We start from the raw sequence: 72,089 nt of genomic DNA, 5'->3' as shown, positions 1-72,089 counted from the left end.
TTTCCCCTAGCCCCTCCAGCTGGGTACATAACAATCACAACCCCTCCGGCTGTGACCAGAGACCACCCCACTGGGTGTCCCGGAAAACACGCGCCTCTGCCCCACCGGCTGACCGCTCCACTATTACAGCCCCTCAGGCTGCAACCCTGGACAAGCCCTTGAGCTGTCCAGAAAACCATTCATTAAAACATGACACCTGCTTGCATCGTCGGAGCAGAGGAAACAAACACCAGTGTTAGCCCAGAAAGAAAGGGGTAAGGAATTGATAAGTGAATAGGGAAAGTAGCATACAACCCCAGAATCTGGAGCATGGAGGACGGCCACCAATGGAAAAGCAGGAGTAGCCACCTGAACAGGAGTGGCGCTACAGCCATGCCAGTGAAGGCAGAGCAGAAAAAGAGCCAGAAACAAAAAACAATGCCCATGGAGAGGGAGATGGGAAAACTCAGAAGCAACTTCACCCCTTATCACTCCACTCCCCACTTATTGAGACACAGCCAAAGCAGACAGGCAAAACCAGAGGGGACCAGGAAGTGACAGAGACTCACCACAGCATTGGCACCCTTTCCAGGAAGGGGCACTCCGAGCATAGCAGGGAAACCCACAAAGAGCCAGGGGCCCTCCCAAACAGCTGGGAGCCAGGCAGGGGAAATCGTCAAACCAAACACCGCATTCTGCACCATATGTTGAAGCCTCCTTTTCTATCTGCCCTTAGGAACGAACCAGAGACCAGCCAGCCTTAAGGTACAAGCAGAAATATTTAATAATACGTGCACGGAGACTGTGGCTTGAAAGGCCAAGGCCAAGCAGTCTGAATTGCGGAACTCCAATACAATCTTTTATGCATGAAAACCACAAAAGGGTGAAAATAAATCATCCACTCAGAACAACTGAAAGATAATTTCTTCATCAAGTACATGGTGTGATGTTGATCAGGAGATGCATGGTATTACACATTTACTAGGCATCTATCCAAATCACAGTAGAATAACATCTCATGGTGGCAGCGTGATACAAGATGACCACAAACGTGACCTTCACATTTCTCAGACTTACCAAGGCGTAATCAATCCAGCTTCCTCATTACCTCTCCTCAGACATATGTGGACATCGAGATGTCTGTCTGTTGCTGGGCGAATGAAGCAATGCGTGTCGCATGAGCTTTCTCTTTTAAGCAAACCTTGCTTTACAAGCTGCCTCTCAGGGTTAATGTACTAAAGGTCATCCAACCCCCTGCATATTTTTTTCAGGCCTGTACATCATTGAGTATCACAGGATGAGGTCAGGCCTGGGGGGATAATAAAATGGATTCCTTAGCCAGTTTCCACACTAACAATAAAGTTTGATGATCTTAAAGGTATAAAACAGATAGCAAGGTCTATTGCATGTTTCTTGCTTATAAAAGGCTTGTATGTTCATAGGAGGCAGTTTCCAATATCTCTAGCACATGCTGTAACAATATATGTCTCAAGGATCAAATGTAGATGCAGCTTTCATTAAAATTGGTAGTACTACATTCAAGTAAGGTAAGGCATATGTGGCATTTTTCACTGGTTAGAATGTTGTCCGGCTTGTATCTCATAGAGTTTGATGACAGTAAAGTATATGTTGGATCCAGTTGTGTGAGAGAGTATAACCATTTGAGAATGCTGTATGTTCCTCATTGAGGACAGTGCCCAGTTTATAAAAAGAATAGAATCTTACCGAATTCAAAGGATCATTGTGACGTTCCTGAGAAAAAGAGGAAGGAGTACAAAGGAGTTTTTGGTTACCAATTCTCTCTGGAGTCAACCGTGGTACCAATGTAGTTCTCAGTGCATTATTCTCTTTACCTCATCTGGTTCATGCAATTAAATGGAAAATTGAAAAAACGTTGTGCTCGGAACTCTCTAGCTTGATAGAGCAAAAACATATTCCGCAGATTAATAGAGATCTTGCTGATCTGTGCACTGGATCTCTATACTTAACTCACCGGCAGAACCCAGAGAGTCCACCTCCCCCATTCTGCTCGGAGGCCACCAAAATCATCTGCGGCATACCCCAGGGTTTTTTCCTCACCCCGACCCTCTTCAACATCTACATGACCCTCTTACTAACATCACCCAATACCACAACCTCAACTTCATCTCATAAGCCGACAACACCCAGCTGATCATCTCCCTCACCAAGGACTCTGCCAAGTCCAACCTCCACGAAGGACTGAAGGCCATCGCCGAATAGGTGAAGAGCAGCTGCCTCAAACTCAATTCTGACAAGACAGAAGTTCTCATCTTTGGCCCCACCCCTTCTGTATGGGGTGACTCCTGCTGTTCTGCCACTCTCAGAACCGCTCCAACTCCCACTGACCACACACGCAACCTAGGATTCATCTTGGACCCCTCACTATCCATGACCCAGCAAGTCAACGCTATCTCCTCCTCTTGCTTCAACACCCTCCACATGCTCTGAAAGATCTACAAATGGATACCCACCAAAACCAGAAAAACAGTCACCCAAGCCCTCGTAAACAGCAAACTGGACTGCGACAATGCCCTCTACACAGGAACCATGGGCAAACTCCAGAAGAGGCTGCAACGCATCCAGAACACCTCTGCACGCCTCATCCTGGACATCCCCCGTCACTGCCACATCACAGACCACCTGAAAAACCTGCACTGGCTTCCAGTCAACAAGAGAATCACCTTCAAACTCCTCACCAATGCTCACAAAGCACTGCACAACACTGAACCAGAATACCTCAACAGACGATTCTCCTTCTACACCCTGACCCGTCATCTCAGCTCCGCCGACCTCGCAACCGTCCCATTCATCCGCAGAACTACAACCGGTGATAGATCATTCTCGCACCTCGGCCCCAAAACGTGGAACACTCTTCCCACCCACCCGCACCTGATCAAAGACCGCCTTACCTTCAGGAAACTTCTCAAGACCTGGATGTTCGAGCAGTATCAGCACCTTCCCCACCTTCTCCCTCTTTCCCTCCTCAGCGCCTTGAGACCCTCACAGGTAAGTGGTGCACTTTACTAATTCCTGATTGATTGATTGATTGCACTCAAAACACTCAAGACAATGCAAAATAATTCTTGATGGTCCTACTAGATATTTTAGGAGAAGAGATAGTACCTATTGATGACCTATTTAGACTAAGCTACTCATGGCAACATGGTTGTGAAAAATGTTACTTTTCTTAAAAAACAAAAATAGATTCAGAATGATTTATCTACTTAAATCTACCAGACAGTAAAACTGTCAGTTTGGAGAAATTGTTTAAAGATGCATCACAGAATAATAACTGCAAAAAATTTAACTAAGATCTTCTTTCAACTTTGAATATAGGAAGAAGTATATCATCCTAATGGTACAGACAAGTAATATAGATAGAACTAAATTGAAAACACAAATTATAACATTTAAAGCTTGGCAAGCCTTTATTTATGCTAAAACATATACCTGTGTAGCCATTATTTTTTTATGAAGGTGTAAGTATTACTCTTGGACATTACACCATCTACATAAAAAATGCAACTGGGTGGACAGAGTGTAATGATAACAATCTTGCGTTCAAGCAGAGACTACTATATAAACTACCAAATTCCTACCTTCTGTTTCTTAAACCAAAGTTCTAAGGAGGATTACTACTGAAAATATAGAATAGTACACATTTGGGACTTCTAATACAATAAGTTAAGACATCAAATGGTCTGACAAGGGTGATGTCTTATTATGGATTCCAAATCTTGAAATGTAGTGAGTCTCGCAAGAAAACAACAGAGACAGCACTAAATCAGAAGCACAGATGACAAAACAGAACAAAGATCTATTGACTATAAAAACAAATACTAAATACTAAATGCTAAACGAAGAACAGATGGAGACATATGAAAATAATTATTCCACACATATACTGTACTCCAGTTAAATGGATAAGCACATTTAATGACATCATGTGGCCTACCAAGGGTGACGTCTTTGTATACTTTTTTACCTACCACTAACATTCAAAACTATAATAGAAATGCCATTGTTTAACAAGTACAAGTAAAACAGTTAGGTAAATATGTGTAGTGAGTGGGATGTATAGTAATGTTAATTTGAAATAACGTACTATGTACTTCTGTGTTTTTTTCCAATCTACATGATTTTTTCCCCCCACTGTTCAAGGATGAGTAGCTGCACATGTTTCATATAGTGTAAAATTATAGAAGCTGAGAACAGTGAAGGAAGGAAATACATTAGTAAATAATATGTATAATTGCTATATAATGATATACATTTCTTGTATTTTATTATTAACTCTATCTTTTTCACTATAGATTGTGAAACTTCAATAGATGCATTTATAACATGAAAATGTATCTATTGATGTATACATTAACATACCCAGGCACACACCAATGTCTACACTGACACACTCTGGCACATACTGATGAATACACTGGAACACCCAGGAACACACTGATACATACACAGACACACCCAAGCACACACTGACAAATACACACATATACCCAGGAACACACTGATGCATACACTAACATGCCCAGGCACATAATGATGCACACACTAACACTCAAGCACACACTAATGCATGTACTAACACAACCAGATACATACACTGGTATACACTGGTACACCCAGAGACACACACTGAACCATGAACTGAGACACCCATGCACACACTGACGAATACACTGGTACACCCAGTCACACACTGATACATACACTGGCACACCCAGACACACACTTATTCATACACTAGCAGAGCCAGACACACACTAATGCATTCATCAGTCATGCATTCACTGAGACCCTCAGGTACACACTATTGCATACAATAACATACCCAGGCACACACTGATACATACACTAACACACCCAAGGACATACTGATGCATACACTAATGCACCCAGGCATCCACTGATGCATACAGTAACATACCAAGACACACACCAATGCCTACATTGACACACCCAGTCACACACTGATGCTTACACAACCACATCCAGCTATACACTGATGCAAACACTTACATACCCAGGCACACACTAATACATACACTGACACACCCAAACACACACTGATGCATGCACTACACAACCAGATGCCCACTGATAAAAACACTAGTACACCCAGACACACACGGATGCATACACCGATACACCTAGACACACTCATTCCTACACTAACACAGCCAGGCATACACTCATGCCTACAGACACTAACCCAGACAGACACTGATGCATTCACTGAGACACCCAGACAAACACTGATACATACACTGACACACCCAGACACACATTCATTGAGATCCTAACAAAGCCAGGCACACACTTGTGTATACACTCACTGACCCAGACATACACTGATGCATACACTAACACACCCAGGCACATACTGATACATACACTAACACATGCAGACACACACTGATGCATACAGTAACATACTCAGGTACACACTGATGTCTACACTAAAATGCACTTATTGATGCATAACCTAACACACCAGTCACACATTCATGCATACTATATCACATCAAGGTACACACTCATGCATAAACCAAAACACCAAGCCACACTCTGATACAGACAATATCACACCCAGACACACACTGATGCATACACTGAGACACCCAGGCACACACTACTTCATACACTAACATACCCAGGCACACATTGATGCATACACTAACACACCTAGGCACATACTGATGCATACACTAACACACACTGATGCATTCCGTAAAATACCAAGGCACATGCAGGTGCCTACACTGACATGCCCAGGCACATACTGATGCATTCAATAACACATCTAGACACACACTGATACAAACACAAACATATCCAGGCACATGCTGATGCACACACTGACACACTGATGCACACACTGATTCATGCACTAACACAACCAGATGCTCACTGATACATACACTAGTACACCCAGAAACACACTGATACATACACCGATACACCCAGACACACACTCATGCACTAATACAGCCAGACGCACACTGATGCAAATACAAACATACCCAGGCACACACTGATGCATTTACGAAGTCACCCAGGCATATCCTGATTCATACACTAGCACACCCAGACACCCACTGATGCATATAGTAACATACCAAGACACACACTGATGCCTACACTGACACACCCCGGCATTTACTGCTGCATACACTAACACACCCAGAAACACACTGGTGCATACAGTAACATTCAAAGGCACAAGCTGATGTCTACACTGATACACCCAGGCACATACTGATGCATACACTAACAAACCCAGACACACACTGATACAAACACTCACATACCCAGGCACATACTAATGTATACACTAACACACCCAACCATACACTGAGGCATTCACTGACATACTTAGTCACTCACTTTTATAAACACTCAGATACCCAGGAAGACACTCATGCATTCACTCACATACGCAGGTACGCAGTCATACATACAATGACACACCCACACACACACTGATGCTTTCACTGACACACACAGATACTCACTCATACATACACTATGAGACTCAGCGGCACACTTATACATGCACTGACAAACCCATGCCCACAGTAATTCATTCAGTGACTCCCTCAGATACTTATTCATATATTCATTTAAATACCCTGGTAGATACTAAAACATACATTGCCACACCCATAAACACACTTGTTTATACAACTAACAACATTTAGACAAATATACACAAGAATAATAAAGAGTGAGACACAGCTCTTTTATTGATTCAATGGAGGGTCTAAAAATAACCGTTTTTTTTTTTTCTTTTTTTTTGAAGATTTCAAATTTTTGGGATGTTCCTTTCTTCATAAGGTAATCGAAAAACAAACCAATAAACTAAATGCAGAAACTTTGCATTTTTAAACGACAATGAAGTTGTTGAACAGTGCAACAAAAGTAAAATGAACAAAAATAACACCTGTGCTTTTTCATCTCAGCCAAGAAAGCATTCACATTCTGCACCTTCACTGCCACAAGCTTGTGACAGGAGGCACAATAAGTAACCATGCCTCCTAATTCCGTGGAGGTAGCTGGCACAGTAATCTCTGCAAGGGCGCCAGTTGAAGATGATTCACATACAGCATCTGATGCTGTTGTTTAGCTCTCCCTGACCACCTGCAGATATGCCCGTTCACACATGGTTTGCATGTGCTTCCACATGTTGGATGTCCCTTGACTATACTTCTTAGGTGCGCCACAAGATAATTCCTTTCTGCCAAATTTACACTTCACATACTTTATAGACACCTTTTCCTCCCCACTTGGTATGGTGAAAAATTGCCACACCTCACTTTTCTTCTCAGAAGTAGATGGCATCTCTTCTTCTTCTTGTTCAGGAATGACAACATGATCTCCAGATGGAGGTGGAGCACTCCTTTCATCCGTAGTAAGCAAGACTGCAACTGGAAGATTCCAAATAATCCTTCTTCCTCAACAGTTCCAAGCAGAATAACTGTTTTAGGGACTGGTCATCACCAAAAATAGGTGTGGTTTAAAATGAACTAATGGAATGGGAGAATGTTCTTTTAAGATCTAACAAATCTGCAGTTCTCAGCTGCAGATTTGCGGTTCTACATAAATTGTAAAAGTAGTTTATTAATAAACGCTAAATATATAGTAGGGTATTTGGCCTTTTATATATGTGCTGCCAATTAGTGTCTCCTATATACTAAAAAAAAAAAATCAGTCACACGATCGGAACAAAAACCATAGAGTACAGCCCGTCTATATTTGTGGTACCGCAGAGGGTCCTTAGATCTAAAAAAATGTCTTCAAATATATATATATATATATATATATATATATATAGAATAAGCTCTCATCACAACTTCCACATTACTGCAGAGAGGAGACAATCAGCAACTCTGGTATCTTCATCATCAGCTGACCTAACCAACTGTAAACCTGTGTGAGTCCAAAGACCACTGCAGTGATCATATCAGTGTGAAGCAGTCATTAGTTTGTAACCACTGCCCCTGACTGAGTGAGTTGATATCTGAAATAAAGGTTAATTAATGTTCCCACACAATGCAGCACACATAGGAGTAGCAAATCGTCATTATTTAATGATTGTTTATGTGCAGGAAGGAGCACCTTCCTGCACATAAACAATCATTAATAGTGTTTTCCTCTTCTTATCTGTGCTGCAAAATGAGGCACACATAGGAAAAGCAAAAACGATGAGAAATAAAAGTATTTCTCCTCATTGAGCCATACTAACATCACCCCTTGGGTGGCATTTGTTTTTGGTACTGCCTCAGGTTTATGAATCGCCATAAATCCGTGGCAGCATTGAAATGCAATGGGTGCTGCAGTGGAATCCCCACAGCAACACCCATTGAATGCACCTTTCATGCAGACTGATGTGTGTAAAGGGGCTGTATTTACAAAAAGGTGTTAAACCACAAAAAGTGGCTTAATGCCACTTTGTAAATTTGGGGCAGGGCATTGCACCACTGGAACGTCGGTAAAAGTGACGTTCTGGTGGTGCAATGCCCTTGTTTATGAGAACCTATGTATTTAAAAGCACCCCCTGCAGAGGTGTTTATGTGTCCATTAGTTATCAAAAATTACAGCTACATTATAGTAAGGGAATAGATTTAAAAATCCTTTGAAATTCACTGAAAAATATAAAGGTAACAGGGACAAAACCATTGAAATTCAGCAGTTATAGTTACTTCACCTAACTAAAATATATGCCCCCGTAATGCACTGCGTATGACCTCACATATTACATCACTCATGACATGATCAGTGCCATCACTTAAGATATCACTCATGACACCTCAAATCACATCACTGATGACATCACTGATGACCTAATCCACAGAAGCACTCACACACCCACTCTCACCCCTATACACCTCTTATACACCCACTCATGCACCTACACAATGACTTACATACCCATTCATAGACCAATATTGTCAACACTGTGGCAGTGCGCGCTCTATTGGCGACTAGAATGCAAAAACCCAGCACTCTCAAAACAACGTAATTTATGCATTGTGCTGATATGTTGTTGTTTAACCTTTTGCATTGCAGAGTTTAATACTGAAGACTTATTTTTTATGTGTTTACAAATACTGTACATTTGCAATGTATTGCTGCAGGCTTTCAGAGTGTGTTAGGGTGTGGTCCCTTTCCAGGGCCTTCCAGAGACTTTCCCTGCAGCATGCCTGGGTGTGGTTTTGGGCTGGGCCAAGACTCTATAAAAGGGAGCCAGCCCAGCTCAAAGTGCTCACTATTCAGAGGTCCCGGTGCAGAGCAGCAGCTACTTCCTGAGCTCCTGTCCCGGTGGCCTATTTGATCTTCCAGGCCTCTGCCCTTCATTCTTCATTGGTGATCCTTGTTCTGGGCGGTAAGACGGTGGTTGGGCTGGCCTCCCAACGCCGTTATCAAGAACTTTCATAATCTTGGCTTAATTCTTTACTGATTAACAGATTACTTTGCGCACTACCATTTCTTGACATTTGTATGGTGGCTTACGAATCGGCAAGACGCGTGATTCGTTTCATGCTGATTTAATCTTGTTATTCATTGCGCGCTACCATTCCTTGACATTTGTATGGTGGCTTGCGAATCGGCAAGATGTGCAATTCGTTTCATGGTGCTTTACCCTTGTTGTTCATTGCGCGCTACCATTTCTTGACATTTGCATGGTGGCTTAAGAATCGGCAAGAGGCACGATTCGTTTCATGGTGCTTTAACCTTGTTGATCATTGCGCGCTACCATTTCTTGACATTTACATGGTGGCTTAAGAAGCGGCAAAAACACGTGATTCAGTTCATTGTACTTTGATCTTGTTATTCATTGTGAGCTGTTATTTCTTGCCATTTACATCGTGGTTTACAAATCGGCAAGACGTGCAATTCGTTTAATGATGATTTGACTTTGATATTCATTGCGTACTACCATTTCTTGGCTTTTTACATGGTGACACTCGAATCGGCAAGACGCACGATTCTCTCCTCGAGTTTAATTCATGTTGTTTATTGTATGCCACTATTCTAAGATATTTATCATGTAATATTCGAGTTGACAAGTTATGTGATTTGTTTTTCCGGAATCCATATTGTGTTATTCATGGTGCACAATCCTTTTATGGTGTTTACTATATATATATATATATATATGATTATATATATATATATATATATATATATCTACAATATGCGCAATTTGTGTTGAAACATTTTAATAGTACACAGAAGATCAGAGTTTCTAGATGCAATATTGTGTGGTCCTAGTATACATTCTCAAAAAAGGATTTATATGACTGGTTTAAAATTTAGTCAGAATGTTTTTCTGATTCTCGTGTAAAGGAAAGTACTTGAATAAGAAAGTTTTCATTTAATCCGTCTTGATTCACTTACAGGTATCCCGCCATCTTGAAACTTAGTCATTTTAAACTTAATTCTTAGATTGTTCATGTTTTCAGAATGACTATGCTTGGAATCATAGTCTAGTATTGATTTCAGGAGATATAATTTTCATATTGTGTGTTCTAACCTTTTTCCTACTACAGGTCTCCTTCCCAGCTGTTTCCCTTCCTAATCCCCTCTTCCCCCCTCTTGAACTATCTTAGCCTCTCTGATTTATCTATCAGAGTCTTGGAGCTGTTCAGTGGTGGACGTGTTGGGAACGTGTGCAGACCCCGAGGATCTGGTGACCCTGACAGAATAGTGAGCCCACAAATTATTATCCTCCTGGTTTGTGTATGTTCTCAGCATGGCCACGCTGGACGAGTTAGTCAAGGCTATCTCCCAGCTCCAGGTAGAGTATTGACAACTAGCTTAGCTGAGAGAGTGAGTCAGTTGCAAGATAAGGTAGAGAAGAAGGAACAAAGTCCCACGGGTGTGTCCTGTCCAGGTACTTCTTCTCAGGCTTCTGGAAGTAATCCATCAAAAATTTCCCTAAATGTTCCTTCCGCAATTCCTTTAGCTCCCCAGAACGTTTTTCAGGTGACCCTTTGAAAGCGCAATCTTTCCTGGTTCAAGTGGCACTACACTTCACCTGCAGACCATATACTTTCCCCGTTGCCCAGTCCAAAGTAGCTTTCTTGTTATCATATTTGGCTGGGGATGCAGCTACTTGGGCAATTCCCCTTGTACGTAAAAATAGTCCCTTGTTGTACAACTGGAGAAATTTTGTTCGTGAGTTTGAGAGAGTTTTTGATCGTAGAACTGTAACACAGTCAGCAGATCGTGAATTATTAGATTTACGCCAAGGGAATCAAGACCTAGTGTCGTATTTAGCCAACTTTAACCGGCTGGTTGCCGAGACATCCTGGCCTGAAGAAAAACAAGCGGTCTTCTTTTACAAGGGACTCAAAGAGGAACTAAAAGATATCTTAGCGCAAATCGACCCACAACCTACAGACTGTCAAGAATAAATCAACCTTGTCTTGAGGCTTGATCATCGTTTAGCAGAACGTAAAGGAACGCGCAACAAGATTGAAAAATATTCATGGCGTGTTCATGATAACAGAGACTCAAGAACTCCAAAAGAGAGAGCGCCGGAACCAATGGAAATTGGAACCATCAGAAGACCTTTGACCAAAGATGAAAAGGACCTATGCAGAAAAAATGGACAATTTCTTTATTGTGGGCGGAAGGGTCATTTTGCCAAAGATTGTCCAATCAAACCAAAGAACAAGCAAGGTCCAGCTCAGAAGGTAGCAGCCAATGCACCAGTCAAGATGGAAAACTAAAACACCCAAGATGCGGAGAAGGGTTGCTCTTGGGTGTCACCGTGGACCCTTCACAATCTAGACATCTTAAACTGGAAATAAGAGTTCAGGTCAAGAAAAAGATCTATTTCAAAAAAGCTCTAGTCGATTCTGGGGCTACTGGGAACTTTGTTGAGGTCCAATTGGTTCGTGCATGGGGAATCCCATGTATTGAAAAGAATACCCCAGAAATCATCCAGGCAGTCGATGGAAAACTTTTGACTGGAGGTCCAGTAACTCTTCAGACTATCCCCTTGTCGATGATTTGTGAAAATAAGAATCAAAGAAAGAAACATTAAGAGAAAATCATTCTTGACGTGATCCATGCTCCCCAATATTGGATTATCCTCGGCTTGCCATGGTTAACTCATTACAATCCAGAGATCAATTGGGCAGAACGAAAAATCATGTTCTCATCTGCGCTATGTAAAGAACAATGTCTCCAAAAGATTCAAGTACCAAAAGTCTGCAACACTTACATAGCTACTGCCGCGGAGAAAGAAATTCAGCTGCCCAAACAGTATTCATCTTACAAAGATGTATTTGATGAGAAAGGTGCAGAGACCCTACCTCCTCATAGATCTTATGACTGTCAAATTGATCTAGTCCCAGGTGCGATACTTCCCAACTGTCGTTTGTATGCCCTGTCAGAACATGAAAATCAACATTTACGAAAATACCTAGATCAATTTTTGGAGAATGGTTTCATTCGCCCCTCTAAGTCTCCTGCAGCTTTGCCTTTGTTTTTTGTTCCAAAAGCTAATGGAGAACTTCGAACTTGTATCAACTATAGGGGATTGAACAAAGTCACCATCAAGAATAAATATCCTTTAACCCTAATTCTGGTCTTATTGGAACAAGTAAAGAGAGCAAAAATCTACACGAAGCTTGACCTTCGAGGTGCTTACCATTTGGTCAGAATGAGAGAGGGAGACGAATGGAAAACAGCATTCAAGACAAGATATGGCCTTTTTTAATGCACCGTCATGCCTTTTGGTCTGTGTAATGCTCCAGCAGCATTTCAATTTTTCTTGAATGACTTTCTTAGAGAGTACCTCGACATATTTGCCATAGTATACATCAATGACATTTTGATCTACTCAGACAATGAAAACGAACATGTCCAACATGTCAAGAAAAGTCTTGCAGCTTTTCGAAAACACCATTTATATTGCAAACTAACCAAGTGTGAGTTTCATGTTACCACAGTTGAGTTTTTAGGGGTTATTCTTACCCCTTAAGGTATGGTGATGGCAGAAAATAAAGTAAAAGCTGTATCTGATTGGCCCACCCCAAAGACTGTTCGTGATGTACAATGTTTCTTCAGGTTTGCACATTTTTACCGGAGGTTCATAAATCATTTCTCCATGACAATGGCTCCAATCACTAAGCTACTAAGAAAGAAAGAAAAGTTTGTATGGTTCCCAGAAGCTGACCAAGCCTTCTTTACTTTGAAGGAAGCTTTTTCCACTGCCCCAGTCTTGACTCATCCTGATGCGAATCGACCTTTCATAGTGGAAGCTGATGCTTCAGATGTAGCAATAGGAGCCGTCTATCGCAACAAAATAAAGACACTGGTCAACTCCATCCTGTAGCTTATATGTCGCGGAAGTTGAACGAAGCTAAACAGAACTATGTCGTTGCTGAAATAGAGCTTCTGGCAATTTGTGATGCCTTTAAAGAATGGAGACATTATTTGTTGGGTGCCAAATACACTGTCACAGTATATACTGATCATCGTAATCTTCAATTCATGAGTTCCGCCAGACTTTTGACTCCTCTGCAATTACGCTGGATGCTGTTTTTTGCTGAATTTGATTTTGTAGTAACCTTCCGGCCTGGTAAAGATAATCGCAAAGCTGACGCCATGTCCCGCCAAGAGTCTACTGCGTTGCCTGCATTTCAAGCCTCCAGAGCTATCATTGCTCCTGACAAGGTTCTATGTATCATAAAAACTAAAGATTTCTTTGAAGAAATTCGCAACTCTTTCACTGTTGAGAAATGGCAAACATGGGCCCAAGCAGACCCCAAAAGGTCAAACAAGCAAGGACTACCCTTTCACGACGCTCGTTTGTTCGTACCCACTACCAAACTTCGCAAGATAGTGTTTCATTGGTTGCACTTTATACCTACGGCAGGTCACCCAGGTACTCCCAAAACTCTTGAACTGATCCAACACTATTTTTGGTGGCCTACCCTAACAAAAGATGTAAAAGCAAATGGTAAACAACTGCGAAGTCTGTGCTCGCACTAAAACAAGTCATTCAAAACCAAAAGGGTTATTACATCCACTTCCAACCCCTAGTCGTCCATGGGAACACATTTCTTTAGACTTTATTACCGGACTGCCAGTGGTTCAACAGCATTCAGTAATTCTGGTGGTAGTAGATAGTCTCACGAAATATGGACATTTCATTGCCTGTAAAAAATTGCCCACTTCTAGTGAATTGGCAACTATTTTAGTGAACAGCGTGGTTCGTTATCATGGACTGCCAAAAGTTATCCTCTCTGATCAGGGGTCGCAATTTGCCTCCAATTTCTGGAAGACATGGTGTAAAACACTCCAAGTGACATCTACTAGTCACCATCCTCAAACAGATGGTCAAACGGAGAGACTAAATCAGACTTTGAAACAATACCTACGTGCCTACGCTGAAAAGGCACTTCATTCTTGGACATCTATGCTCTGGTTAGCTGAGTTAGCCTACAATAACTCATTCCACACTTCTATTGGCGTTACACCCTTTTTTGGTTTATTTGGCTATCATCCTGACACCTTGCCCATCACAATTCCTCAAGAAAGTTCTCTTACTCCAGCTGTGTCAGAAACTATTCCGCATTTGCATCAAACCCAGAAACTGCTTCAACAGCATTTAGAAAAAGCCAAACAAAAATACAAAAGGCATTATGATAAGAAACAGTGTGAGGGACCGCAATATCAACCAGATGACAAAGTGTGGCTTTCCACAAAACATATAGATTTCAAGAAGAAGCACATGTTTAACCCCAAATTCATAGTTCCTTACACTGTCCTCCAGCAAATCAATCCGTTGATCTATAAACTACAATTGCCCAGATCCTTACGGATTCATCCAGTGTTCCACACTTCCCTCTTGAAGAAGGAAGTCCAAAAGGTCCACCCTCATCCACCTCCTGTTCTAGTACAAGGGGAAGAAGAATACGAAGTTAAGAAAGTGTTGGATTCTAAACTGAGAGGGCTTAATCTATGGTACTTAATCTCATGGAAAGGTTATGGTCCTGAAAGTAACTCATGGGTTTCCGCATCTGATGTTCATGCTCCAGTACTTCTGAGAGGCTTTCATCGTCTTAATCCAGGCAAACCAGGCCCTAGAGCACGTCTGGGAGAGGGGAGTACTGTCAACACCAGGGCAGTGCGTGCTCTATTGGCAACTAGAATGCAAAAACCCAGCACTCTCAAAACAACATAATTTATGCATTGTGCTGATGTGTTGTTGTTTAACCTTTTGAATTGCATAGTTTAATACTGAAGACTTATTTTTAATGTGTTTACAAATACCGTTCATTAGCAATGTATTGCTGCAGGCTTTCAGAGTGTGTTAGGGTGTGGTCCCTTTCCAGGGCCTTCCAGAGACTTTCCCTGCAGCATGCCTGGGTGTGGTTTTAGGCTGGGCCAAGACTCTATAAAAGGGAGCCAGCCCAGCTCCAAGTGCTCACTATTCAGAGGTCCCGGTGCAGAGCAGCAGCTACTTCCTGAGCTCCTGTCCCGGTGGCCTATTTGATCTTCCAGGCCTCTGCCCTTCATTCTTCATTGGTGATCCTTGTTCTGGGCGGTAAGACGATGGTTGGGCTGGCCTCCCGACGCCGTTATCGAGAACTTTCATATTCTTGGCTTAATTCTTTAATGATTAACAGATTACTTTGCTCGCTACCATTTCTTGACATTTGTATGGTGGCTTACGAATCTGCAAGACGCGTGATTCGTTTCATGGTGCTTTAACCTTGTTGTTCATTGCGCGCTACCATTTCTTGACATTTGCATGGTGGCTTAAGAATCAGCAAGACGCACGATTCGTTTCATGGTGCTTTAACCTTGTTGTTCATTGCGCTACCATTTCTTGACATTTACATGGTGGCTTAAGAATTGGCAAAAGACGCGCGATTCGTTTCATTGTACTTTGATCTTGTTATTCATTGTGAGCTGTTATTTCTTGGCATTTACATCGTGGTTTACGAATCGGCAAGACGCACAATTTGTTTAATGATGATTTGACTTTGATATTCATTGTGTACTACCATTTCTTGGCTTTTTACATGGTGAAACTCGAATCGGCAAGACGCACGATTCTCTCCTCGAGTTTAATTCATGCTGTTTATTGTATGCCACTATTCTAAGATATTTATCATGTAATATTCGAGTTGCCAAGTTATGTGATTTGTTTTTCCTGAATCCATATTGTGTTATTAATGGTGCACAATCCTTTTATATATATATATATAAAAATCACAATATGCGCAATTTGTGTTTTGTTGAAACATTTTAAGAGTACACAGAAGATCAGAGTTTCTAGATGCAATATTGTATGGTCCTCGTATGCATTCTCAAAAAAGGATTTATATGACTGGTTTAAAATTTAGTCAGAATGTTTTTCTGATTCTCATGTAAAGGAAAGTACTTGAATAAGAAAGTTTTCATTTAATCCATCTTGATTCCCTTACGGGTATCCGGCCATCTTGAAACTTAGTCATTTTAAACTTAATTCTTAGATTGTTCATGTTTTCAGAATGACTATGCTTAGAATCATAGTCTAGTATTGATTTCAGGAGATATAATTTTCATATTGTGTGTTCTAACCTTTTTATTACTACAGGTCTCCTTCCCAGCTGTTTCCCTTCCTAATCCCCTCTTTCCCTCTTGAACTCTCTTAGCCTCTGTGATTTATCTATCAGAGTCTTGGAGCTGTTCAGTGGTGGACGTGTTGGGAACGTGCGCAGACCCCGAGGATCTGGTGACTCTAACAAATATAAGTCATCACACAACCAGTCACTCATCCATAAAGCCACTCACAAACCCACTCACTGATACAGGAACTCTCACACCCACTCACTCATCTATGCAGCTAATCATACAATCATTCACTTATCCATACAGCAACTCACAGAGCCAGACAATCACCCATACAGTACTTACACACTCACTTGCTCACACACTCACACGACTACTTACATACCGACTCACACACCCACACAACCACTTATATACCCATTCACACATCCATACAAGCACTTACACATCCACTCACTCACCCATACATCAATTCACACAGACATTTACTCTACAATACAGCCACTCACACACCTAGTCACTTAACCAAATAGCCACTCAAACAGCCACTCACTCACCCATACCATCACATACACAGCCAGTCATTCACTCATTCAGCCATTCACACAGCCAGTCACTGTCACATACAGACACTGACACACACACTCACTTACCAATATACTCACTCACACAGCCATTCACTCAACCACACAGCTACTCACATACCAACATAAATAAAAATACAGGCACACACCCATACAGACATTCACACACCCACTCACACATAAATACACACAGTTACATAACCAATCACATAATTTATTTTAGAAATAGTTTCACTCATTGGTACTACGGAAAGTATATTAATTTACCTATTGTAGTACCTTGGAATAAATGCCTAAACCTCTGATATTTTCAGAAAACACCAACACTCACTGGATGATGTCATCAGTGATGTGATTTGAGATCTCATCTTTGATCTCATCATTGATGTCACTGACCATGTCATGAGTGATGTAATATGCGAGGTCTTAAGCAGTGCATTGCAGGGGAGTCAGGTTAGGTGAGGTATCTATAATTGCTGAATTGCAATGGTTTTGAATGAGTGAAATCAAAGCCTAATTCTATTGTCCCTGTAAACTTTTTGTAGTGAATATATATATAAATACATACATATACATATACTGAAGAAAACAAAGAAATATTCGAGGATATGCAAAAAGTTTTTAAAAAATTCACCAACTCATTCATACACTCATACATGTACTCAGAGACTCATGTGCCCTCTCACAGATTCACTGACAGAGACAGACCCTGTGGCCACCCTCTGCTACACACTGCCAAAGGCCGTACGTGGCATGGGATTGGGTGGTTATAAGGACAGGGTTGCAGGGCTTGGCTGCAGCCCTGGCCCTGCAACCAACAACCACCACGCACGGCCAAAGGCTATGCGCAGCAGGGGTTGGCATAACATATAGTAATTAAAATGACTTTACATTTAAAAACCATAGAAAATAACTGAAAAAAACAAAGGTTAGAGGGAATTTATAGTTAGGTTCTGAATTCACTTGTACAAAACCATGGAAATTCAGCTGTTATAGTTAGAGTTATTTCAAGTAACTATAACTTGCACTTTAAGGAAACTATAACTCGCATATTCGCCATGCACAGCTAAATACTCCACATAATACACCATCACTGACATCTCCTTTAGCATCTTTGATATTGTCACTGCAACATTTGCAATGAAATGATTGATAAGAAAACTGTGCATGATCATACCCTCCCTAGATTAAACATAAAAGAAACACTGCTCTCTCAGGGATTGTATTCCAACAATCTCCTTTTATTAGCATATAGACAGACAACACTGATGCATTTCAACCTCTGTCTTTCTCAAAGTGACTCCATATAATCACACAGCTGTTCTCAATATGTGACTTCTATGCATAGTGCTAGCATTCTGGGATTCATAGTTCACATTATTCCCTCTGATCATCATGTCTGCAGTGTGAAAATTGGGAGTTTATGTTATCATTGTCATTTAAAGTTCCTATTAAATTAAGAAAAGGTAGCTGTTCATCCCTAAGCCCTTATCACTGAATCCTTATCCAAGAAAGAGCTGCATCTGCACTCCAGGCATTATTAAGCACACAAAGAGTTATGGAGTTGTGCTAAGTGATGTAAGAGTTAGTCTCCATTTACACGCAGGCAATAAGTATCTCCTTGCTCCACTTTGAAACCATATAATGTGCAGTTGCAATACTTCCCAATGCCGGGCACTGTTGCTTTTCTTTAGATCCCCAAACAAGTGGTCTTTGAATTGACATGCTTAAAACTGCTAGTAACAGCGGGAGGTCTCAGACCATAACCTCCATAAATTAAACATCAAAGAAAAGCGGTACTCCTGGGGATTATATTCCAGAAATCTCCATTTATTAGCATATAAGCAGACTGCACTGATGCATTTCGACCTCAGTCTTTCTCAAAGTAGCTCCATCTAATTATACAGCTGTTGTAAGTATGTGTCCACACACTGCTGCCTAACTGCTCCAAGAACACCAAGGGAACATTCTCCTGTGCTTCCTGTAAGTTTTCACACACCCAACATTCACCACACCAATATCACCCTACACCCCACTCTCTCACATCCACACAATACTGAAGCCACCTTCACAACACTCCACACTCACATGCATTCTTCTCAATATCCGCTCATACACCAAACATGCCACAGAGCTCTGGGACGTACTGCACGACAATTCTCCAGACCTACTTTTCCTAATGGAAACCTGGTTGAAATTTGCATTGGCATCTGACATTGCCACAAGCATCCCCCCAGCTTCAAGATTGCCAGGCAAGACAGATTTCAGAAGCCAGGAGGTGGAATCGCCATCATCCACAAGAGCACCATCAACTGTACCACATCCATGTACACGTCACCCTCCAACATGGAATCCCTGTCTTTCAAGTTCCACATCACAGTCAAATTCATCCTAAGTGGCACTCTCATCTATAGACCACCTAGACCACGCACCAGCTTCACTGACATCATCACAGACTTTATTGCATTACTTGCCATTGATGCTAGTAATTACATTCTACTCAGAGTCCTAAACTTCCATCTAGAAGTCTACTCCAACCCCAACTCAAGAAGAGTTGTTGAAGACCTTGGAAATCTAGGCCTCATACAACTAGTAAAGGGATCCGCCCATATTGCCGAAAACCCCCTGGAACTTCTTTTCACCAACTTTAACAACATCTGAGTCGAAGAGCCCAAACCAGTGTATATACAGACTAAGCCATCTGTAAGTTCAGCATCCCTGTCCCAGCCAAACACATACACACCACTGCCAGACCAGACTGGAGCAGCATCGCCGACAAGGACTGGAACACGGCTCTCAACACCCACTGGCCCAAACACAGCAACAGTCTCCCCAAGGGCGTCAAGAACTTCAACTACTGGTTCACCACCTGCACTGACTTCCTGCCTTCCCTCAAATACAGCAGAACATCACAATCCAGACCGCATGTCAGTTGATACACTCAGTAACTCCGACTGATGAGATGCCACTGCAAACAATTGGAGAACAACTGGAAAATAAGCCAGAATAATGCAATCAGGAGAACATTCAAAACCACCCTGGGACACTACAACCAAATGATTCAGACCACCAAATGTGGCGCCCTGGCGGACTGCAGTAATGTTAACACCAACATAAGCAATGAAATCTTCACTGTTGTGAAAGATTTCACCTAACCATTGGCCACCTCCAAATTGATTTCCCCCCTTTGCAGTACCTCTGCAATAATCTGTCAGCAACAAAATCACCACCACATACAGCAAATTCAGCCCACAGCCAGACAGTACAGACCTTACAAAACACCTCCCGATCTTATGCAAAGAACCAGTGCTAGCCACGTGGCCCGTCATCTCCCTGATGTAACTACCGCCACCATGAAGTCCATCTACGTAGAAGCCCCATCAGACCCCTCCCCTACAATGCCTACTCCAGAGGACTGCAGCCCATCAGCGTGATGTTCATACCCATTGTGAATGCCTCTAACCCTTCATCGACCGTCCCAGATAATTTGAAACACACAACTGTCCTCCCATTGCTAAAGAAACCCTCTGCAGACCATTCAATGCTCACCAAATACAGACTTATCTGCCTGCTGCTCTTCCCTGCTAAGGTCTTAGAGAAAATCATTAACAGACATCTCATCAGCTACTGCAAAGACCACTAACTCCTTGATGCCACTCAGTCTCGTTTCAAACCCAACCAGAGCACTGGAACTGCCCTCATCGCCACCACTGTTGACATATAAAACTCTCGACAGAGGAGACACAGCAGCCTTCCTCCTCCTTAACCTCTCTGCAGCATTTGGCATAGTCTCTTACTCCATCAAACATCTATGTGACACTGGAATCCAGGGACATGCACTCCAATGGATTTGCTCCTTTCTGACTGGAAGGACACAGTCAGTTAGCCTGGCACCGCACATCCCAGATACCTGCAATCTCATCTGCAGAGCTCTGCAAGGATCCTACATGAGCCTGACACCCTTTACGCATATTTTCTAGCCAGCATCATCCACTCTCACTACATCAACATCCTCTTATATGCTGATAACAAGCAACTCATTCTGTCCTCACGGACACAACGCCCAGTACCCGGATCAGGTTCAATGCCTGCTTGACTGAAATCACCCATTGGATGAAGAACCAACTATCTAAAGCTGAACACTGACAAGATGGAGATTGCGATCTTTGGGAATAGCATTTCACTGTTGGACTTCACCTGGTGGCCAACAGACATAGGACGGATATCCACCCCCTCCACCCATGCCGAGGGTCTCAGGATCATCATCAACAGAAAACTCAACATAACCCTCACATCAGTTCAGTCACTGCCTCATGCATCCATACTTTGAAGATCCTGTAAAATGGTCACACACACCCTGGTTACAAGTAAGATGGACTACAGGAATCACTATTCTGGGATCAACAAAAACTCACCAGAAGGCTGCAAACCACTCAGAACGTAGTGACCAGAATCACTCTCAACCTCCCACTCCCCACTCTGCACTCACATCACACCACACCTGAAGGAGCTCCACTGGCTCCCCATTCACAAACAAGCAACATTCAGACTTCTCACCCACACTTTCAAAGCACTGCATTACACTGGCCAAGCATACTACAACAATTGCATCTGCTTTCACAATCCTTCCAGACACCTCTGCTTGTCCAGACTCCTACTTGCAGAAATCCCATGCATTTGGAAACCATATCCAATGGTTGAGCCTTCTACATTGCTTCTGATGCATGAAGGACCTGCCACTACTCATAAGATCCTCATCTTACTACTTGAACATCACAAAAGGCTGGAGACTTATCTTTTTAAATATTCCCACTATGCCCTTGGTGTGGCTAGACTCACACATATTCAGTGGCAGGATATCCCCTGAGGTGGTAGTGTGTTTTTAAAATCTGCCTAACTTAACATAGCAAATTCAAACTATAATACAACTCATAAATAAATTGAAGCATTGATGCACAGAAAATATTTGATAACATAGATTTGTCTATTTAATGAGTGTTTTAAATCAAATGAACATTGGAGAGAGATATACTAGTGTTATTCTACTATTGTAAGAAGGCTTGTAAGCATGAACAATTACAAAAAGAGAATCAAAGTGAATCAATTTTTGTACGGTTCCATTGGACTGACAGTGACAGTCATGGCATCATGATTATTAGTCAGAGACATAGGCATTTCTACCTGTACCCATGTTGGGGGACTGCCTACCACCACACCTTGTAAATGATATGCTCAGCTGCTCATAACTGGGCCCCTAGGACTCAATTGTGTCTCAGGCACATGAACAGTACCAGTGGAGCATGTGTATTTGTATTGGGTCTGAGGTTTCTCTGACACGCAACCACACACAAACACACACAAGCAAACATACACATAGTGTGTGTGCATTTTTGTGTGCTGGTGGCTGTTGTATCTGCAGGTGTGGTGGTGATGGTTGTGCCTGTTTGTGTGCTGGTGGATGTGGTGTCTGCAGGTGTGGTGTTGTTGGTTCTGCATGTTTGTGTGCTGGTGAGTGCAGTGTGTGCAGGTGTCGAGGTGATGGATGTGCATGTTTGTGTGCTGGTGGGTGTGTGTGTCAGGTGTGGTAGTGGTGGGTATGCTTGTGGTGATGAAGGGTGTGGTGTCTGTATGTTTGTGTGTATGTCTTTGTTTTGTGCAGTGCCCATGTTTATCTGTGGATGCGCGGCTTGTGTGTATTGCAGTGGATGCATGTAAGGAGGGAGTGTGCTCTGGATAGGGCTAGGAATAAGGATTTGGGATAGAGAAGGGGTGGGAGTTGGGGCACGTGGTTGGGATGGGTGGGAGGCTGCAGTCATTGAGGAGGCCAGACCTTGCTTTAGGTCAGACATGATACTGTGAATGCCATCAAGGTAAGCTAGCATTTGTGTCATCTGGCCACTAAGCCTCTGGATGGCATTTAGTAGTGCAGTCTGGCCTACAGAGATAGTTCGCAAGAGTTCAATAGCCTCCTCACAGAGTGCAGCCTGGAGGCACAGGCAGGAGGGAGGTGCCTGCAGCAAAGGTGACCCCACCCCTTTTAGAGGGGTGGGTATGGCCAAATTGGGGAGAGCAAGAGGGAGGGTGGGGATCGCAACATGGGTTGTGGAGAACAATGCAGGTGGTTGTGTTGCAGTAGGGCCCACCACCACTAGAGACTGGTTTTCAGTGGAGGCTTCAGAAGATGATGATGAACCGCTGGTGGCCTTTATGGCAGTCCCCTCACCCTCCATGTCACTGGGTCACTAGGTGTCAGTGGTCTCTGTACCTAAACCACAGAGCCAAGCTTCTTCCCCCCGTTGTGGTCAATGCCACCTTTGTGTTGCCTAGATGATGCTGAAAACACAGATGCAGCAGTTTGAGTGCATCTGTGTAAATAGCACTGAACAAGAACTTTGCTCACAAAACATTTGCCAAGTCTACATATTTAACAAGCTTTAAGGCTCCCAAACTTGGCTTCTTTATCATCAGTATTTCATGCATGTAGGGCAGAATTCAACACACCAGTTGCTCACAGTCTAGAAAGTCCCCAAGCTAGCTCCTATATCATGTTTTCCCTTGTCTCGTATCCACTTTTATTTCTCTGCATGAACTGTTTCACACCTATGATTGCTAGGGCTTTGTTTAGAATATTGAACTTATTTCCCCAAAACTCACAGTAACCAGAAATACACCTGTACAGTGTTTACAAGGTCAAATAATTTGCATCACGTACATTCATCAAAGGTTATATTGGCATCAATATGTGTCCACAAATACTGCAATGTTGTACCAAAATGTCTATGACAAATAACTAAAGTATATGTCAATGTATAACCTATCAAGTGGAATCTGTACTGACTTAGCATAGCAATGTATTACACACTATGTACATACCTATGCCTGGTGAAGATATTTACTAAAATATTTTTGTGGTGGATTGACAAATTGCTTCAATAGCCTGAATAAATACATAGGCCTTGATACATTACTAATCCTCTTCAGTACAGAGCAAAACATATTCACATTTCCAAGAGTCATGTTTTTTGGCCTGATAGTGACTTTAGAAAATGGGGTACACCAATATCTATATGACGTAACCTTCCATACGTGTAACTATCACTAATGTAGACACATCCCTGTCTGTTTCATTCAATACAGTTCAGCTTAATAATTCATGTTGGTTGACACAGACTGGCTTACATGCACATTTGTAAAGGACCAAGGGCCAGATGTACATACCATTTTTCCTGTTGTAAATGACCCGATTTGCAGAATTGGACCGTTTGCGACAGGAAAAAACATTTTGATGTGTACAGATCCTATTTTGTGATTCAGTAATCTATTTACTGAATCGCAAAAAGGGTGTGCGAGTTCCAATTACAAAGGGCCGTTCCCTTCCTAATTACGAGTCGCAGTCCAATGTATGATTGTTTTGTGACCGCAAGTGCGGTCACAAAACAATCGCAGTTAGCACCAGTCTCAAATTGGTGTTAACCCATTCGCAAAAGGGAGAGGGTCCCCATGGGACCCCTTCCCCTTTGTGAATGCATGCAAAAACATTTTTTCAGAGCAGGCAGTGGTCCCACGGACCACTGCCTTCTTTGAAAAAATTAAAAGAAAACGTTTCATTTTTGTTTTTGAAATGTATTTTGTTTCTCTTTAAGGAAAACGGGCTGCATTTAAAAAAAATACTGCTTTATTTAAAAGCAGTCACAGACATGGTGGTCTGCTGTCCCCAGCAGGCCACCATCCCTGTGAGTACCGCCATTCCCAATGGGGTCGCAAATTGCAACCGACCTCAAGAATATTTTTGAGGTAGGTCATTTTTGACCCCATTGCGAATCGCAAACAGTGTCATTGACACTGTTGTACATCCGGTTTTGCGACTCGCAAATTGTGAGTCACTAAGACTCACAGTTTGAGAGTCGCAAAACCGGATCTTCATACATGTGGCCCCAAATCTTTATGACAATCTGCTACTGCCTACATAAACTTAAGTGCTGTGAAAACATATTTCTAACATGTTTCAGATAAGGAATGATGCCATTGTAAACGTTTCCAGTAATTTTGGACCAGATGCTCTTTATCATTTGATCATTATACCAACATTCCAATGTAAAGTCTGAAACATCAGCTCTATAAGTGCTTAGTATGCCATGTCACTAGTAATAAGGCCTACATTACCCACTCATATTTGTGATGGAGCATCATTCCTGTCCCAATCCTCAAATGGGATATGTTTGGTAAGCTGACCCTTTTAACAGAAAAAAAAAATGCAGGTACCTCCTTTTTCGCATGCAGCCATATAACTGCTTAGAACAGTACTTGGCTTGTGATGGAAAATCTAGTGACAACCTTCAGGGCAATCAATACACCAAATACAGCAAAATATACCGTCTGAGGAGCTTACACCGCTAGAAAGCCTCATGGGTGTTGAATGTGTGTCAATCACCAGAGTGATGCTATACAACGTTGCAGTAAATTAAAAAGGTTAAACAACAATTATAGCTACAAATAATAACTTGATGCTGCTGTTTAAGCCTCAACTACCCATCAAGCTCTGTGTAGGCTTGCACAAGGATGCAGGCCATTGGGAGGAATGAAGGTGAAGCACACACGCTTGCCTCATTGGGAGGACTTCCTGGTCCAGCATCAAAGGTACTCCCACCTCTTCCTGCAATGAAGGCTGTGCTGCCTATGGACCCCCAGAGTCTGCAACTTCTTGGCGATGGTCTTCCAGATGTCACTCATTTGATGGGCATTGACATGTATGGATGAGAAAAATTAACAACAAAGAAGGTTTTGTTTTTCTGAGTGGTGTGACACAATGTTGTTGTATCTCTCACATGCATTCTCAACATAGTCAGTACAGGTTATTTTCAGGCATTTAAATGTTCCTAGGAAATGCTAACTTGCAATAATCTGTTGAGTACCCTCAACACGTTCTATCTCATCATATTGCCAATCCAGGCCATAAACATCCTCTAGGCCAGGGCAAAGAAACCTTTCCTGTTGTGGGAGCCACTCCTGATTAGTCCAAATCATTGTGAGCTACTAAAGGCCAAATGACATGCACATTATTTGCACATAACCCCATGCACAGCTACATTGGTTTCATGCCTAATCTTCTAGTATCCAGCTACTATGGTTTGTACCACATACAGTGACTAAGGGCAGAATGAATGGAAGGGCTGCTATGTGTTAGTGAGATCATGGTTTTGGGTGAATGTATGTGAGTAGAAATGGGACATACTTGTATGGATGATTGAGACCCTTGGACATTTAGGCTTGCAGTGCAGGAAATACCACTCTCCATATGTGGCACAATGACATGTTTGAAACATACAGATACCTTTAATTCAAACCATGAGATGTAATTCCACTTGACAGAACAGCATCAGACAACTCCATAACTTTGAAGATTCTTCTTGTACTTTACATTTCACTCATTTCGACATGGGCTGTATGTTTTTACTCATACTAGTGGTATAGTGTCTACTGGCCACTGGAAGTAAGAGGCCTGCAGTTTGTCTAATGAAATTCTACTGGCCACTGGAAGTAAGAGGCCTGCAGTTTGTCTAATGAAATCTGGAATTGTGAGCAACATGAACTGAAAATTCTGCTTATTTTTTCAGGTGACTTTTAATTTCAATGTACAGACATTTCTAAAATTGACAAACAACATTCTGTTCCCAGCTAAATCATTCAGTTCACTGCACTATAATATTAACACTTCACTCATGAACAAAAGAGACAATTTAGCCTGTGCACAAAAGGGGAACAAGTTACTTTGACAAACATTTCCCACTCAAACATGTACCTGTTCCTCTGGGTTCCTATACAGCTGGTGGTACAGGGACAGGACCTCCCTGGTGAGAAGTGTTAATTCCTCTGGGGAGAAGGGAGGGGCTTTGTCACCTGCTTTGCCTGGCATCCTGACTCCCAGAGGTCTGGAACAGCAGCAAAAGTCAGGGAAGTGTTGTTGGCTGCAGTGTTATGAGGCAAGTGAGCTTTTTTCTGGAGGCTGCATGCACAGTGTATGCGCTCTGCAATGGAGACAGACACTGCCACTGGCTTTTGTGCATAGCGGTCACACACGTTAGCCTATGGCAATGTCTGTCGTGGAGTGTTAAACCTACTTCACAGTCAATTTCCTCCAATGCCGATAGGATAGGCAATGTCCTGATGCAAGGTCAGGCACCCGTCATTTAAGGATGTGAAGCTGTGTATTTTTTAAATGATTGTGCTTCATCAGCACATAAAATGGTCACTACTTTCTATATCAATGTCAGATACACATGACACTATTTATGCCAAAATATGACAAACTAAAAAGTGAACCGTTACTGTGCTTGAAATCTATAGTGCTGCGGTGTATGTTGTACTTCCGTTGACGGTAATTGTAAAAAATAACTTAAAATAAAATAATGTGCAAATAATACTTTTGAAATGTACACATTATTTGTACAAAAAAGTCAGACGTGAAAAAATAGAAGTTGTAAACATTTTTACAATTAGGTGTACATATATGACAAAATAAGATCACTAATCTAACCAAGACATAAGATGTGTGTTGATTGTGATAGTATCATGTAACAATTTTAAGTGATATTTTGTTTTCCCTACATGAAGACATAGGAACCCAGCGATGGGTAGAAGAAGACGTCCTCAAGTCTTCAAACCATTTCCAGACCTTGTCACCATGGGGTAAAGGGACATAATAAAGAAATCCAGGTTAAACATGCAAACTATACTGGATTTATGTCTGCAGCTGGAGTCTGATCTCCTTCCTTACAACAGGTATACAACAGTAGTAACACCAGCAGTAAAATACATGGCAGTACTTCAATTTAGATCTTTTCAATACACTGTTGCAGTATCTGGAGTCATGCCACAGCCAACTTTCAGTGGTGTGGTTCAAGAAGTCCTTGCTTCAGTGATCAGAAACATCAACAACTTCATCTAGTTTCACAAGATCACAATTTGGCCAATGTGAAGAGGGGTTTTTATGATTTGTCCACATGTTGTTGGAGCAATTGATGCCACACATATTGCTTTAATGCTTCCACATACCAGTGAACAGGGCTACCACAATCAGAAAAACTTCCATTCCATTAATGTGTGAGTTGTCTGCTTACTGAGTTTGTACATCTCAAGTGTGTGTACCCACAATACCCCTGCAGATGTCACAACTTGGAATTTGATCAGGCCTGGCTTGTCTATCAGTACAAAATGATTTGAGGATCATCTGCTTTAATCCTGTTTTAGGAATGCACAATGACTTGATATGATTATAATCTATCAATTTATTGCTTCCATGTAGGAGACTCAGGCCCTCATTCTGACCTTGGCGGTCTTTTCGCAAGACCGCGAGTTACCGCCGCGGTGAAGACCGCCGACCGCGGCGGTATGCCGCTGTGCGCATTCTGACCGCTGGGAGCGTACCGCCGGAAAACCGCCAGCAGCCACACTGGCGGTCGGCGGGAAAGTGGAGACTGGTCAACCTCCACCGCCACGCCAGCAGAACACCGCCCACAGAATTACGACCCACATTTCTGTGTGGCGGTCTTCTGTTGGCGGTCTTCTGTTGGCGGTCACCTCCCCATGGCTCCTGTCACCTCCCGGAGGACCAACGCACAAGGTAAGTTGATCGTCCGTGAGGGGAGGGGGTGGGGGGGTGTTGTGTGATGTGTGCGTGCATGGGGGTGTGCGTGGGAGTGTGTAGAGGGGGTGTGTGAGTGCGTGCATGCGGGCGGGGAGTGCTGCTGTGCCTATGGGCAATGTGTGTAGTTCGGCAGGTGCGCATGTCGGCATGTATGTGTGCGGGTATGTGTCCCCGTTGTGTATGTGTGTGTGTAGGGGGTGTGTATATGTGCATGTAGGGGGTGTGTGCATGTCGGGGTGCGTGTATGTGCATGTTGGGGTGGGGGTGGGGAGGGGGTTCGTACCACCTCTGGGGGGTGGCAGGGGGGTGGAGGGTGTGGGGGGAGGACTCGGGGGGGCAGTGGGGGGTGGGGGAGACCCCTATCAGTGCCAGGGAAGGAATTCCCTGGCCCCGATAGTGCCTACCGCCATGGTTTGCATGGCGGTTCCCAACTGCCAGAAACCGCGGCGGTAAGCAGGGTCATGATACCGTTGGCGGTCTTGGGTCGACCGCCGGACCGGAGTGCGCAGACTCCAGCCCGTCGGTCATGACCGCCGTGGCTGTCGGAGTGGGGAAGTGGCGGTCGGTCGCGGCGGTGACCGCTGCGGTCAGAATGCCATTTTTAATACCGCCGGTCTGTTCGCGGTCCGACCGCCGTCTCTCCGCCGACCGCCAAGGTCAGAATGAGGGCCTCAGTGTATCCTAACCTACTATGGTTGTTGGCACCGCTGAGGATTCCAACAATGCCAGGGAAGTCTGCTTTAATGAAGCCCATAGAAGAACACAGGACCAGGAGCACCCTCCTCTACTCACCCGATAAGGATTGCCAAATCATGATTGCCTGTTGCATGCTGCACAACATCGCCCTGCAAAGGTACATTCACATCATCGCAGAACATGGAGACAATGAAGAGCTACTAGGTGAGGGTGTTAAAATGCCCAATGATGATGACAGTGGTGAAGAGGGAGGAATTGACCTACGTCAAGATGTCATTGACCAATTCTTCACCTGAGTGAAAGTGTACCCTTACATATTGTTTTCTCCAATGTCAAAACAACTTGTGGCATACTGAACATATCAGCCTGTGATACTAATTTAGTGGAAATGGTCAGTAAAGGAAAGTCCAATGTAAAGATGTTTGTAGATCATAATTTCTCTACATTGACTACTGTATTTATTGATATAGATTATCTGTGTTTGTGATAAGTATGTGCCTTTCTTACTTGCCATTTGAGTCAACTTTAAAATGTGTAATCCTTATTTACCCTTGTTTTTCCGTTTTAGAATCCTTCACCATGTCATCTTCATTTGCAGTGTTATGTATGTTGAAAAGAGCAAAGGGAACATGGGTTGATCTGGGACAGACTCCCGCTTTGGATGGTCGGATTTTGTACAGAGACAACTTACACTTGATTGAATGGACATTCTTGAGATTGGATCAGGTCTATTTTCTATTGGATGTTGCCACTAAGGCAATATGGGCTGCTTAACTTGCTCTAACCACATGTATATGTCAAGCTACAGCATACTGGCCTCCCTATACATTGGATACATTTTCAATTTGTGTTCAATGTAGGAAGCTGTTGATGTGTTTCTTCGTAGTTGAAAGAGCTTTATTTATTTGGCACCCCACTGAATGGTGGTTGTGACATTGCACCAGCTACTGCCAGTGTCCTGAAACGGTCATGTGGCCTCGGCTTTTGTTACTGTCATGATGTAGACTATTAGTGTTATTGATTTAGGATTCCTATTGTGGGGGCAGGATGTCTGGCTCCTGCTGAAGTCAATAACAGTTGCCCATTCAATTTTGTTTTATTAAATATTTCCTTTCATCCATTGTTTTAGGGTCTTGGGTGTCAACTTCTAAATGGCACTGATTGTTTGGGTTCTGCATGATATGTGAAAAGCATTGCTGGTCACAGACTTGTTACCTAAAAATGTATGACACCAATTAATTACTATTTTATTGTATGCATTTTCTTTTTTTTAAATGTGAAACACAAAACAAAGTTGGTATTTATTATTTGTTTTTTTTATCATATTGTTTGACAGGTTTAAAAATTGATGGTGTATGGAAGACAGAAAAAAGAAATTACCACAATAAAAGCTACACCAGTCTTTGTCTTTGTTTTACGTGCATTTAGTTGAACAAAATTATGAGTGTAATATCTTTGAAACTAGAATGAAAAAGAACAAGAATAAAAAACGAAAGTCCATCATGGTGGATGAAACTATATTTGTTGAGTGCAAACTGTTTAAAGTCCAGTGTACAAAATACAACTCTCCTCAAAAGGTAAATGTGTCCATGAAATAGTCATAGAGTGAATCATAGACTCACACTGAAGAAAATAGGTTTGGTGTCTCTTGGAGGTGGTGGTGGAGGTCTTGTCATTCTATCCTGGTGGTCTGGAAGAACGTTCCCTCTGGGTGGGCATAGGTGCAGTGGCTGGTGTGGGTGAAGCAGTTCCTTTTGTGACAGGGCTTCCCTCTCTGTGGCTGAGGAAGGTGTATCTTGTCTTGATGTTGAAGGACCACAGACAGGGCTAGGTGATACAGGAAAAACTATGCACTTATGAAGATAAATGTCAAACATCACCCCAGTCAAGGAGCACAAATTGGAGTTATGATTCTATAGCTCAACAATGTGCTCCCTCTGCACCTGCTTAAGGTCCCTGATCTCTGTTAGGACCTGGCCCATCACATCTTGGGACTGTTGTAGTGCTCCCAAGACCCGGTAAGCTTTGGTCTGGGTGACAATAATGCCAATGGCCTCACTTTGCTGGCCCACTGATTCACTCCCACGACCCCTACACCCACTATGCTGTGCCATTGAGGAAGTATGGCCCATCCCACTGGATCCTAGCACAACTGGAGGTGGTGGTTTCTCAACAGCTGCCAGGACTGGGGTGCACAAGATTAGAGTTGTGTTCCTCTGGACACAGGAAACGGAGGTATCCATAGGTTAGTTTATTGCAGCAGCTTACGTGAGAGGTGTAGGTGTGGGCCGAGTGTAACTCACTGGGCATATGGACCAGGCATGTCCTTATCATCCAGTTTTGCAGTACTGGTGTCTTCACTGAAGGAATGGAGGTGTCTTCTGCTGCAGAATGTGGTGCACTGGCCCTGGGTGTTGACACTAATATATGTGACATTAAAGGTCTTGTTTGTATATCAAACATGTCTTCAGCTACAAACGAAGCAACCTAACAAAAAAGAAATGTTATATTTAATGGATTATTTAGGCTTTTTTGTGATTTTTTACTTTTTACTCATGCATGTTAATGTACACAGACACAAACTTCAGTAACAATGATGGAGAGATGTCCTGAAATGTAAAATGTTATTTAGCAAGTGTACATTACATGTACCAGACATGCAACTCAACACAATAGAGAGAAGATTTGAGAGCTGAGCTATTTCAAGGACAAGCTGCCTCAAAAACAAACCATGGTACAACATATTGGATTAAATGCCATTGGTCATCATATGAACTCTGCAAAGCAAATTGTGTATCAATACTACTTATAATCAGCATGCAACAGAACATGATTGGAAACCTCTGAATACATAAACTATGATTTATGTAAGTAAGTAGATCAATTCAATGGAGTAACAAGATAGTGACAACATACTGGATCAATACAGCAAATGAAATTATCATACGTACCATGACCTTTGTGCATATGTGGAAGGAAAGAGAGGTTGGGCTACAACACATTGCACTATTGTTTTGCGGAGACAAAAACAAGGCATCATGATAGTTGTAGGTATTGCCAATACTTGTGAAAAAGTGAGTAACACATACCCATATAAATTACAACAGTGAAAATGAATGCACATTTCAGATATGTACACACATTTGTGTATAATGTGAATAGATTAAGCACTATACCTTCATGCACATGTGGATGGAGTTTGGAACTTGTTTTTGAAGTACAACAACTTACACTGAGATAAATTAAGGGAATAGGCAAATGCAAGGGATCCATTTGCCTTTTTCTTTTTGCCTATTGCATGGAACACAACACACAATCTGACAATATATATTGTTCATTGTTAAATATGGAAAAACAACCATGATGCTAATAGCTTGGATAACACAAAGGGGGTCATTCTGACCCTGGCGGTAAATACCGCCAGGGCGGGGGTTGGCGGTAGCACCGCCAACAGGCTGGCGGTGCTCCGCCGGGCATTCTGACCGCGGCGGTACAGCCGCGGCCAGAAGCGAAAAGCCGGCGGTGTACCGCCGACTTTCCGCTGCCCATGGGAATCCGCCATGGGGATTCTGACACCCCATACCGCCATCCTGTTCCTGGCGGGTCGCCCGCCAGGAACAGGATGGCGGTATGGGGTGTCGTGGGGAAGGGTGTTTCCCACTGGGTTGGCGGGCGGACTTTTGGCGGTCGCCCGCCAGCCCAGTGGGAAACCCAGAATGACCGCTGCGGTCTTTTGACCGCGGAACGGTCTTCTGGCGGTTCCCGCTTGGCGGGCGGCTCCCGCCGCCCGCCAAGCTTAGAATCAGGCCCAAATTCTTTTGAAACTGAAGTTTAAATATAAGTGTTTTGAGAGATGTCTAGAAACATTCTGAACAACTAAGGTATTGTCAAGGACTCCATTTGTGATTAGTGAGACATACATAGGTGTAATTTACTAATCTCCACTCCACCAGGGATTCCTGTCAAGCCTTCACGATGTAGGATCTGCAAGACGTTCTCCACCCAGGGAAATAGTTGTAATTGGGGGCTGGGAGAACCAATATCAGTTCTCTTGTCCTCCAAGTGATGCTTAGACACTTAGGGGGTTATTCTAACTTTGGCGGAGTGTTAAATCGTCCCAAAAGTGACGGTAAAGTGACGGATATACCACCAGCCGTATTACGAGTTCCATAGGATATAATGGACTCGTAATACGCCTGGTGGTAAATCCGTCACGTTTCCGTCACTTTTGGGACGGATTAACACCTCCTCCAAAGTTAGAATAACCCCCTATGACACTTTCCCCTGCAGGTCTTTACACCTCCTCCTAATTTTCTCCTGTGTGCACAGATTGTTAGCTTCAGCATTCACTCTGTTGACTATTCTGTCCCACATTTTCCTTTTCTGAGATATGAACATATTTTGTACCTTTGCTCCAAACAATTGTGGCTTTACTCTAATAATTTAATCCACCATGACTGTCAATTCTCCCTCTGTAAAACGTGGGTTGCTCCTCCCTGCCATAGAGATAAAAGATATATACTAGTGCTCCTAAAGTGATTTTAAAAACAATGTAAAAATAAAAAAGTGAAAAACAGAGGGAGAATGTGTTATGTTTTAAAATGTTGTATTGTATTATATAAGGGCAGTGCACCTTTATGGAAGATTGACTGTGGTGAATTTGGTGTCCTCAGCGGCATTCCAATGGATGGCTGCTGAGGACTTCGGTGTTGATGCTGGAATAAACTTCTCTGTTTAAGAACGCCTCCCTATCTGCTGGCCTCTTTCCCATTACTGGATACAACATAATTTGGTGACGAGGATGGGAGGTAAATCAACACCAACCTACGCATGTTTTTACCCCAAGTACATTCAGCTGTCCATGCAGCCATTTTCTCTTCTTGTCCTGAAAGGTAAAATGTTTACGTTATAAAGCAAAGGGCAAGTTTATTTTGAGCCTATGAAGACGTTCACTGCATCAGCACATAGTGAGTCTGGTGAAGATTACTCATAAGGAAACAATTATTTAAAGATTTATCGCTGCAATTTATGGACATTTCCTGATGCTGTGTACTTGTTCACTGCAATTTTACTTGACATTTTATAATGCTGTGTACTTGAGTGTGCCATCTTTTATTCATGGTTTATAGCAGCACGTGTGTCCTACTTATGACACAGTTTGAAGTTGTTCTACCGGCATTTTCAACATTGGCCCGTGTGCGTGTTCCGTGCGCGGCACGGTTGCCATAGTTATTGTTTCTTGTTTACTGGCTCGCTCTGTTGCTATGGTGAGCAGATTTGCCGAGTGAGAGACAGAGAGTCGAGTGAGCATTTGTTTGGCAATCAAGTTGGAAGCATTACGACTGAGCAATCATCGCAGTTGGAAGTCTTGTTTCAACTTATTGCCTATTTCAAATGAACGCAGCTGCGAGTTGGAAATACGGTGACCAACACACCTCAAAGAGCTTGGTGAGTTATTGAACATTGCTACAGCTGGAGTATTCCAGCAAGTCTTCAGTGATTCACACACTTAATTAAGCTGTTTTTTGATGAGTCACTTCATGGAGACTCACGCATCTGAAGGAAGATGAACATGTGCGTTTCCAGCTGGAATTTCCCTGCGAGTTTTCAGTGATTTGAACACTTCTATTTAAACAGTTGTTTTGTGAGTTAATGTTACGATGACTCACACACCTTAAAGAAAGTGTTGTGTACATCTTAAATGTGGGAAATCTACCTGATTCACACCCTAATTTAAGCAGTTAGTTACTTGTAATTTGCAAACTTTTGGTTATAATTCACCATGCAAACGGCAAATTTACCAGTGGCATTTTTACCTAAACCTGGCAATCCTACGTTAAAATGGCAACACCGGTATAAATCTTTTGAAAGCTATTTGGTGGCTATTGATGGGTTAAATTTTTCTGATATTCGGAAAAAGCGATTTTGTGTAATTGCCTGGGAACAGAAGGACAAATAATTTTTGACCACCAACCTCAAGCACAACCTTTGTCCACTGATCAATGGGATGTTTTCAACTGCTTGGTGATGAGCACGGCGTGTTAGCTTATCAAGACGATATTCTGTTTGGTTCGGAGACAGTCCAAGAACATGTACACAAACTTGACAAGGTTATTGGAATCTTGGAGGTTCATGGAATTACAGTTAGAAAAGAGAAATGCAAATTCATGGTTGATTCAGTAGATTATTTAGGACACAGAATTTCAGCCCAAGGAACTTTACCTAAGAAGGATTTATTAGGTGCAATCGAAAATTCACCCTCTCCTAATGATAAAGACTAATTGAAATCATTCTTGGGTCTTTGCGAGTATTACTCGCAGTTTGTGCAGAATTTTGCTTATCAGACGGAACCTTTGAGAAAGATTTTGAGGAAAGGGGAGAAATTTCAGTGGCAAGAAGAGCAGGTGCAAGCATTTTCTATGCTCAAAGAGCTTATAGTGAAGGTTTCTGCCTTTCAACCTTTCAATGAGGATGCACCTTCCATCATTACTCTGGGTGCGAGTGGAGTTGGCCTGGGAGCTGTTTTGAGTCAAATAGTAGATGGTAGGGAACACACCATTGCATTTGCATCTAGGTGACTTGCTGAGGCTGAGGTGAATTACAGCACAATAGAGAGGGAGGCATTGGCTTGCGTGTGGGGTGCTAACCACTTTTCAACATATGTGTGGGGTAGATAATTTACTGTGGTCACGGATCATAAGCTATTGGTTTATTTGTGGAATGATAAAGTTTTTAATAAGACCAGTCCTAGGGTGACCAGGTTGTTGGCTAAGTTATATGAATTCAACATGAAAATGAAACACATTTCCGGGGGAAGTAACAGCACAGTAGATTTTCTTTCTAGGTGTCCAGTTTGCATTCCTATTGAGACGAAGCAAACTGAAGATGAAGATGTTGTAGTGGGGATGATTAATGGTATGTTTGTTTCGGGAGAGGTCATTTCCAGACAGGCTTGGAAGAAGGCTGTGGACAAGGACAGTTCTCTTTTGCAACTTAAGAAGTATATTTGTGAAGGTTATCCTGGAGGAAATCGTGTTCCTGAAGTAATGAGATCATTTGGTAAAGTCAAAGATGAGTTGAATGTGGAAGACAATCTCGTTATGACATGGGAGCGTTTTGTACCTCCTAGTATGTTAAGGTACAAATTAATTAAATTGGCTCATGAAGGACATGTGGGAATTACTGGCACCAGAAAACGGTTGTGATTGTATTATTGGTGGCCGGGTATGGACTCAGAAGTGGAAATGGTGATCAAGAATTGTTTTGACTGTAGGTGGGGCAGATAAAAGGTTGCTTACAAGAGAGGTGCCGTTATGTCCAGTACCTTTTCCTGATAAATCTTGGCAAAAGCTAGGATTAGATTTTATTGGTCCAATAGGGGGTATGAATAAAGGCAAGAGGTATGTGTTGGTTGCTGTGGATTATCATTCCGAATAGATTTCGTACAAATTTTTGAGAGAACCTAATACTACCAGTGTAATTGGATTTTTGAAAGAGATTTTTCATTGGAAGGGAATTCCTAAGTATTTGGTCACGGACAACTGTGTACAATTTGTTTCGCACCAAATGATTGAATTTAAGAAGGGTCTTAATATTGAGCATCTTACCACTGCTTTATATAGTCCGCAGGGTAGCGGTCTTGTGGAGAGGGTAAATAGAATAGTCAAGGAAACTATTCAATTGCCCATTCATGTGGGGAAGAGTGTGCAGGGTTTGGTGGCAGAAAGAATTTGGTGTTATCACAATACTCCACATGCATCTACAAGTGTAGCTCCTTTTGTTTTATTAAAGGGTAGACACCCATGCAATTAATTGTCTCCTCAGAGGGTGGTGCAAGAAATCATGAAGGGAAGGGCTGCTCCTGATACTAAACAGGTGAAGGATAGAGTGGAGAAATTGCAAGATAGAAGTAAATTGAGATATGATAATCTAAAAAGTGTTTGGGATATCCAATTTTGTGTGGGAGACAAAGTTAGAGTGAAGAGACCTCACGGCAAAAGAAGTGGGGAGTCGAGTTTTTATCCTACTACTAAGGTCGTCAGAGTATCAAAGCATTAAATCATATTGGAAAATGGTAAGTGGTGGAACAAGAGGTTCGTGAGGAGCAAGAAGTGGTTCCTGATGTTCAATATTCAAGTGTTCGTGTCGGAGGTTGTTAGAAATGGGGTCTTTGGTTGACAGTCAGGTTACCCCCTGTTCAAGCAAGGACCCTCACTCTAGTTAGGATAAAAGAGAATCACCCTCAGCTAACCCCTGCTTACCCCCTTGGTAGCTTGGCAGAGCAGTAGGCTTAACCTCAGAGTGCTGGGCGTAAAGTATTTGTACCAACACACACAGTAACTTAATGAAAACACTACAAAATGACACAACACCAGTTTAGAAAAATAGGAAATATTTATCTAAACAAAACAAGACCAAAACGACAAAAATCCAACATACACAAGTCAAGTTATGATTTTTAAAAGGTTTAAAAATAAAAAGAGTCTTTAGGTAGTTGTAACAACACACTAGCGCTGCTAGCGTGTAAATGTACCTGGTTTGCGTCAAAAATAACCCCGCACGGGCGGTGTGCGTCGAAAGTAACCCTGCACGGCTGTGTGCGTCGAAAACAACTCGGCACGGCGGTGCGCGTTGAAAAAGCCAGCCACACGACGATCTGAAAGTCCCGCGGCGCAGGGTGCGATCTCTCAGCCTCCGTCAGCGATGCTGCGCGTCGTTTCTCCTGCTCCGGGCGTCGGTTTCTCGGTCGCGTTTCCTGCGGCGTCGTTTCTCAGCTGCGGAACCGGCGTCGCGTCGTTTTCTCAGCCGCGATCGGATTCGCGTCGATCTTTTCTCCGCACGGCGCTCGGTGCGTGTATTTTTGTCCTTAGGCTGCCAGCCTCTCCTTTCAGGGTCCCAGGAACTGGAAGGGCACCACAGAGCAGAGTAGGGGTCTCTCCAGAGACTCCAGGTGCTGGCAGGAAGAAGTCTTTGCTATCCCTGAGACTTCAACAACAGGAGGCAAGCTCTACATCAAGCCCTTGGAGATTTCTTCTTCAAGATGGAAGGCACACAAAGTCCAGTCTTTGCCCTCTTACTCAGGCAGAAGCAGCACTGCAGGAAAGCTCCACAAAGCACAGTCACAGGCAGGGCAGCACTTGTTCCTCAGCGATCAGCTCTTCTCCAGGCAGAGGTTCCCCTTGATTCCAGAAGTGTTTCTGAAGTTTGTAAGTTTGGGTGCCCTTCTTATACCCATTTTAGTCTTTGAAGTCACCTTTCTTCAAAGGGGACTCACACCTTCTTGTGAAATCCTGCCTTGCCCAGGCAAGGCCTCAGACACACACCAGGGGGTTGGAGACAGCATTGTCAGAGGCAGGCACAGTCCTTTCAGATGAGAGTGACCACTCCACCCCTCCCTCCTAGCAGAGATGGCTAATCAGGAAATGCAGATTATACCCCAGCTCCCTTTGTGTCACTGTCTGGTGTGAGGTGAAAAACAACCCAACTGTCAAACTGACCCAGACAGGGAATCCACAAACAAGGCAGAGTCACAGAATGGTTTAAGCAAGAAAATGCTCACTTTCTAAAAGTGGCATTTCCAAACTCACAATCTTAAAATCAACTTTACTAAAAGATGTATTTTTAAATTGTGAGTTCAGGGATCCCAAACTCCACATGTCCATCTACTCTCTAGGGGAATCTACACTTTAATCATATTTAAAGGTAGCCCCCATATTATCCTATGAGAGAGACAGACCTTGCAACAGTGAAAACGAAATTGGCAGTATTTCACTGTCAGGACATATAAACCACATTACTATATGTCCTACCTTATCCATACACTGCACCCTGCCCTTGGGGCTACCTAGGGCCTACCTTAGGGGTGTCTTACATGTAAGGAAAGGGAAGGTTTAGGCCTGGCAAGTGGGTACACTTGCCAAGTCGAATTTACAGTGTAAAATTACACATACAGACACTGCAGTGGCAGGTCTGAGACATGATTACAGAGCTACTTATGTGTGTGGCACAACCAGTGCTGCAGGCCCACTAGTAGCATTTGATTTACAGGCCCTGGCACCTCTAGTGCACATTACTAGGGACTTACTAGTAATTCAAATATGCCAATCATGGATGAACCACTTACATACAATTTAAACAGGAGAGCATATGCACTTTAGCACTGGTTAGCAGTGGTAAAGTGCTCAGAGTTGAAAAGCCAACAGCAACATGTCAGAAAAAAATAGGAGGCAGGAGGCAAAAAAGTCTGGGGATGACCCTGCATAAGCAAAAGTCCAACACGACCCCCTACCAGCCTAAAGCCAGGGGAGAACAATCAATACCTTGATGTACTTCCCTGATTGGGGCGATAGAACAGGGACCCAGGCCCACAACAGCAGGGGCATGTTCCAGTTCTACGCCTTCCTGACTCCAGTTGGATCCCTCTGTCCATACTCTCAGGGCCCACTAAGCTAACCCATGGGGAACCCTTCTCCACATCTACAGACACCATCTGTGCAACACCTAACTTTACTTTGCTCACAGATGTATTGCAATGGGCAGATAGTACCACCAGGGCCAACACAGTGGTGTTGCCCACTCCACCCCCGGGGTGTGACTCTTGTCCTCCCCCCCCCAGGGGCAACTCTGTCCACCAGGACAGCAAGCCACAGTGGCCCCAGACAACTGTCAGGGATGAGAGCCCGACCTCAGGCCTCTCTAACCACTGTGACTGTGGAGAGTGGGGGGTGGTAGCCCCAGGTGCCTGGCACCCTTTGACCACTCTCTCTTCCACCAGGTCAGGGATGACAACCTGACCCTGGTCCTCCCCTCTGGGGCTCTGTAACCTCCCTGCAGAAGCGGCACCCCCAGAGTCAAAAACTGTCAGGGTGCTTGTAGAAGCAGTCCTGCACAATTCTTCCACCAGTGCAGGGATGTTAACCTGCAACTGATCCTCCAACCTGGGGTCTGTACCTTCAGGTTGGACCAGGGCCAGGGGTGAGGCTTCCCTCCCCCTGCCCTCTCTTCTGGGGTCCTGAACCACCCAACTAGGAGTGGCCCCCCCAGAAGACAACATGGTAGGGGCACTGTTAGCAGTAGCCCCTTCCTCCAGGTCAGGGGGGACACCCTTAACCTGGCCTCCCAATCCAGGGTCTGTACCCACAGACTGGATCACTGCCTGGCAAACCAGGACTTCCTGGGGGGCATACCTACCCCCTACCAGGTCAGAGTTTACCCTCTGAACCTGGTCATCCAACCCAGGGTCACCACCATGCGGTTGAACCATTGCCTGGCACACCAGGACTTCCAGGGGGGCACACTTACCCCCCTCAAGGGACACACTGTCCCGAAGGGCCACACAAGAGTCTGGCTGGCGCAGGTCTCCTGACCTCTGCCCATCTGACAGAGTCTGGATTCCCCCCAACCCAGAAATGGTCTCACCAAGGTCATTCATGGGGGGCTCTGCTCTCAGAGCTGACCCCTGACCCTCCAGGTTCTCCACTGGGGTCCGCAACCCCCTCTCAACCCTCTGTCTGGACTTCTGCACCCCCTCACTAGGAGTGGTACTGCCAGACACCAGAACTGGTGGGACGCTGGCTACAGCGGCCCCCCCAAGTTCTCCTGACACTGTGGGGTCTCCCTCAACAGATGGCCCTATGGTACAGGCTAGGCTCCCCTCCTGGTGTTCCCGCAGGGAACCCTCCAGGACCTGGGACCGGATCTCGGGCACCTTGGGCCTCAACCCATCCCCATTCCCTCTCCTCTGAGACTGGACATGGGGTCCCTCACCCATCCCACTACACTGGGACCTACCTGGGACACTACAATCCTTCCCTACCTCACCTGGTTGGGAACTACCTAGACCACTCCTCTCAGGAGCACCCCCAAGTGCCTCTTCAGACTCTCTGGTACTCACCCAGAAGTCTGCCTCCATTGTAAGCTCCCTGGGGTCAGAGAACTCACACTCCACCTGGTGTTGGCATAGCTCTGGAAAATAAGGACTAGACATATGCTCTCCAGCAATTACATCACTCAGCCCCTCACATGAATTAACCAAAGTACCCTTCACCCAACCATCCAGTGACTCTGCTTTGAAAAAGCACCCCACCTCACCCTCCTGAGACTGGTGAGACAGTACCTGACTGTCCCTGACACTCAACCCACACTCTTCTGGGATGTTTTCACACTCCATAACCAGGACTTCTACCTGGGGGGAACCCCTCTCCCTGTCACTCTCACCTAGAGTCAGTAGAGTGTCCCTCCCACCAGTAGGAATATGACTCCCCATGCCAGTTCCCCAATCTACCTCAGAGACCCTGTGCATCACTGGAGCTACCTCATACCCCTGAACCTCCTGGCGTGTGTTAACTCCCTCCTTCAAGTAGGGCACCACCTCTCTGGGCATGTGCACTTCTGCAGCATCACTGGATATACAATTGTTGCTGCCACCATTCCAGCTGGACTCAGCCCTCATGACTTCCAGCTCTTTCAATTTAAGCTCGTAAGCATAAATCATTTTTTTAATCTCTAAGTTCCTCCTCCTTTCTTCCAACTTTTCCCACTTGTCATACTCCCTTTGCATCCTCAACTTTTCTGCCTCCAACCGGCGAACCCTTTCTGCCTGTCTGTCCTGCACATCTTTAGGAGTCAGACCCTTAGACGACACCCTGCTACCCCTCCTGGGGACCCTCCCCCCAGGCGTAACAGGTACCTCCACTACACCACTGTGTATCCTCTGCACTTCCCCACCCACATTCTCCTCCTCTGTGTGCCCTCCAGCCTTCTTGATTGTCACCCCGGCCCTCTGTGCCTTTTGCAGCTCCCCCTCCCTGGTGGAGCTCTTAGTGGGACAGTCAAGATCTTTAAGGAACTGTTTCAATTGAGCAACTGAGTACTCCTTCAGTTTCTCCATTTCAAACACAGCTCCAGCTGTTGCATCTCCAGATTGAGACATGATGGTCACAAGTGCAAAGTTCCAAAGGCAGAAAATAAGTTCCCAATGAAGTAAAAAGAATCAGTCAAGGGATCAGCAAAATCATGGAAGTAGAACAAAAAGGAGTCCTTAAGAGAAAAAGCAAAAGATCACCAAACAAGTAGTATGTGGTCACGTAGTGGTCTGAGATCAAAACAGTAGTGTACACTTAATTACTGTATGTCAAGTACAAATACAAGTCCAATCCCGACCGCTGGTCACCAATGTTAGAAATGGGGTCTCTGGTTGACAGTCAGGTTACCCCCTGTTCAAGCAAGGACCCTCACTCTAGTTAGGATAAAAGAGAATCACCCTCAGCTAACCCCTGCTTACCCCCTTGGTAGCTTGGCAGAGCAGTAGGCTTAACCTCAGAGTGCTGGGCGTAAAGTATTTGTACCAACACACACAGTAACTTAATGAAAACACTACAAAATGACACAACACCAGTTTAGAAAAATAGGAAATATTTATCTAAACAAAACAAGACCAAAACGACAAAAATCCAACATACACAAGTCAAGTTATGATTTTTAAAAGGTTTAAAAATAAAAAGAGTCTTTAGGTAGTTGTAACAACACACTAGCGCTGCTAGCGTGTAAATGTACCTGGTTTGCGTCAAAAATAACCCCGCACGGGCGGTGTGCGTCGAAAGTAACCCTGCACGGCTGTGTGCGTCGAAAACAACTCGGCACGGCGGTGCGCGTTGAAAAAGCCAGCCACACGACGATCCGAAAGTCCCGCGGCGCAGGGTGCGATCTCTCAGCCTCCGTCAGCGATGCTGCGCGTCGTTTCTCCTGCTCCGGGCGTCGGTTTCTCGGTCGCGTTTCCTGCGGCGTCGTTTCTCAGCTGCGGAACCGGCGTCGCGTCGTTTTCTCAGCCGCGATCGGATTCGCGTCGATCTTTTCTCCGCACGGCGCTCGGTGCGTGTATTTTTGTCCTTAGGCTGCCAGCCTCTCCTTTCAGGGTCCCAGGAACTGGAAGGGCACCACAGAGCAGAGTAGGGGTCTCTCCAGAGACTCCAGGTGCTGGCAGGAAGAAGTCTTTGCTATCCCTGAGACTTCAACAACAGGAGGCAAGCTCTACATCAAGCCCTTGGAGATTTCTTCTTCAAGATGGAAGGCACACAAAGTCCAGTCTTTGCCCTCTTACTCAGGCAGAAGCAGCACTGCAGGAAAGCTCCACAAAGCACAGTCACAGGCAGGGCAGCACTTGTTCCTCAGCGATCAGCTCTTCTCCAGGCAGAGGTTCCCCTTGATTCCAGAAGTGTTTCTGAAGTTTGTAAGTTTGGGTGCCCTTCTTATACCCATTTTAGTCTTTGAAGTCACCTTTCTTCAAAGGGGACTCACACCTTCTTGTGAAATCCTGCCTTGCCCAGGCAAGGCCTCAGACACACACCAGGGGGTTGGAGACAGCATTGTCAGAGGCAGGCACAGTCCTTTCAGATGAGAGTGACCACTCCACCCCTCCCTCCTAGCAGAGATGGCTAATCAGGAAATGCAGATTATACCCCAGCTCCCTTTGTGTCACTGTCTGGTGTGAGGTGAAAAACAACCCAACTGTCAAACTGACCCAGACAGGGAATCCACAAACAAGGCAGAGTCACAGAATGGTTTAAGCAAGAAAATGCTCACTTTCTAAAAGTGGCATTTCCAAACTCACAATCTTAAAATCAACTTTACTAAAAGATGTATTTTTAAATTGTGAGTTCAGGGATCCCAAACTCCACATGTCCATCTACTCTCTAGGGGAATCTACACTTTAATCATATTTAAAGGTAGCCCCCATATTATCCTATGAGAGAGACAGACCTTGCAACAGTGAAAACGAAATTGGCAGTATTTCACTGTCAGGACATATAAACCACATTACTATATGTCCTACCTTATCCATACACTGCACCCTGCCCTTGGGGCTACCTAGGGCCTACCTTAGGGGTGTCTTACATGTAAGGAAAGGGAAGGTTTAGGCCTGGCAAGTGGGTACACTTGCCAAGTCGAATTTACAGTGTAAAATTACACATACAGACACTGCAGTGGCAGGTCTGAGACATGATTACAGAGCTACTTATGTGGGTGGCACAACCAGTGCTGCAGGCCCACTAGTAGCATTTGATTTACAGGCCCTGGCACCTCTAGTGCACATTACTAGGGACTTACTAGTAATTCAAATATGCCAATCATGGATGAACCACTTACATACAATTTAAACAGGAGAGCATATGCACTTTAGCACTGGTTAGCAGTGGTAAAGTGCTCAGAGTTGAAAAGCCAACAGCAACATGTCAGAAAAAAATAGGAGGCAGGAGGCAAAAAAGTCTGGGGATGACCCTGCATAAGCAAAAGTCCAACAGAGGTGAATTTAGTTTTGGTGGCAGTGTTGGTAATGCTCAGGAGATGGGCTCAGGCAAAAGTATGCAGTGAAGCAGGGCACAACATGAAAGTGGAAATTACAGTATGGGAGGTGCGAGTAATCAGGAGGAGGGTTCAGGTGAAAATGTGCAGGGAAGCAGATTGCAACATGGATGCAACAGTGGAAATTAGAGGATAGGAGGTAGAAGTGAACTGGGTGATGTTGGAAGGTTGGAGAGAGGTGAAAATCTGGAGGCAGAAGTCAATAGGCCCAAAAGGAATATTGTTAGACCTAAATATCTAAGTCAATATGTGTTGTATTTAGGCCGTCAATTACTATGATTTGTCAATTTAATGTAGATGTATTTTTGTCTTAAGTTGGGGTGGATTGTTGTAGATCAATGTCATCTGTTTTGTTGTATTTGTTAAGGGGGAAGATGTTTTATGTTTTACAATGTTGTATTGTATTATATAAGGGCAGTGCACCTTTATGGAAGGTTGCCTGTTGTGACTTCGGGTGTCCTCAGCGGCATTCCAAGGGTGACAGTTGGACATGATCTTCCTATGGATTGCTGCTGAGGACGTCAGTGTTGATGCTGGAATAAACTTCTCTGTTTAAGAACGCCTCCCAACCTGCTGGACTCTTTCCCATTACTGGATACAACAGAATTGAAAAAATAATGGTCGTCCTCAGATTGATGGTCAGCCGTGGAATAGCAAAGGATCATGGTCTGAAATGGAGTGTGTTTCATAGTGTGTTTTGCAGGTGTTCACAATTGTCCAATAAACATCCGGTGTTGGCTTCTAACATCCATCCAATGGCCAAAGCCATAGTACAATGCTGTACAGGTCCCGCAACAGACTCCCTCCGTCATTGGACCGCCAGTGGTACACCGTCAACATAATTGTGCTATGTAAATATGGCCGTTGCAATGCTGCCGTCTTGACGGCTACGGAGTAATACTCATCAGCATCAGAATCTGCTGTGTCAGCTGTGGGATGCGGCTGGTACAACAGAGTACACTCCGTCGACTTGGACACTGGATAAATAGCCATAGATCTAAATACAGCAGTCAGAACACCGGAGTGGAGCACTTGGGATGGCCACCATGGCGGGTTGGTGGTAATACCATCAATTTCTAAATCAGGCCCTAACGAATTACACTAATTCCTTAAAAATAGGTCTGGGTGAAAATATAATTATGCTAGAGTAATATCTGTAACTTCACATTACTCTTGTAATGCAAAATTACTCAAATGAGAAAGCCTACCACTGAGGAATGGCAACTGGCTCCTGCTGTTCATGTTCTGTTGCATTTAGCACTATTTTCTCATGTCATATGACATTAACAATGATATGATGACTAACGTCGCATAATATCATCAATGGACTCATTGCATTTTTGGTGACTTAATCAAAAGTAATCAAAAGTAAAGTATTAATGCCACACAAAAACAATACCATTCTTAACATCTATTATGTTATCTGCTATTGAATAAATATGTAGATATTGTATAAATATGTCAAAGTTCTGGAACGGGTCAGGAAGCAGAAATGAATCGTGTGTTTGACCAATTATTTTCAATATAAATATGTTCAATAGGTACTGACTTTGTTTGCAGTTTATTTAAAGGGAAAATCGGAGCACACTACATAGCAACTTTAATTTAACAAATAAACAGGGACAACATCCAAAGTTTTGCATAAGTCTCACTTAAAATCCTAGAAAAGCATTTTTATGAGTGACCAAAATACAATGAACAGACTAACCCCACAGGAATAAAAAAAAAAAAAGCTGGAGTTTCCTATGGCGATGGGCTGACAGGGTACTCTGCCACAAACGTGAAGTAGTTTCCAGTCTGCAAAACTTGCTATTCTCCTAGGCTTTCTTAGAATGGGGACAGTACTATGTTTAGGCCGTTAGTCGGCGGATCTCAGACCGCCTGTCATTCCTGGGATAGACATTCTGAGGTACATTTCTCCCATTTTAACCAGCAGGTAGAGCATAACAATTATGAACAGAAAAAACAAATAATTTGCCCCTGCAAGCTGGGAAAAAACTCATAATGTATATTAGACTGCTATATTCTAAATTAGACCATAACGGTTTGACAATAATCAATGAGAGACCAAGACTCAGAAAAAATTAATTTACATTCTATGGTGAGTGAGGGGTAGAACAAGGCAAAGCGTATTTCCTGAGCTAGATGACATTCTCTGCATTAGAGTGTATTACTAAAATCTACTTGGAAATTAGGCATTTATTTAAATGCAGCAGCTTCTCACTGAGTGAAATGGACATGAATGCCAGTCATGGCTGGTTTCACACACCAAGCTGATAAACATTTAGCCTGTGGGTGAAGCGCTGTGAAATTTGCCAGCACAGCACTCTCTTCTTTTTGCTTTTAGACCATTCACTTGTAGTATTCCCACTCTTATATTCGTTGGTTGCATTGAAGTGGGTAGGTTAACATGGATAACAGTGAGAGGACAGGCAGTGGTTGAACAAGGATGTCAAGAGCACAAGTGGAAGCAAGAATCACCTCTTGTTTCTCTGGTAATCAATGGCAGCTATAATTGGTGTGAAGTGGACCACTGGAAGCCCTCTGCTCAAGAGCCGCTGCACCAGCTGCACCCTTGATAGCTTTGCCATGGGGCCCAGATGATCAAAGGATGTAGTGAAGAGCAGGTAGAACAGAAAAGTTGAGCGGTGCATTGTAAAACTGGAATTGATAAAGGCAATATAGGTGTCTTTTGATATGTTCGGAACCAGGGATGTACCAGGCTAAGAGGGGTGTTGTAAAAAAGTCTAATTGAACCAGAGTGAAGAATCACCCTGTGATGAGAGGGACAGGTGGTTTGGTCCTGATGTCATGCGGGAGATAAAAAAAGGTGCCGGTTGGTTTGGCACCAATAGGCAGTAACCCCAAGCAATGCTGAGTGTGGTGTGATTATTTATACTCCCCATTTATCCAGGGTCTAGTGCGCCCCGTTACTCTACAACGCAATACATAACGTAACATCTTTAATGTGCCAACGCATGTAAGCACAGGCATTCACAATTACTCTTTACATACACAAACTTTGAATACCACATTAAATCATGCACTATTGACTTTGCTGATGATGTGGAAAAGTAGCACAAATTATTGTTTTCTATATAGAATGTGTACAGGAGATAAATAATTAAATGTGAAAAATAGTGTGCTCAGTGGCCGTACTTTTCAGTCCATCACAAATTCCAATGGAAGCACTAACTGGAAGGTGGAATGATACACTAAACAGTCAGTGGCATGAAGTGAGGAACTAATTCTCCTCTGGGTTGACCCAAAGACTACCAGAATGTATATTTGAAACAATTAGTAAAATGTCGCAGAAACCTGCGTTGTTAAGCTAAGATGAGTGAAGTGGGTTTAAAAAAAAAGAATCTAGTAAAATAAACAGGAAGTTAGCTGTTGTCCCCTTAAATGATGAATACATGTGAAGGTTAGTCGGGTACATGATCAGGACAATGGCAAGCTCAAAAAAGTACTGAATCATGACAGGTCACAGTGGTGACGTAATGGCCTTAACACTACAGAACGAAATTCGATAAACGACATTACTTACACTTGTGTCGCTAATAAAATTGTTGTGGCGTTTTCCACAAGGTATTTGCTTCTCCCTCTTGGGGAATGCTCTCTCTTTATTCATCCTACTCCAAAGGTAGATCCGACATCGTTATCGTACTTAAATCTCTACCGTGTACGTTATTCAAATCAAACGTGGTATAAATGCTTACAAACAAGCTGGTTAACGTAATAACATTAATGCTTTTCTATTTTGGGTGGGTTTTGAAGAAATGTTAATGATTATAAGGACATTCTATAATAATAAGATAATGGTATGTTATAAACAGATGCAAAATGGTTATGTAACAGTGACTGGGATGTTGCTAATCCTGTAATTAACTCATACTTCTATTCTCAGTGCTGTAATCAAGCTGTTCTAAAATGGAACTGTGTAGCAGCTGGAAATTTCCATCTGCATAATATGCCAAGTACTGTAGAACCAACTTTTCAATATGCTTCCAGCTCAAAAAGACACCATAATGTAGAACATGCAATAAAAATAAATTACCCAGCAGTACAGAAAAGAAGACCCAACTGTCTGTAATGTTGATACGATAGAGGTGAACATTTGCTTCTGACCATTCTGCTTCACTTGAACAGAATCAGTTTCTCTAATTAGGCTTCCGTCATTTATACCTACGCCAACTATAATGTATTATAATTGTTTGTTATTGGTATTGGCTATTTAAAGTGACTGCCAGCAGCTTTCCTGATGAGATTTTCTGCAGTTATACAATATTCCCAAGTAACTAGAAACACAGACTATTGGCTATGTTTTGCTTATTGAATCTATGTCCATCGTAAAGCTTTAGTGGTGCCTAAGATACATGACATGTTTCGGCAAGAATTAAATTGCCAGCCATACAAGTGCAGCACAAAAAGCCAGGGTGCCTTCTGATTCAGTGGCGTAGCAAAGATGTTGTGGTGAAACATAGGCGTAATTGGGGCGCAGAGAGTTCATAAAGCCCTTGTGCCCTGGTGCTACCTCACCTGTTGCACCACTTATAACTGCGTCCCTGGCAGCATTCTGTTTTGTTCCATTTTCAGTCCCCTTTATGTCATCTAGCCCTGTACGAGTATCATAGGTGAGGCACCATGTATTCTGAACCCCATCTGAGTGTATTTATTTAGTGAGACACACAGGATTTGCTACTCCAACCCGCTACTGGGAAATGCAAAGCGAATTGGCACATGCAACCTAGCGGAGACCTGGACTGAGTGAGGTTGTTTTCTTTTTCGATCCATGTGAGGGCATCTTTGGTGGACAGTGCATCCTAAAGACTTGTAGTGCTGTGGATGTTTCAATTTCTAGGGAGAGAAAATGCTTTCTGCATCATACTTTCATGTGGTACCTCAGGAAGCCCCCACCAAGCCTGGGATAGACTTTAATTGTCTCTTTTCTTTCCAAGGGTTGTTCACATAGGTGTCCGACCGTTCTATTTACCAGTCAATCAAAAGAATGTATGTTGGAACAACACCTTGCCGGAACCACGCATGCCTGAACAAAGGAGTAGGAACAACGACCGCGTTGTTACCACTAATGCCTTTACCATGAATGCCTTAACAACTATTTTTCATTGTAAAGGCATTCCTGGTAAATGCATGAGTGGAATGGCATGCATGGTTCCAGCATGTGGCCCCTCTGGCCCCCCACCACTAAAATTAGTGTGACCCCCTCCTCTGCCCCTAAAACCTAAATCTACCCCAAACCCCCACCCCGCCCCTAAAACCTAAAACCACCCCAACCCCCCATCCCTGCCCCTAAAATTACAGTGAACCTCACCCGCCCTTAAAACCTAAAACCACTGCAACCCCCCACCCTGCCCCTAAAACCTAGACTACCCCAACCACTCACCCTAAAACTACTGCAACCCCCACCCCGCTCCTAAAACCTAAAACTACCCCAGCCCCCACCCCTAAAATTAGTGGGACCCCCCACCCCACCCCTAAAACCTAAAACATCACCAACCCCCCACTCCAGCCCTAAAACCTAAATTACCCCAACCCCCACCCCGCCCCTAAAACTACTGCGTCCCCCCACCCTGCCCTAAAACCTAAAATTACCTCAACCCCCACCCTCGCCCCTAAAGTTACCACAAACCCCCACCCCTGCCCCTGAAACCAACCTAACCCACCTCTAAAAAGAAAACTACCCTGACCCCACCCTTAAAAACTAAAACTACCCCAACCCTGCCCCTAAAACTACCCCCCAACACTACTCCAGCCCCACTTACCTGACCGCGTCCTCTCTCCGATCCAGAGTCTGTTTTCCTCTTGCCTTAACCACACATGTTCGTTGTTCCGGACATGCGTGGTTAAGGCAGAGGAAAACATGGTCCTTGTTCATGAAAGCGTAGGTCCACTTTCATGTATAACGACCCTCGCTGTTAAGGAGTCGTGGTTCAGACAGCTTCCCCAATAAAAATACAGATGGGAACATTCCTTGGTAACTCACTCCACTTCCCTACCTCCAACATGTCTCCACCTGATTCTACTTCTTCTTTCCGCTCCCTTGTGGTGCCCTAATGCTATATTGTAAAGCATCTAGTTACAGTACCCCATTGCTTTAGAGCTAGGTTTGTAAGAGAAGGCATGAGTTGCATTCAAATCTCCAAACATTTATGTATATATACATAATCTATTTAATGGACAGGGGTGCAGTGTTAGCGTGTCAGACCTTATTAAGTAATCTTACAAGGGAGACGCAAATAGGTAGATGAACCTTTTGACTCGCTTAGAAGTTTTCCCACCATAAATCCCACACATGCACAGATCAATAACCAATAACAATCAATAACATTAGCAAATCGATAGGAGTCAGTAATTGTCACACACCATGACCTTGCAGTCATGAATAACCACACCTTTATGTAAAGTTAGAATATTTATTTCCCTATATTAACAATACTAATGTAACATAGGTTAATCTCAAAATCAAATGATAAACATACAAAAACAACACTGGCTTTCCAAAGCAGTTAAGGAATCACAATCAAATCAAGGCTCGAGCAACTACACACTCCAAAGTTACAGTACAAATTGATAGCAAGAATAACTACGTAAAAGATATTACATACATCTAGATTCAGAAAGGAAAAGACATCAGATGTTATTACATCTAGCAAACTCCATAAGGCAGGACCCTGACTAACATCAGATTAGAATAACATGTTTGGACTTTATGCACTGCAATTTAGTCAACAAAAATTTGGAAAAAGATATAGCTATGGCTCTATCAAAATAGCGCGGTTGGCACCTAGAACCAAAAGCAAATAGACATAGCAGTCAATATACCTCTCCTCTGTAAGGATAAGCAAGCTGTAACAGTCTTTGTCATCAAGACATCAGTCTGGTCAGCAAGTCTTCAGGATACAGCATCAAAGTTCAGAAATAGCAAAATCCCGAAGCAGTAAAGTTAAGCACGTCAACAAATGGTCAACAAAGTAATAGCCAAAGTGGCTAGTTGGGCAGTTCGAAAGAAAAGAGCTAATGGTGTATCTTCTCCATGCAGTTTGGATAATCTAGATTTCCTAAAGCTATTTCCCACACCCTCATTGGTTAGGGGATCCCATCTTCACACTTTGTCCAATAAAACCAAATCTATAATTCTACTAGTACATGAATCACATGGCGATGATTGGCTACTCTTGTCCCGCTCCCTTCATTTGGCTCGTCAGGTAACAATATTGTTGCAGCTTATACTCCGGTCACAGTCTCCATTGTATTTTCCTGGGAAAGTCATCCTCACACACATTACATAAAACATTGTTGCATTAACAAGTACAGCATCTTCTAGCAAGCAGTTTCTCATGAGAACTAATTTCAGCTACAAGCACATGGACAGTACAGTGGAAAATCACACTTTAATTCTCTAAGCAGACATTTTATTAAACGCCTAAGAAATGCAGCTTGACATGAGGCCGTGCAACTAGGCCAAGACCTCGCTAAGTTAAGGCCTTCAATTAATAAAGCTAATACATAATGCATAACCCTTATATGGCGTATTACTACATTAATCAAACATAAGCTCAACATTTCATATTAATAAGCCATTAATAAGTACACTTCCTGAACATTGACGGCCACTCAGGAAGTCGCACCTTCAAATGTGTGCATTATTTTTCTCTAAGTTACTACATTTTCCACACAAATTCAACTCTCAAAATACATGAATATTCATTAATAAAATCAGTGTTGACAGTAGCTTGGCCAGTAAATTTGGGGGAGTAAGCTTCATATTTTTCAAAAATCACGCTGGCATATAATGTTATAATACAATATGCGTCAAGTAGGACCCATGTGAGGGGCCTTAGGTTCGGTAGAGAGGCAGGAGTGTAGATTGATAGGCGTACTAAGTGAAACAAAATCTAATATTTTGTAAAATAACTACGTTTCTTATGACTTTCAAAACAGAGATTCGAAGACAGTATGTGTGTGTGTGTGGGCGTGTGTGTTTGTCTGTGTGTATGTAAAAATTCCTGTTGAAATCATACAGACACCTCACTATACCCGACTGTAAGCCCCGCCACTCAGCTAGTTATCATAAAATAAACGTCTTGGGGACGTAACACCCCAAACATCCCCCCAAGCAACACTCCTGCTAATGGACCTTAGGAACAAGAAATATATTTTCACATACGCATGAGTTGCATTCATAAATTTACACCAAGAAACAGGTTAAACTGATTAAACTGATTTAGTATCAGATTGTATTTAATTCTATATTAACGTAATTGGTGGGAATTTTCTATTTTCACATAAATATTATCTCTTTGTGTGCATGGAAAATAATGAATTTAGAATATAAACATGCAAGATATGTATGGAGTCTATTGTTTGTCCTCAAAGACTTAACCCTCTTTCAATCATGCATCGATCTAGAGTACTAAGCAGGAGGCATATTCCTCTTTTACAATGGCATGATTGAGTCATGGCTAGTGTGGTATGATTAAAGATGTCTCTCACAGATTCTGAATCTTATTATTCACTCCTTATTATTGGTTGGAAGAGGTATGCACCCTGCACAAGCAGGAACCACAATTCAAGTGAGGATAAGTCACCACACACTCTGTGCTCACCCTCTGATAGCTTGGCGCAGAGCAGTCAGGCTTAAATTAAGAGGCAATGTGTTAAGTATTTGTGCAACATTTCAGAAAAACAGTGAAAACACCACATAAAAATATACCACACCTGGTTATAAAAGTAGAGCTTAATTTAATATATAAAACAAAACCGAAACAACAAATGTCCAATAAGTAGAAATTGAGAGATTAATTTTTAGATAAGAAACTGTGAAATAGCACTTAGAAAGAAGAAGTGCTAACCAGGGACATCTGGCCTCGATGGACCGGAACAAAGTCAAAAGTTCTGGTCGACTGCGATGGAGTGTGGGTTGGCTACAGAGACTGAATTGGCCTGCTGAACAAAAGTGCATTAATCCTGGTTGCATATGCTCTCTCCCTTTAAACATGGTAACATTGGATCATACACAATTGGACTATTTAATTTACTTATAAGTCCCTAGTAGATGGCACTATATGTGCCCCGGGGTTGTAGATTAAATGCTACTAGTGGGCCTGCAGCACTGATTGTGCCACCCACTTAAGTAGCCCCTTAACCTTGTCTCAGGCCTGCCATTGCAAGGCCTGTGTGTGTAGTTTCACTGTCAATTCTATTTGGCATTTAAAAGTACTTGTGAAGCCTAAAACTCCCCTTTTTCTACATATAAGTCAGCCCTAAGGTGTGCCCTAGGTAGCCCCTAGGGCAGGGTGCTGTGTGGGTAAAAGCAGGATATATACCTGTGTAGTTTACATGTCCTGGTAGTGTAAAACTCCTAAATTCGTTTTTACACTACTATGAGGTCTGCTCCCTTCATAGGCTAACATTGGGGCTGCCCTCATACATTGTTGAAGTGGTAGCTGCTGATCTGAAAGGAGTAGGAAGGTCATATTTAGTATGGCCAGAATGGTAATACAAAATCCTGCTGACTGGTGAAGTTGGATTTAATATTACTATTTTAGAAATGCCACTTTTAGAAAGTGAGCATTTCTCTGCACTTAAATCTTTCTGTGCCTTACAATCCACGTCTGGCTGGGTTTAGTTGACAGCTCCTTGTGCATTAACTCAGACACACCCCAAACACAGAATACTCAGCCTCACTTGCATACATCTACATTCTGAATGGGTCTTCCTGGGCTGGGAGGATGCTCTCACACAAAGGACTGCCACACCCCCTACTGGGACCATGGCAGACAGGATTGAACTGAAAGGGGACCTGGTGCACTGCTAAGCCACTCTTTGAAGTCTCCCCCACTTCAAAGGCACATTTGGGTATAAAATCAGGGCCTCTGCCCTACCACCTCAGACACTTCCTGGATAAAAAACTTGTGACCAGAACCTGCCTCCTGCCAAGAAGAACTGCCTGGCTGCACAAAGGACTCACCTGACTGCTTTCTGTGAAGGACTGCTGCCTTGCTGTTGCCCTGCTGCCTTGCTGCTCCCTGGCTGTGGTGAAGAAGTGCTCTCCAAGGGCTTGGATAGAGCTTGCCTCTTGTTCTCTGAAGTCTCAGGACCAAAAAGACTTCTCTCCTGCAACTGGACTCCTTGTGCGGGGAAAATTCGAAGCACAGCTTGCCAAAAACGATGCACAGCCTGTCCCGCGGTGAAATATTCACCGCACGCCGAACCGGAATGATTCCCCTTCGACTTCGCAAGGAAAAGATCGATGCTGCGACTGTGGCGCAACTGGAACTTCGACGCACAGCTGACCTGGGATGATGCAGCCCGACCTCCAGAGGAGAAATCGACGCAGTGCCTGCCGTGCAGGAGAAATTTCCCCGCGCCGCCCACCGGAATGACGCAGAGTTTGTCACAAGCCTAGGATTACACGCACAGACCCCGGGGCGTCTGAAAACCCTGCAACCCGAAGAGGATCCATGACCGAGCGCCGGAAATCGACGCACAGCCGTTCCTGCGTGGAAACTAAGCGACACATCGATCGTGTGCGGCCGAGAAATCGACGCACACCCCTTTGTTTCCCCGCTTCTCCTCCTCTGTGGCCCTTTGCAGAGATTTTTCATGCGAACCAGGTATTTTGTCCTTGAAAGGGACTTGCCACCGACCACGGGAGCACCGCCAACAGGCTGGCGGTGCTCCCACGAGCATTCTGACAGCGGCGGTTCAGCCGCGGTCAGAAGCGGAAAGTCGGCGGGCTCCCGCCGACTTTCCGCTGCTCGGGGGAATCCTCCATGGCGGCGGAGCGCGCTCCGCCGCCATGGGGATTCAGACACCCCCTACCGCCATCCTGTTCATGGCGGGAAACCCGCCATGAACAGGATGGCGGTAGGGGGTGCCGCGGGGCCCGTGGGGGCCCCTGCAGTGCCCATGCCAATGGCATGGGCACTGCAGGGGCCCCCGTAAGAGGGCCCCGCAAAGTATTTCAGTGTCTGCCTTGCAGACACTGAAATACGCGACGGGTGCAACTGCACCCGTCGCACCCCTGCAACTACGCCGGCTCAATTCTGAGCCGGCGTCCTCGTTGCAGGGGCATTTCCTCTGGGCCGGCGGGCGCTCTTTTGGAGAGCGCCCGCCGGCCCAGAGGAAATGTCTGAATGGCCGCCGCGGTCTTCTGACCGCGGTGCGGTCATTTGGCGGCTCCCTCCAGGCGGGCGGCTCCCGCCGCCCGCCGGGCTCAGAATGAGCCCCTTTGTTTGCTTTTAAAAGACTTAAGACAGTTTTTATCACTTTTTCAGTGATATCTTTACATTTTCTTATTGCATCTTTTATCGTTTTGACCTGCAAATATCCAGATAAATATTATGGGGGTCATTACAATCCTGGCGGACGGTGTTAAAGCTGCGGAAATACTGCAAACAGGCCGGAGTACAAAAAAAGGGAATTATGACCCTGGCGGAAACCGCCAACAAAGACAGCACTTTAACACACCGCCCGCCACGGCGGTGCAAACAAGCAGCGCGGCGGTCACCGCCAACAGACAGGCGGGAGACAATGTACCACCCACAGTATTACAACCTGCCAATCCGCCACATTTTCCGGGGCGGATTCTCTGTGGTTAAAAACACGGCGGAAACAGCTTTTGCTATGGGAAAACGCTCACCTGAACACATCCCACGAGGAACGACGACTCCATGGAGCCGGAACTCCAAATACTACCTGCCCCTGTGTTTCTGCTCCTCTACGACCAACAGCTACGTAGGCGCCAAAGACAACGGTGAGTACTGCACCTACGACACGGGGGAGGCAAAAGTTAGGGGGACACCCATCAAACACCCCCACCCCCACCCTCGCATATTACAACATACACACCAATGCATGCACAAAAATCACAGTAACAACCCACAATGCCCCCGGAAGAATGAAAAGACAATGCGAAATTCGGTCAAACATTGTAATGTGGCAATATACATGTCATACAAAAATATACAGATATATATTTGAAAATCTGTCATAATTATATACAATACGAGAAGTAGTGCAGATATGTAAATAAAAATGTCCGTGCACCAACAGTAAAAAAATGCATGGGCGAGGCCCAAAAAGGATACCTGACCACAATCGGAGAGAACACTGCCGGGGCATCAGATAGAAATACTACAGGCACCTCAGGGGGAAGGGAAGGGGGGCACCTCAGCCGGATGACTGCAAAGCCAGATCCACAACGGGGCTCCATGCCCATTGATGTATCCTGGGGAGTGCAAAGCCACAGTCTCTCAAGTCTCTACAGTGGGTGGGGTGCCCACTGTGCCATCCTGGGGAGTGCAAAGCCACAGTCTCTCAAGTCTCTACAGTGGGTGGGGTGCCCACTGTGCCATCCTGGGGAGTGCAAAGCCACAGTCTCTCAAGTCTCTACAGTGGGTGGGTTGCCCACTCTACCATCCTGGGGAGTGCAAAGCCACAGTCACTCAAGTAGATGCAGGTCTCTACTGGTACTGGGGGGGACTGGTGCCCAGACTGGATTTGTCTCCCCGTGAAAGTTCCTGTCCTGTCACTGTCCCAGCTGCACATAAGGATGCCTGATGTGGCGGGCCATTCATTCCTACCCAGTGCTTGCCCTGTTCAGCGGTGCTTTGCCATGGCGGTTCCGGACTGTTCAGCGGTGCTTTGCCATGGCGGTCTTTGCCCTGTTCAGCGGTGCTTTGCCATGGCGGTCTTTGCCCTGTTCAGCGGTGCTTTGCCATGGCGGTCTTTGCCCTGTTCAGCGGTGCTTTGTCATGGCGGTCTTTGCCCTGTTCAGCGTTGCTTTGACATGGCGGTCTTTGCCCTGTTCAGCGGTGCTTTGCCATGGCGGTCTTTGCCCTGTTCAGCGGTGCTTTGACATGGCAGTCTTTGCCCTGTTCAGCGGTGCTTTGCCATGGCGGTCTTTGCCCTGTTCAGCGGTGCTTTGCCATGGCGGTCGTCGCCCTGTTCAGCGGTGCTTTGACATGGCGGTCTTTGCCCTGTTCAGCGGTGCTTTGCCATGGCGGTCTTTGCCCTGTTCAGCAGTGCTTTGTCATGGCGGTCAACGCCCTGTTCTGCGGTGCTTTGCCATGGCGGTCTTTTCCCTGTTCAGCGGTGCTTTGCCATGGCGGTCTTTGCCCTGTTAAGCGGTGCTTTGACATGGCGGTCTTTGCCCTGTTCAGCGGTGCTTTGCCATGGCGGTCTTTGCCCTGTTCAGCGGTGCTTTGCCATGGCGGTCATCGCCCTGTTCAGCAGTGCTTTGCCATGGCGGTCATCGCCCTGTTCAGCGGTGCTTTGCCATGGCGGTCTTTGCCCTGTTCAGCGGTGCTTTGCCATGGCGGTTCCGGAATGTTCAGCGGTGCTTTGACATGGCGGTTCTGAAACGGACATTGGTGTGTGGCATGACGTTCTCTACACTGGGCATTGGTGTGTGGCATGACGTTCCATCATTGCCCAGCGGGGCTGTGGCAGCCGGGGCCCTCCAGGGCACTGACTCCGGCGGTGGTCTCTGGAACAGTGATGATACTTGTGCCCTCCTGGGCTGTGACTCCGGCGGTGGTCTCCTGACCAGTGACGATACTTGGGCCCTCCTGGGCTGTGACTCCGGCGGTGGTCTCCTGACCAGTGACGATACTTGGGCCCTCCTGGGCTGTGACTCCGGCGGTGGTCTCCTGACCAGTGACGATACTTGGGCCCTCCTGGGCTGTGACTCCGGCGGTGGTCTCTGGACCAGTGACGATACTTGTGCCCTCCTGGGCTGTGACTCTGGCGGTGGTCTCTGGACCAGTGACGATTCTTGTGCCCTCCTGGGCTGTGACTCTGGCGGTGGTCTCCTGAACAGTGACGACGGTGCTGGCGGTTGTGTGTCGACCGCCGGAAATGATGGCGCACTTCTCCGCTGTGACACTCACAACAGGCTGGGCAGACTTCCTCTGGCACTTCCCCAGCTGAGCCTCCACCGTCTTCTTGCTGCAGCGGCGAATGTCCTCCCATCTCTTACGGCAGTGGGAGCCCCGTCTCTGGTGGGCCCCCAGGGTCCGGACCTCCTTGGCGATGGCACGCCAAATGTCCCTCTTCTGGTGGGCGCTGACCTACATGACATGCACAAGGGAAGAGGAACAGTCATTAACAACTGCACCATCGTTGTGAGTGGCCCCCTCCCTACTCTGGCCATGTGGCCCATTCATTCCCATGCATTGTTGTTCTATGAACTCTGCCCCCTTCCCTCTTCCAACCAGCCCTCTCCACCCAGGCCTAGCCCATACAACGTGCTCCCTGTGTACTAACCTGTTGGTCTCGAGGACCGTAGAGTAGCGTGTACTGGGGGAGGACCCCTTCTACCAGTTTCTCCAACTCCTGTGCAGTGAAGGCAGGGGCCCAATCCCCAGACGCAGCAGCCATCGTCGCTTCCAGACCGAGGTCACAGCAGCACTTGCAGTGTATGTCCTCTCTTGTCGAAGTTCAGGTATCTAGTGATTGAACAGATAGAAATTGGCGGTCATGTCCGCGGCGGTGATGTCCGCAGCACTGCACATCATCCCCGCCGGCGCACCTGTTCATTGGCTCCTGGGACCCATAGGGTCCAATGTTAACCAATGCAGCATTGTGCCGCGGTCTACGACCGCCTACCGCGACGGTGTGCAACGCCAGCGAAGTTACCCCACAATCCCATTGTCCCAGTTTAGAGGTCAGGCAACCGCCATTTCAGGGGCCCACATGGCTTCATTTACTACTGCGTCACACATAGCTAGGCCTACACTCAACACACATACAGGAAGGGTTTTGTGAGTGGTGTAGTCTTGTGTGTAACTGTGGGTACATACCTGGAGGAATAATGACTGGTTCTTCGCTGTTGTCCTTCGTAGGCACCGTCAGCTGGGACATATGAGAAGATGGCAGAATCCTCCGGTGTACCGACCGCTGGTGGACCTGTTGACAATGGAAGAGAGACATGTCATTGTCACCTACCAGTTTGACCGTGCCACAATCCAGGAACTATGTACGCGGTTGGAGCCAGACCTGATGTCACCAATCTGCCATCCGACTGGAATCCCCCCTGACGTGCAGGTGCTGTCAGTGCTCCATTTCCTTGCAAGTGGGTCTTTTCAGACAACTGTGGCCATGGCATCAGGGATGTCCCAGCCTATGTTTTCCAACGTGCTGTCCAGAGTGTTGGCTGCCCTGCTGAAACACGTAAGGAGATACAGGTGGAGGATGTGCCTACAGTGAAAGGTGACTTCTATGCCCTTGGACATATCCCCAACATCATCGGTTCCATTGATGGCGCCCATGTAGCTCTGGTCCCCCCCCAGAGGAGTGAACAGGTGTACAGGAACAGGAAGAGTTATCATTCCATGAATGTCCAGATGGTCTGTTTGGCAGACCAGTACATCTCGCAGGTAAATGCTATGTTCCCTGGCTCAGTGCATGACGCCTACATCCTGCGGAATAGCAGCATCCCTGATATGATGGGTAAACTCCACAGGCACCGTGTATGGCTACTAGGGGACTCTGGTTACCCCAACCTGCCCTGGCTATTGACCCCATTGAGGAATCCCAGGACCAGGGCAGAGGAACGGTACAATGAGGCCCATGGGCGGACTTGGAGGGTTATCGAACGCACCTTCGGCCTCCTGAAGGCCAGGCTCAGGTGCCTCCATATGACAGGTGGATCCCTATTCTACTCACCGAAGAAGGTGTGCGACATCATCATCGCCTGCTCCATGCTACATAGTTTGGCTTTGCGACGCCAGGTGCCTTTTCTGCAGGAGGATGATCCAGATGACGGTGTTGTACCAGCTGTGGAGTCTGTGGAGCCTGTGGACAGTGATGAGGATGAAGCTGAGGAAGAAGACAACGACAACAGGGAGTCAGTCATACAGCAATATTTCCAGTGAGACACAGGTGAGAACCTTTTCATTTTTAGCAATACATTAACTTTCACACGTCTACCTCTATCCTGTTTCTCGATTTAAATAACTATTTGGAAACTGAGTTGTACCCTTCCATTACGGTTTCACAGGTGTGGTTACCTACGTGTCAACTGCTTGCATCCTTCAAGGGCTTGTGATGTGTGACATAGTTATGTTAGCCTTACAATGGTAAACCCATTATGACACTGTCATTGATAATACATATTTACTAAATCACAGACTGACTCCAGATTGTTTTGTGTTTCAAGGGTGTTTATTGAAGTGCTCTGAAATGTGAGGGGTTTGTAAAATGAGGATGGGTGATGGCCATGGCAGAGCCCAGTCTATTAGTCTCACAGGTGCACTGCCCATATGGGCATAGGAAGTGGAGCTGGTGCAGTTTAAGTATGGACAGGGTAACAAAGTGGGACAGTGGGGTGACAATCAGGGTGGTCTCATTTCCTGGCGGGGTTCTTGCCATCTTGCTCTGTCCTGTTCCTGGATCTCAGGGCCCGCTTGAGTGGTGGTTGTCCGTCTGCAGGGGGTGGGGTGCTGGTGTGTTGGTCCTGTTGTGGGGCGTCCTGTCCACTAGCGCCGGCAGAGGTGGTGGGCAGTTCATCGTCCTGGCTAGTGTCAGGGGCCCGTTGGAGTGCCACGGTGTCCCTCAAGGTCTGCTGTATGTCCTTCAGCACCCCTACGATGGTGCCCAGGGCGGAGCTGATGGTCCTGAGCTCCTCCCTGAACCCCAAGTACAGTTCATCCTGCAGGCGCAGGGTCTCCTGCAACTTGTCCAGGACAGTCGCCATCGTCTCCTGGGAGTGCTGGTATGCTCCCATGATGGAGGAGAGGGCCTAGTGGAGGGTGGGTTCCCTTGGCCTGTCCGCCCCCTGTCGCACAGCAGCCCTCCCAGTTCCCCTGTGTTCCTGTGCCTCCGTCCCCTGGACCGTGTGCCCACTACCACTGTCCCCAGGTCCCTGTTGTTGTTGGGGTGGTGGGTTAGCCTGGGTTCCCTGTAGTGGTGGACACACCGCTGATTGACCTGTCCTGGGTAGGGAGGTTTGGGCCCGCTGGGTGGGTGCTGTGCTGGTGCTACCAGAGGGTGGAAGGTCGGTGTTGGGCTGTGCCTGTGCAAGGGGAACCGACTGCCCCGAGGCCCACGATGGTCCGGGCTGGTCATCAGGATCCAGTGAGGCAGAGCTGCTGTCGTCACTGTGGGCCTCTTCTGGGGGTGGAGTGGTGTTGTCTGGACCTTCTGGTGTGGTGACGGTCCTTCAGGTTCCTGCAGGGGCATAAGAGCATGATTATTGCATGTGTGTGTGTAATGGTGTGCAATGGGTGGGTGTTTGTGTACCCCAGTGCAGGCATTCCTGTGTGTGGGTTTGTGTGATGATGGTTGGGGGGGGTGTTCTGGGTATGTGCAGTGGGCATGCTTTAGTGAGGGGTGTCCATGCTTAGTTGTGTCATGCAGGGCTTGGTGTTGGGATGGGTGGTTTGTGTTATGGGTAGATTAGTAAGGATTTGGAGTGATAGGGGAGGGTGTGAGGGTGGGGGTGTGTGATAGCATGCAGGTAGGGTGGGGGATATGATAGTTAAGATTTGACTTACCAGTGTCCCATCCTCCACCGACTCCTCCGAGGCCCTCAGGATGCAAGATGGTCAAGACTTGGTCCTCCCATGTTGTTAGTTGTGGGGGAGGAGGTGGGGGTCTGGCGCCAGTCCGCTGTACTGCGATGTTGTGCCTGGAGACCGTTGAACGCACCTTCCCCCGTAGGTCGTTCCACCTCTTCCTGATGTCCTCCCTATTTCTTGGGTCCTGTCCCATGGCGTTCACCCTGTCCACTATTCTGCGCCATAACTCCATCTTCCTGGCTATTGATGTGTGCTGTACCTGTGAGCCAAATAGCTGTGGCTCTACCCGGATAAATTCCTCTACCATGGCCCTCAGCTCCTCCTTGGAGAAGCAGGGGTGTCTTTGGCGTGACATGGGGTGGTGTGGGTGATGTGTGGGGTGGTGTATGTGGTGATGAGTGTGGTGAGTGTAGTGGTGTGTGGTGTTTTGTGCGTGGATGTTGTGTGGGTGATGGTGTTGTGTGCCTCTGTGTGATGGGGTTGTCTATTCTGTGCTCTCTCTCTGGCCTTCGTTCGTGATTTTTTAGTCGTAGGGGTTTGTGGGTGATGTGGGTGATGTGGGTGTGTGTTTTTTATTGTAATGGGTGTGTGGGAGTGTTGTTTGTATGTGTATTAGGTGTGTGTATTTGGAATTGTCCAATGTGGTGGTGTTTTGGAGATGTGTGTGTATTTTGAGCGCGGCGGTGTGTACCGCCAATGGAATACCGCGGTTGAAAGACCGCCGCGTGGCTTCGTGGGTCGTAATAGCATGGGCGTGTTTCTGTTGGCGTGGAGGTGGAGGATTTGTTTCCGCCAGTTTATCACTGACCTTTGGTGTGGCGGTGTTGTGTGGGTGTCTGAATTTCTGCGGATTCCAAGATGTGGGTCATAATAGCTGTGGCGGAATACCGCCGCCGCCGCGGTGTATTGGTGGTCTTCTGCAGGCAGAAAGCGCCTTTTACCACCAATGTTGTAATGACCCCCTATATATTTTTCTAAACACTGTGTGGTGTATTCTTGTGGTGCTATATTGTGTGATTGTATGATTTATTGCACAAATACTTTACACATTGCCTTCTAAGTTAAGCCTGACTGATCAGTGCCAAGCTACCAAAGGGTGGGCACAGGATAATTTGGATTCTGTGTGACTTACCCTGACTAGAGTGAGAATCCTTGCTTGGACAGGGGGTAACCTGACTGCCAACGAAAGACCCCCTTTCTAACATATCATTTTTGTCTTTCATTTATTTATGGGTTACATATATCTATTTCATCATTTTATGAACCACTAGCTATGATTTGTTCATATGCTTACACCATCTTCCTTCATACGGATGTTTAGCATGCATGGAAAATGTTGCTACAAATTTACTTCATGAAAAAATATTCATCTATTATTTTATAGTTTCATGAAGAATGTGTCCAAACTGATTCAGTGAGCTGCGTGCTTACTCCCTTTTGGCCAGCCCCACGCTGCCCAGTATCTCAAAGGACTCCCTCATTGAACTCCCAGTGTCAAGCAATCATAAACCAGATGACATACCCTTTTCTTTTGTACATTTTCTCATTTTTTATTTAGTTAGATTCCTTTTACCAGTTTTCCCACCTTGCGGGGTAGCCAGTCTGGTGCGAAGGAGTTACTGGACCCCGGTTTCGCTGGTTTATTTGCCCTTCAACTTTCTGACTTCTGAAGTGTGTAATTAAAACTTGGAAGCTTGGCCATGCCCACGGTCATGCCCCTTAATGCAGGCCCTTCTAAAGGACCTGTTAGCACGCCTGAACAGCAGGTGCGCCAATGGTGCACTGAAGGTGTGTCAGAGGCAAGTCCATCTGCCCCCATCTGTGGCCGAACTGCGCCATGCACCAGAACCCATGGCTGCTTTTCCACCTTGGTGAGAATGAGGGATTTACTATGGGAACTCTACTGTTTGGGTAGGCAAATATGTTGTGACATTTATGATTTCAATTTCAGTTCCTGCCAATACTGATGTTCTGCCTGTAATTCTGTCTTCAACCCTGATCTAACTTGCCTTCCCGGGGTAACTCTTCTTTACGGCCTCCTTTTGTAATTTTGGAGACAAGGCACTCATCTGAATCACCTACATGCACTCTTCTGAACGCGAGATTGCTGATCAAAAACAAGCACAAACTCACTGATTTTGTTGATCTCCATGCTCCTGATAGTGTTTGTAACAAAACCATGGACTGATACTATGTCAGGCCCAGATCTAAGAGTGGCGAGAAGCGCGTTTTGGAGGCGGAGGCGGTCCACAGGGCAGGAGCCCTTTAAACTTGATTCGCGCTCCCGCTGTCGCGGGAAGCGCGTTTTGGAGGCGGAGGCCGTCCACAGGGCAGGAGCCCTTTAAACTTGATTTGCGCTCCCGCTGTCGCGGGACGCGCGTTTTGGAGGCGGAGGTGGTCCACAGGGCAGGAGCCCTTTAAACTTGATTCGCGCTCCCGCTGTCGCGGGAAGCGCGTTTTGGAGGCGGAGACGGTCCACAGGGCAGGTGCCCTTTAAACTTGATTCGATCTCCCGCTGTCGCGGGACGCGCGCGGGCGGCGCTCGGGCAAAGCCCGGTCCAAGGGCGGGCCCGTCCTTCGCTCGTCAGCGCCCAGAAGAGGCTGGGCTGGGCCACCCTCCTGAGAACTCCCTTGGGATTTCAGGATCAGGCTCATTGGACTCCTAAGAGGTACTGCATTTTTCTCTCCTGTGATTGTTCTTCCATTACCCCCCTTATTTGGGTTTCACGGCTTAGGAGGTCCTAAGTAACTGGCATCTAAGTAAGATCCGCTAAGAGAGCAGTTCCACTTATCTATTTACTATTTTCACACTGCCCTTGCTTCCCTGTATTTTACTCATATCGGCTTAGATTGGCGTTTTGCCCCACTATTATTTGCAAGACGATGGGTAAAAAAAAGACCACCACACCTGGGGCTGATGAAGCACACGCTATGCCCGTCCAATCATCAATAACTAGCTACTTATCTTCAGTTATCGGGGCCATTGAAACTGAAATTGTCCAAGTGGAAGAAAGAATTGGGGTGGCAAATAACTTGACTTAAAGAACCTCTTTAGAACCCACGACTTATATACAGTCTCTCTTCAATTGCTCCCCGTGAGTTCAATTCGCCTCTGCCTGAAGATGACGTTAATGCTTCGCATTCTTTACAGCCCTTTAACACAGCTAACATCGAACATTTAGCTGACACTCCCCCTCCCCCAAAAAAAGGAAAGCTGGAGGACTCCGTAAGTGTAATAAGTTACTCAAATATCCAACGAAGGCTAAGGAATGTATTTCTACACCATTGGATACCCCGGCCGACCCTTTTCCAAAGGAAACTCCATTATTGGGCGAACTAGGCTCAGACTGCAGGATTCTAAAAGACAATCATTTGACCAACTTAGACTCGATCCTCAAACCTTTTTTTTCGGCTTTAGAGGAGAAGCTAACATTACTTATTGATTCCAAATTTGAGCAGTTACAAGAAACTATTTTTGAATATCTGCCTCAGCAGTCCACTCTAAAATCTAGTACAAATTCCCCTCCCTCTACTCCGAAATTGGTGTCTGATCCCAATGCCTCTCAGCAGGCTAACTGTTTAATGAATTGCAACCAACTTCTGTTCCATCGCATAGCTACCGGCAATTCCCATGATTACTTATTAACTGATTCCCTGTCTACTTTGGCTGGTGGTGCGATTGCCTTACTGAGGCCTGAAACTGCTTCTAAACCTAGATCTTCCACTAGTACAAAGGAGGTTCTACAGCTTCCTCCGGATAGCTTGCCATATGTTTTACTCTTAGCAAACGTTCCTCCTCTTGATTGCACTCAGAAGGAAGATACTCATGCGCTAATAAGGAAATGTGCACATTGGATGAGCCAAAAACTTAGACATCAAGATGATCTAAATATTAGAATAATTATGGCTAGAAGGGTGAAGTGGTTAGGCTTGTCTAAAAAAGCATATGAAGGCGATTGCATAGTGATTAATTTTGCAAATTCTCATTGTGTTAATCATTTGTTGGAGTCTCTACCATTGAGTCCAAAAGGGGAAGGTGGGATCAAAGTCTATCCATTAAGCTTTTTCTACAGGCCGCCCACTTTATCACTTCCTCCCACAAGGGCTTCCCAGGGTAAAAATATTCTAACAAAGGCACCTTTACAGAACCCCACCCTTGACCCTGGGGGTACCCAAAATCACTCTTCCCTTGACGCAATTGATTGACAATTGGAGGGCTTGGGGCTCCTAAAAGATTATTTACAGGAACCAGAGCTGATGGGAGTGCATACACTTTTGGAATCACCCATAGGGTCTGACGAGTTAGTTAGCTTTCCACATCTAACAACAGACACGGTCATAACTGAGGAGTCTGGGAAAATGCCCCAGCAAAGTAACGCATTGTTATCTTTAATTAGTTGGAATATTGCTGGGCTGCGTTCTAAAGTTAAAAATTTGGAATAGCTGGAATTTATATCCACATTTGATATCAATTGTTTTCAAGAAACTTGGCTTACGGCACCCTTCCATTTAGACGGCTACTACTCTGTATCTCAGCCAGCTACTCGATCTAGAGCAGGCAGAGCAAGTGGCGGCCTTCTGGTACTTGTGTCATTATTACTCCCAAAAATTGAGGTTTCATTGATTTGGTCTTCTGCTTTTTTTTTGGTAGTTTTATTATCAATATCCGGACGGAAAGACATTTTACTCTTAAACTTTTACAATAACATTCCAAGTGTTGCTCTGCCAGGAAGTCTCGAAGAGCTTACAGACCAACTAGACTCAGCCGGGAAACTCCAGGACAGGGAATTTGATACGATCTGGGTTGGAGATTTTAATGCTCAGTTATGCAAGTATGAATTACCTCACTTATGTGGTGCCGCTAAAGAAGGCAGAGAGTCACTCACTCATTTTATTCACTCTAATTTAGGAAATGCCTTGAATACCCTTATTTATAAATTTGATCTTGCTTTTGCAAGGGATATGGCAAACAGTCAGATAAGAGAAACACCCACCTATACAGGAAGTACTAACGGCAGCATTATTGATTTTATTCTTATTAATTCCTCTCTTTCACGTTCAATAGTGGATTTTAAAATTAAATCTCACTGTGCCAGTGACCATAACCCTTTGAGTATAAAATGATCCTTTAAAACTACAGTAATCTTACCTAGGACTGCATATAAAGGGAAAGAGGTGTTTAAAAGAAATTCTGGCCCTCGCATGAGGTGGGAGAGAGTAAACCCTAACACCTTTCACACGAACCTTATTACTCAAAATAAGGCTGACATCAACACTTGCTTGTCCCTGCAATCCACTCCATTCCACCTTATAACTGCCTTTGAATCTTTAAGCTGTGCTATTTCTCAGGCACTGATGTGTTCCCAATATCCCAAAGGTGCAAAACCTCAACGGTGGTTCAATTCTGCCTGTACGGCTGCCCATAGAGATCTAAAGTCAGCGATCAAAACTATTCCATGTAATCGGGATTTAATTAAACAGGCCAGGGGCCGATATAAATCAGTCCTTGAAGAGAGAAAGAATGAAATACGCACTAGCGCTTGGGAAGACCTTATGGCAGCGACGGAACTACGGGATCCCTCTCAATTTTGGAAGGTGGTTAATCACCCATATTTTTCAGGAAAGGAAAATAGGGATGACGACTGTTTGATACCAGAGGGGGTTTGGGTAGACCATTTTTCATCTGTATTTTAATCTGCAAATAATCCCAATGACGGAGGGGAGGTATGTGGCCTCCCATGTTCGGCTACTCCAATTCCAGTTAAGAGCGGCATTTTACGTGCTATCCCCTCCTCATGGTTAATGGCAATAATCGTTCCGATCTTCAAAAAGGGTAATAGGCTTGACCCCTTCTGCTATAGACCCATCTCTTTAATAGACTCCACGGCAAAGATACTTGGGAGTGTCATTCTGACCCAGCTCGAGGATTGGGTTGTAAGGACAAACATTTTATCGCCAATTCAATATGGGTTTAGGCCTGGATTAGGCACAGTGGACCAGGCCCTAAATTTACATCTTATCCTCAGTAAATATGTTATTCCCAAAAGGGAACCTATCCACTTAGCATTTATAGATCTGTCTAGTGCATTTGATATGGTGAACAGAGCAAAACTGTGGGACATAATGGATACCATGGGGATTGAGCAAGATTTGATAGTTTTGATCAAACGCTTATACTCTGACCTCTATATTTTAATTCAGTTTGGACAACACGGCGAAAGGTCCCATCCCCTTGTTTCCAATCGAGGTGTTAGACAGGGCTGCACACTGGCACCTTTCTTGTTTTTACTGTACATAAACGGCTTGTATAATTGTTTGGTCCAAAATGGTAAGGATTTCCCAAGGATGAGTTTTAGACAATTGCCAATTTTATTATATGCCGATGATGCTGTTTTAATTGCCCGCACGGCCAATGGTCTACAGACTCTCCTGGATCTTTTTTTAACACACAAACGAGAGCTTGATTTGAAAGTCAATTTTAAAAAATCACACGTTATGACCTGCGGTCCTAAAAACACTCGTACCAAATGTTTTAGAATGGGGGGGAACACTTTGACAAAGGTAAAATACTTTTGCTATCTAGGTCTGTATCTAAGTTCCACTCTGTCTTGGAAATTCCATTTGAATTTTAAGTTTCAACAACTGGCAAGAAATGTTGAGGCAATCTTTCGCTTTGCCCGCAGATTAGGGCATAGACCGGTCCACCAGATCCTCACGCTCTACAACTCTAAATGTGTTTCGGCGGCGATTTATGGGGGTGGCCTTTGGGGATATACCAGTCCAAGCATTTTACAGCTTGCAGAGAATAAATTTCTTCATCGGTTACTTATGGTACCTAAGAACATAGTGAACATTTTATGCCATGAGGAACTGGGAATCCGCTACATTACAGATTTGATAGATATTGGCCCACTTTTGCTATGGATAAAAGTATGGTCAAATCCGGCGGCTACTTTAACACACGATTGTGTAAAAGATTGTATTTCACTAACAAACTGTAACAAAATTCCATGGCTAAATTTTGTTCACAATGGCTTCTGAAACTTGGATTTGGAGTATATGTATTTTAAACCAGAGCTCCTGCCAGCTAATGCGAAAGAAATTGTTAAACTTCGACATAAAGAGCATGTTATGAATCTTAGATACCAAGTGGCAGAGAAATTGAGCTCTTTTAATTCATACATACAAATTCTATCATCAGACTTGCTAGAACCTTATTTTGTTTGGTTCCCGACCCCTTCTTTATACTCTTTACTCTTACTTTTTAGATTTAATCTGATCCATTTTAGAGTGGCTTTCCCGATAAAATGTGTGTGGGAAAAAACACTACCGCCATGCCCTTGTGATAACTTTTCGAAACAAAGTACTTGCCACTTTATTTTATTCTGTAAACTTTACTCAGTTCCCAGGAAATCCTTTTTATTACCCATTTTGCGTAACTTGCACACTTCTTCCTACAAAGAAGGATTGACTGGCATCCAAAGCCTCTCATCCAAACAAATCTGCATTTCTATTCTTAGTTTTATTAAATCCGCTATCACCATTAGAAACCGATATGAACTGGTAATATGACTATTTATTAAGAGAAACTAGGCATTGTCTTATTACTATATTGTCTTATCATTATATATGCTTTTATAAGTATTTATTATCTTATACTGTTTTAGCAAGCTTGGGCGGTAAGCTTAGACTTAATAGATTTGCTTTTTATGAATGCCATAAGTACTGTATTTTATGATGACTTTTATGTATGTATGTATACTTTTATGGCTAAACGCCGAATAAAGTTATTTTGACTGACTAACTGACTGAGTTGCAATTCCTGATGGCTATGATATTTTCAGAGTAGACAGACAAGCTAAACATTGAGGTGGGTTTGCACTTGTTTATTACAACCTACCTTAATTCCACATTCCAGCCCACCACTTAGTTGATGGTGAAGGTCTTATGTTTAATTTTAAATCCAATAACGTTAATACTTTTTATGGCATCTTGGATGCATCATCTGCCTGGACCTACAGCTAGATTTATTATATCCTTGCAGACTTACACCTAATCTTGCATGGAGTTCTCCAACTTTACTATCCTCTAGGAGTTCAATTTTCATTTAGAGTTACTTGAAAATAAAGATACTGATTTAGTCAATTGCCTTCACAGTTTCGATCTTACTCAGATAGTTAATCTACATACTGATAAGGCCAACCATACTCTGGATGGGGTACTTACCAACACCTCTGACCTAAGCTTTGACACATTTTTACCATTACCATGGTCAGACCATAAAGCTGTTTTTTTTTAAACTGAATGTGCCAACCAATAAATCTCATAAATCTAGCCTTTCTACCTCATTTAAGTTTTGTCTGTGGAAAACAATTGATAAAACAGAACTTGACAATATGGTTAGAACCTCCAGTCCTACATGAAGCAGCAATAAGGCATCTGTAACTACTACTTTTACTAATTGGATTGACTCTGTGGTCACTCTATTGGCCCCAGAAAAAATAATGACAAACCACAGAAGTTTGCTCCATGGTGTCCGCCTGAGTAAAAAAAAAAAAAAAAAAAAAAATGTAGGACTCAAGAACATGGGTGGGGGAAAGGCTATTGTCTTGAAGAAAAAAAAAACAAATATAAATCTCTTAGTACGAACTACAAAGCTTTAATTATTTCTAAAAAACAAGTTATTTCACTGAAATATTTAACACTTCCAAAGATTCCACTGAGGAGCTATTTAAGACATACACCACACTGTCTAACTGCAATAATAAAAACGTTTTCACTCCTCATCAATCTTTCCACATTAAGCTTGCAGATTTCCTTCAGTCAAAGGTTTAAATCATCTTTAATGAAGTTACCTCCAATTGGGTGTTTACCTGTATGGACGTTTATAACTCTGCTCCTATAGCGTCAGCAGCCTCAATAGTAAGTATTGATTTGGCTCCTAATGTTTTCACAAATTTAAACCCTCTCTATGGAAGAAATAACAGTGAAATGTAGTTAAATGATCATGTCAGGCTCTCCAGCTGACTCATGTCCTCCTTGTGTTTTACAGGATGTTTCCCTCATAGTTTCTGTCCATCTTACTAAGTTGCTGAATAATATATGGTCTCTGGCTACTTTCCAGCAGCCTGGAACAAGGACTTGGTGCTTACTCTGCTGAAAAAACCCTTCTCTAAATTCCAGAAATATGAAGAGTCTTTGGCCTATCTCCCACCTTCCTCTGCCTGTCAAGATATTGAAAAAGGTCATGAATGAGGATAATATGTGATTTATATCCTTTCTTGATGACAGTCATCTCCTGGACCCATCACAGTATGACTTCAAACCACTTCACTGTACAGAGTCAGCTTTAGTTGCCGGTACAGAGGAGATCAGAATGATGATTGATAGGGGAGGGAGGGCTATGCTGATTCTTCTCTCTGCCGAGGTTCATACTGTTAACCATTCTTTGCTGATCAACGAGCTTGAGAGAATTGGCATTCATCATTAAGCACTACACTTTTCAACATCTATGTCACCCCTCTAGCCAAACTCATTTGATCTCATGCTCTTTCCATTGTCTCTTACACCACTCAAATAGTAGTATCAGCTTCATCCAATATTGACAAGGTGGTCAACAAGTTTAACAACTGCCTGGCGCAAATTGTGACATGGATGCAGGAAAAT

The sequence above is a fragment of the Pleurodeles waltl genome, chromosome 2_1 (assembly GCF_031143425.1).
Source record: "Pleurodeles waltl isolate 20211129_DDA chromosome 2_1, aPleWal1.hap1.20221129, whole genome shotgun sequence".
NCBI classification, from domain to species: Eukaryota; Metazoa; Chordata; class Amphibia; order Caudata; family Salamandridae; genus Pleurodeles; species Pleurodeles waltl.
This window is presented reverse-complemented; position numbering follows the sequence as displayed.